Raw genomic sequence first — 72,089 nt, 5'->3', positions numbered from 1 at the left:
TTCGAAGGGTGAAAAAAAGAACTCTCAGAGGGCTCCTGATTCTCACTATCTTCCAGACTCCACATTGAGGACGACTTACCCCCTTGGTAAAATTTACCCCAGATTTAAGAGATCAGCCTGTCCTTTAAGAGATCAGCCTGTCCTTTAAGAGATCAGCCTGTCCTCTGTTTCTTAGTGTAGGGAAACAGAGAAGATGTGCATATCTCTCTAATTTGTCTACAGCTTATCCTCTGACTTTGCATACCAATTTTTGTATCTGAACATCTTTATCTTAGGACAGCACTGGAAGCGAAGATAACTATAGAGAAGAAAAGCCAATGAACATAAATACACTGACTTTACTTTTCAGCACGACATCTTCCGTCTGGATCTATCACTATTTTATAGGTCCTGGTCACCTTCCACATGGCAGACGTAGTTCCCTAGAACAAGGGACCTTTTTCCTGAACATTTAAATACCTCAGTGTTTTTCTATTTTCCTGCTGTGGCCTATGAATAGGTTGGTATCTTAGAACAGGTTTTCTATTTGAAGACTACCTCTGTCCAGAGCATTCAGGGCACAAATGACTTTCTCATTCAGGAAGTCACCTATCTTGTCAAAGTGATGTGGCCTCCACAACGTGGACATTTCTGAATAACCTCACATTGATCCTACGTATCCCAAGAAATACCCTCACAGAACAAGTGATGGTTTGTTCTTAGACAAAGAGATAGCTGGGAAATTCAACACAGCTTATTTAGTAACCAGTTTAATCTCTTGCATGTTTATCATGTGTTAAGTATTCAAATACTTTTATTCCTGCGATCAGCGTGAACCCTACCACATGGTCAATTAGATCATGTAGTCCCATTTTATTGATGAATAATGTGTGAGGTACAGAGAACTTCAGAGATACCCCATAGCCAGGGTGTGCACACAGTCTTCTGTCACTGGATTCTAGACACTCTCTTAAACCTTGTCTTGATTCCTAGATCAGGTTATCCCTATAGACTGTATTCCTTGCCCAGTTTGAGAGCTCATCAAAGCTTAGACACAATAACAAAATAACTCCAAGCCAATGACAGGAAACAAAAAAATCTCAAAGCATAGACAAAACAAGATTTTACTCATTTTATTAATAACATCCTTCAAAATCTTTGTCCAGTGAGAAGTTACGGTCAAATGATTTTAGGATCTCAAGCTGGTCATATATAGATATCAGGATAATTGAATCCTTAGATGTTCTGGTAAGACATACATTCTATGCTAATTAAAAATTTCGGAGTTCTTTGGTCTAGGGCTTGTCAACAATCCTCTCTAAAGTATATGAATTGCCGTACTTTGTGCTTCCTGCCACCATCGATGGACATTTTATATTTTAAAAGTAAAAGATAACGGAACTCTGGGAGAATATTTGATGCTTCATTGGGTAACATAAGAAGCTGCTAGTTTGAAGTTGGCTCTACCCCTTAACCAGTATGATCTAACAGGTGTGATAGTATAAGAGGTATCTGTGCTGAATAAGGATGCTATAAGTCCTTAAAAGGCCCAATAAGAACATCATAATGCAAACCTATAGGATTCCACATCAAAGTCATGCTTTCTATAGTAGGAAACTACTCTCCATTTGAAATATGGCTCCTGATGTGCTAGTAGAGACTGAGCCCCTGACCATGGACCTTTAAATGACTAAGAGACCTAAGAGCTCTTGGATCCACTAGTCCTAACATTGAGTCTGCACAGCAGCAACTCCATCCTGCCATGGAAATATATTTGAGATAATAGTGTATATATTGAGATATTTGAAAGGCATCACTAAATGCATAAGCAGATGGTGCAGACTTCCATGCCATCTTAATCCACTCATCACTATGGCAACTATAAAATGCCCAACCAGACATCAGCAGAGACTTACAACATTCCTCAAAGGAAGCAGCCAGAAATAGAATGGCTTTAGAGTGGGGAGCCATTTGTAGTTAGAGAATTCAGTTTATACTTCACGTACAGGTACTTTTTTGCCTGAAATGCCTCCACCATTGAAAGACTTACAAAATGCCTCATTTATCAACATGTTCTCATACATAATGCTGCTCTGGGCCAAGGTACACTTTTATTAATAAGGAAATTCACTTCTGGGCCCAAGACCGTGTACCCAATCACACAGAAACAGCTGGCCTGATGGAATAATAAAACAGCTTGTTGGTGGTTCAGCTGAGGCACAGCTGGAGGACAACCAGCTGGCTTGGAGCACTTTCCTTCAGGATATGGTAAATACCAAATACTGCCTGAGGGTAAGGAGAATCTAAAATGGGTAATGGATGGGCTTCCCTGGTGGCGCAGTGGTTGGGAGTCCGCTTGCCGATGCAGGGGACACGGGTTCGTGCTCCGGTGCGGGAAGATCCCACACGCCGCGGAGGGGCTGGGCCCGTGACCCATGGCCGCTGGGCCTGCGCGTCCGGACCCTGTGCTCCGCAACGGGAGAGGCCACAACAGTGAGAGGTCCGCGTACCACAGAAAAAAATAATAATAAATAAATTTAATAAATAAATAAATAAAATAAAATGGTAATGGAGGAGGGACTTAATAAATGCCAATGACAGCCTTGAAACTACCTCGGTAGCAGGCAGTATAGTTTGTTTATTTGTTTGTTTTTTTCCACCTTTGGCTTCCAGGACATGACAACTAGTTAACATATTGAAGGACATTCTATATCTGATGCGGCATGTAATTATCTTTTGGAGGAAGGAGCAAAAGTTATCTTCACCCTCTCAGAAAATAAAACATGAATAAATGAAAAGGATGTCTGATACTGTAGTATAGTAGCTGGATGTTTTGGAAGGCGTGAGATGTGGTACCGTAAGGAGACAACTGTGTTCATCATGAGCCTTTTGCTCCATCTCTGATATCTTTGACTGCTTCATCTTGACCGTGCATCACCTGCCGCCCACCTCACCCTTAAACCACTGCCGCTTGTTCCGGCACCTTAACTGAGCTTCCCAAATTAGCTGGGTGGAGTCTAATTTGGAGCCTCAGGTCGAGCTCTGTTGGCGCCACGTACCCTTCTTCTCTGGAGTTGGATGAAATGTGACACTAGGGAACGTGGGATCTGCCTTACTGAGTGGTCACTGAGGGTTCAGGTGAAGTGAACTGGAGGTCTGAGGGAATCCCATCTCCACGGGGTAAACATTAACCGACATTAAACAGGAGACAGGAGGGATCCAGGCAGTTAAGTTCCTCCTCCTTCTTCCTTCTATGAACTACTCCTAGATGCAGTTTTCTATGTAGCCCCTCCAGAGAAAGTGCTGTGTGCTAGAAAACAAGCCTCAGAGCATCCAGTGGTTTCTCTTTGAGGCTTATAGTAAGGAAGTGGCCTGCAGTTTAACTCAATGGATTATTCTCATCTTTTTTTGCTTCACTTCTATTTTTTTTTTTTTTTTTTTTGCTGTTTGCAGGCCTCTAGCTGTTGTGGCCTCTCCCGTTGAGGAGCACAGGCTCCGGATGCGCAGGCTCAGCGGCCATGGCTCACGGGCCCAGCCACTCCGCGGCATGTGGGATCTTCCCGGACCGGGGCACGAACCCGCGTCCCCTGCATCGGCAGGCGGACTCAACCACTGCGCCACCAGCGAAGCCCTTCACTTCTATTTTTTAACACCTATCAATTGAGCTTGCGTCCCGCTGTCAAATCAGTGCTTTTATCCTTGCCCTGAGCTTTACTTTTAGAGAACCTAGGCAAAGTGCATGTATTAGTCATTCCTATTCCACGGTAGCTAGAACAATAATGGACAAATTGTACTCCTCAATAAATTCAGAAATACTAAGTTAAATCAAATTTTTGAAGTAAAAAAAGTCAATTATCAACAGGGGTGTTGACGTTTACAATTTTTTTCTTAACGTGAGATGAAAGATTAACATTAGTAATAGAAGAGGAAGTATCTGGAAACAAGTTCCTTTTCCTGCACTTTGAAATTATAGTCCTGAGATCAGATCCTTTTCATGTAACCACAGCTGAGGATCATTCTGGATAGACTTGAGTAGTTAGGGGTTTATTTCTCCAGCCTCTCTTTGGGAAAACAGACTCACCCAAATAACTGAGTTTTCCATAAAATTCCTCAGAAAAATTCCTTTTCCCTAAGCCAATCCTGAAAAGTCTCTCCGTCACCTCTCTTGATCTAATTCAGATTACAGAGTCTTCTTTAAAAAAAGTTTCTATATATCCATATAAGCCTTAGATATAGGAAGATATAGATATAGGAAGATATAGATAGATGAATACATAGATATGTACATGAATACATAGATACGTATGCATACAGACACACACACACACACACACACACGTGCCTGGACACATCTTAATGTGAGATCCTATACTATCTCTTATGCGCACGTCAATTTTCTCGTCTAATTAAGGGGCAGAGTGATAGATAGCTTGAGGCTATGTTATACTCAACCCACCACCAAGGGTGTGTATGAGAAGGAATCTGACAGACGTGCGTGGTTATGACTTGTTATCTCACACTAAGTTTTCTCCTCTAATAGCAGTATGGGTGGCTTGCCAAAACAAGAATGGTATATGATATCTTTTTTCTTAAATGAGATCTTTATCATAAAAATGACACAGTGAGCTCTTATAATCAGAGTGAAGTATGCCATAAGGTTCTAAATATATCACTGTAATGATTCTACATTTTTATCACTACACTTAACGATCAGCTCTAATGGAAAACTCATGGATGTCATCAGTCCTTTTGTCCTTCTTAACAATTGGATAATCCCTTCTCAAAGCATTGAGCCATCTTAGATCGCTAGTGGCTGTCTAGAACACAAATACATTGCACAGCGTGACATTACTGATTAGCTGGATCAGCTTTCTCCGTTTCAGTTAATCTATTAAACAATTTGCAAGGAATTCCTAACAGCTTTAGAACTCTGAACTTTAGAACTCTGAACTTTATCTATGATTTATTTAACCTCCATAATGAGACCTGCTGTCTCGATTCACAAGACTTTTGGAGTCATAAAATATTACTTCAGTCTCAACTTTACTTACAATTGTGACAGTTCATTAAAATGATATGTTGACTGGAGTCCTGCTACAGTCCTGTGTGGTACACAGACTGGCCATGCCCACATCACCCAGGAGCCTGTTAGAAATGCAGAATCTCAGCACTTAACCCAGACCTACTAAGAAAGAGTCTATTTTTACCAAGATGCCCAAATAATTCAGATACACATTAAAATTTGAATTAGAGGGCTGGCACTGGAGAGATCTTCCAGGTCCAATGTCAAGATTCACTGGAAGTTATCTCCTTCTCAGCAACAGTGTTAACTCATAGTTGCTAAACTGAATATTTAGATTATTTGAGCTGCTTGGCAGGAAGGATATTGGAACTTCCCAGCTGTAATTGCCAATGAATAAGTTGTTTCAACTCCTGCCAATAACTCAAATGATCTCTTCTTCCACAGCTTATTTCATAGTCTCACATTTTTGTGTCTACTGGAGAGATTGACCTTCCTGGGTCAGCATTTAACAATTCTTCAGCCTTCCCATATGTAAAATATCTGTTTGGTTGTCACTCTAGGTTTCCTTATATAGCATTCAAAGATAACTTTACAAGGAAATGTAGTCTATGTATTGAGATACATAAATATTTTCTTTACAAGCCATTCTAAATGAACATTTTACAACCAATAACATTGCCTGTTATGACCGTACCAGAGAGCAGATCTTTCTCAGCTCTCAACAGAAAACTCTTCTCAAATTACCTTGAGAAAAGAGAAGAGTGCTGTTTGAATATAACTCAGGAATACAAGTTGACCTTTTTATTTGGGATAATTTGATAACTGACCTGTTCAAATCAAGCACTGTATTTTATTTCTTCCACTACACATCAGCTAAGATTGGATTTCTGAACATTAAAGGTATTAAAACCTAATGGACTCTACATGTCAGGTTTTGAATGGTCTCAATGCATAGATTTCTGTTTAAATGTCTATTGTGTTTATAATTTGAAGGCTCAAATATAATTTCTTCATATTTTGAGAATTTAACTACCAAGATTTCATTGATTTCCTAGGTGATATTTTCAAATTAAAATACAAATACTTAACCTCATCAGGTGTTAATTGTCAGCCTCTGCCCTTCCCCCAACTTGTGCTCCACACAATGAGTAAACATTCGTTTGCAGATTGCCCTTTTTTGGATGGGACCAATCAGAATCCAACTGTAATGACACTCCTCCCACTCTGAATCTGGGGGAGATCTATGACTGCTATGACCAATAGAATATTGTAAACATGGCACGAGGCCAGTTTCCAGCCAACTCCTTAAATGTTGGCAACTTCCACTTCCTTGGAACATTCTTTCTCGGAACCCTGAGACCACCATGCTAGAAATGTAGAGAATATGGATAGAAAGATGCTGCACCAGGCCCCAGCTGTCTAGCACCCTTGCTCAGGCAGCGGATGTGTGTGAAGAAGCCTCCATATGACCCCAAACCCATCTGCCACCTCCCTGGAACTGCATGAGAAATACCAAATGAGAAATGTCCAGCTGAGCCTCCAAACCTCCAGAACTATGAAAGATAATACTAAGTTGTTGTTGTGTTAAGGCACTGAGTTCTGTGGTGGTTTGTTACATAGCCACTGATAAACAGAATAGTTGTTCTATGTCTAAGAGCTGAAAACTCTTCATTTCAATCAATTCGTCACATTTCAACACTGATATCAGTTGAAAACTCCCTGAAACTTTAATAAAGGTACCATTCTGTCCCTCTGGATAGAGATGATTAGAAGTAGGGACACAGCCATAGCAATGGGTTGAGAGAAGTTTTTGAAAAAGGGCCCATTATCTGCACAGGAGTGCTATGTTGATCAAGACTGCTCTGACCCCCCATGGTGCCACAGCGAAGCTAGAAAAGAGAGAAATACTGGGCATTCATGAAACCAAAATACCATATTTACTTTTCTATTCAGCGAAGAGTTTTTGATACCTATTGTATAGCACCAGGGAACATAAGAAATAAGGTATCATTCCCCATAGAGGACACATATTAAGAGGCTAGATTGAAAATATACCAGTAATCAAACACATAAATAAATAAATAAAATTATTTATGACTTGTTAATAAATAATAGTGAAACAGGAGGGAAGGGGCAGGGCACAACCTTTAAAAGAATGACATAGCCCGAGGACACAACATAAACTGATTATAACCAAATAGGTTTAAGATGGTGGATGAGTCAACTTCTACTAGACTTTGAGCCCCAGTATATGCTCATTATAACACATCAGGGAGCTAAAAGACACACCCACTGGCACCATGACAGTTCCAAGGCCAAAAGTGGGTGGTGGCCCAATTTCTGGAAATCCCCACCCCTTCCCCAAAATAGCTGGAATACTCCTCCCACTTACTAGCCCAGGAAATTACCCACCCTTATAAAAACTGACAACCCCATACCCTGGGGCTGCTCTCGCCTTCTGAGGTGGCCTGTCCATGGAGTGTGTTTCTTTCTAAATAAATTCATTTCTTACCTATCACTTTGTCGCTCACTGAATTCCTTCTGCGATAAGACATCAAGAAACTGAGCTTCATTAAGTCTAGAGACCAGGTGTGTGATCTCAGTTAAAAGACCACGGGTTCACGTCCCAATCTGAGTTGCATGGTTTCAATAGTGTGTTACTTACTAAGACAGTGAAGACTAGGAAAAGACTAGATTTGGGCAAGGGCATCATGTCATTTCTCTAAACACAGCAGAACTTTTCTTTTGTGAACTACTTTCAGTCAGTTTTTGTTATGGACTAAATGTTGATGCCACCCACAAATTCATATGTTTAAGCCTTAATCCCCAGTGTGATGGTATTTGGTGGTGGGCATTTGGAGGTAATAAAGTCATGAGGATGGAGCTCTCATGAATGAGATTAGTGCTCTCTTTGCTACATGAGGACACAGAAAAAGGAGTCCTTTGGCAAACTAGGAAGAGAGCCCTCACCAGGAATCAAACGGGCTGGTTCCTTGATCTTGAACTTCCCAGCCTTCAGCACTGTAAGAAATAAACTTCTGTTGGTTGAAAAACCCGGTCTCTGATATTTTTGTTACACCAGCCTAAATTAAGATAGTTATCATCCACACAAGCCAGTCTCCTTACTTTGCAATGTCACCTTATTTGTGACCCCACATGATGACACCCAGGTCATTCCCTAATCTTTATACTGAGACACTTCAAATTTATTTCCAAAATTGACACTCACTTTTAAAGGATGGTTTTTCTGTTACGAACCTATTGAATGTAACATTGTTCAAAGCCTAAGACAATTCCATGAAAAGAATGGCAACTTATCTGGAGTGATGGCCACATTATTTGAGTAAATATCTTACTATACATTGAGGGGTGCATTTTTAAATGGACAAAATTAATCTGACTTTATAGTTACACTTCATTTTTCTACCTTTGGAAGGTAGATATAGGCACCTCAAGGACTTTCTGCTTTCACAGCATCCACAGACTCCTGATGTTGCAGGTGCCCTCTGTGTTCCTTGATGCAGGAAGCAATTTGTACTCCATTGAGGCACAGGTTCCCGTGAGGCTGCCACTGCATCTTCCATCCCCTGCAGTTTGTTTCCAGGTACAACTTAGGGGACTGTGGATTACATGGGCCAAATTCAGAACAATAGTGGCCATTGAAGAGAAAAAGATGATGCTCTCCTCTCCTAAGGCCTAAAGGAGTCATAGTACTGAAACTGAGCAGCACCCTGTGGGGCTCCTGGGCACAAAAGCCTTTCTGTGACCCCATTTCTTGATTACAGGAAATAGGCTTCATTCAGCCTCCATGACCTTTCCTGGGTTCCAACTGGGCAGGTTCAAACATTTGCTAATTAGGGAAGGGAGGGAATGCAGAGACAAGGGAGGAACTGTCAAGAAACAATAGTGCAGGCTTGGGGCAGGGTCCTGGTTCCCTGACAAGTGATATACATAACAACATCTTTGAGCTGTTTTGCAGATACTGAAACCCCCACCAGGTGAGAGAAGTTAAGGGTATGGTACCCACCAGCACACAGACCCCAGACCAGCTGGAACCAGAAGGTTAATGATGCTGATTCCCACTTACCTCACCACAAACCCATCAGAAGCATGTCCTCGAGCCAATCACACTCTCTTTGAACCATTACTATAAAACTCCTCACTACCCTCCCCAGGTCAGGACACAGTTTTGGGGGCATTAGCCCGCTGGGGCCCCCTTTGCCTGGCAGAGCAATAAAGCTATTCTTTTCTACTTCACCCAAAACTCTGTCTCTGAAATTTAATTCGGTATCAGGGTACAGAGGCCAAATACAGCTTCAGTACCTTGTCAAACGCTACATGCCAAAGGAAGAGTGACTGGTCTCCCAACTGCACAGTTTGTCAGATAGGAAAGGAAGAATTTAAATAAGTGTAGTGTTCTCTTTCTTGGAGATATTTTCTGATTTTTGAGGAGGTAAGCTGGAAAGCCATAATCAAAAGATAACTACAAAATCCCCAAATATTTGAAAATCAAAGAATACATAGACAGAATGTTGAGTGAACTCATCCGGATGTAATTTATGATATTTTATAATCTCATTTATAAAAAGTTCAACAGCAGGCAAAACTAATATACAGTGTTAGAATTCAGTATAACAGTTATATTTGTGTGATAGATATTAGGGAGATAGTGACAGGGAAGGAGCATGACGGGGACATCTGGGGTATTGGTCATGGTATATTTCTTATTCTAGGTGTGTACACAGTGCACACCTAGAAATAAATTCAACATTTATTTCTTACATGCTTTTTATATATGTGTTGAATTCTAATATATAATCTTATTAAAAACAACAAGAATGTGAAAGGGAATGGGTCACTGACCAGTTGTAATGGAAGTTATTTTCAAAAACTCAAGTAAACCATTATCTTTCTACTGCAAGTCACAATAATACCTAGAAAATTAAAGGGTTAAATCCAATTTGAAAGGAAAACAAAATATAGGTAGATATTTGACTAAACCTTATGGAAGTAAAAATTTCTGTGTAGAAATGTGATAGAAAAAATTATAAAAATATGCATATATTTAACTAAATGTGAACTTCAAATGTCACTACAACAAGATAATAATGAACAAATTAATTGTCCACTTCACACTGGGAAAATTATTTGTCAAAATCATGATAAATTAACTAAGATATTCTTATTTATTTAAAAAAGAACTAATATGAAGCTTTTAAGTAAGGCTAAAAACTGAATAAACCATTATCTTTCATTACTTGGAGACTTCCATTCTCTTGCTCTCATCTGAGCCAGATGCTTCCAGATGGAATATCTATTTACTCTTCTTACTGTTAGACAGATCTTACCTCTTCTTTTATTATTGTTTTTCTCTTATTTCTTCTTCCCTCATTTGCTGAAACACATCCTAGAGTACCTTTCTTAAAATAGGTACGTGTGAGATAAATCTTAAGATAAATCTTAAATATCTGAATGTTTAAATATATATTTTGCTTTCATATATTTTCTTACATGCAAATCTCCTGCTAAATAGTAGCCTGGCTGCTATGAGGAAGTAAAAAGTAGGCTGCTATGAGGAAGTAAAAAGTAGGCTTGCATGTTCTCGTACACGGACTTTTACCTGCTGTCTCTGTTTCTATGCATGTTTAACTTCCATTTCCCATTTCATCTGTTGCTTTCAAAGTGCAGCCCTTCCTGCAATCTCTAGCATGCATCACCTCTCCTTTCATACACCTTCTTCGCTACATAAGTTCCAGTTGTATAGTTCTCTCTGCTCTGCTGCATCTATGAGAGACCCAGCAAGAAACAGATGGATTTTACAAAATTAGATCATTTGAAGAGGATCTAATAAAATTAACAAAGCTGTGAGTACAGTGTAAGGAACCACAAAAGATAGGTGAGACCCAATGGAATGGAGGAAAAGAGTAATGAGGAGAAGCCAATAGGAGAGAGGTTTTAGGGAGGGTTGTCTTTGATGTAGGAATGAGTCAGTCCGTAGCAACCCCACAGGGACAGTGCCAGGGAAAATAAATCCCCTAACCCTAAAAATTTCTTTCTGAGACTCCGTATTTGATGAGCCCTACCAGAAGTCAGGGGACAAGGGCACTGTTTGATTTAGTCCATGAAAGTCAGGTCTTAGAACAGAGATCAGAGTGGGAAGAGGTAGAAAGCAGATTTGCAAGGGCAAAGAGAAGACATCCAACACATCTGCTAAATCAATTATCACTCTTTTATCTGGATTCTTTCTTTAATAAAGGAGTAAATATTTCTCATTTGATACTATCCTATTCCCCTAAATAGTTTTGTTTATGTAAGAAAAAATAAAGGTCTTTAATCAATCCTCAGTCACCTAACCCATTTTCATTCTTCAGTATATGCTTTATATTTTAGTAAATCATTATGTAAAATAAGATCCGGTTCATTATTATCTATTCCAGTCCATTTTTTTAACTCCTGAATAGTGTTCCAGTAGTCCATTTATTTAGCATTTAACATTACACCAACACAACGTAATATATTTGATTTTATAAATAGTCTTCTTTCTAAAATCTTTATAATTATGTAGGCCTTGTGGTAGGCATTTCAATAGTCCCCCAGAGATGCCTGTGGGCTAATCCTGGACCTGTGACTATTACCTTACATGGTAAAAGAGATTTTGAGATGGAGAGATTATTCTGGATTATCCAAGTGAACCAAATGCAATCACATGGCCTCATAAAAGGGAGGCAAGAGGCTCTGAGGCAGAGAAAGAGATGACAAGACAGTGGAATCATATGTCAGAGTGATGACATTGTTGGCAGGGGGACATGGGTCAAGGCATGCAGGCAGCCTCTAGAGACAGGCAAAGGCAAAGAATGGATTGTTAGCTAGAGCCTCCAAAAGGAATTCAGTCTTGTTGACATCTTGACTTTGATCACATAAAGACATAACTTTGGACTTCTGACCTCAAAAACTGGAAGATACATTTGTTCTCTTTTAAGCCACTAAATTTGTGCAAATTCGTCACAACAGTAATAAGAAACTAATACAGGTTTTCTTCTTTTTCTCCTTCCTGGGTGTGTTAGCTTTATGGTGAAGTTAGAATCATATACTAAGGTAACCATAAAGCCATCTGAAGTTCCAAACCCTCATCCCTGTTCTCAAGGGTAGGCAGTATGTCTGCTGCCTTATTCTTTTGGCTCACTTTGTGCCCACTCACCTGCATGCTTGATGGTGTAATTCTAGTCTTCTTAGTGACTAGAATTCAAACATTTCACTTCTTTATCATATAAGGGTTTTCACACACAATATCCTCTCAATCTGAAGCTTTTCTCTCAACTGTTCATTCAACTGCTTCTTCAATTCCTCAGGACTCAGGTATGTATCTATTCTCAGGGACTCTCTTCCTCTCCTCCAAGGTCAGGTTCCCCACTCTACCCTATCCCACCTATTTTTCTTTTCAATCTTATGAATTTTTATAATTAAAATGGCTATATTTGTATACTAGCTGAGAGCTTTTGGCATGCCTTAACAAAGTGAGCTTTAATTTTTATCAATAAAATCATAAGTGCTCATCTCATGGGAATATTAGAAGAAAGAATTGAAAATGTATATTTAGATTAATTCTCCAAACACAACCAGACCGTGCTGAACCTACTCAAACGTTTTTCTCTCAATTTGTGAATGACTCAACCCTTTTCTTCCTTTAGTTTCAAATGTGATCTCTTTAGAGAACAGGTGTCTTGGCTGGAAACAGGAAAGGAGAAGAATTCACCCAAGAGTAGAAAGAAATTCCAGCCACCTGACCTATCTCTCATGTCCTGTGTAGGGAAAGTGAGTAGCAAGATGAGGAGGTATCAGAGGACCACTTCCTGGCAGCTCTGCTGGGGAAACAATAAAGACTCAGTGAGTGAAATGGCTGTACAGAATGACCAGGCAAATGGGAACTCTACCAAAACATCACTTCGCGCCAAACACAGTACAGAAGCAACAGAAAAAAACTACAAACCCCCAAAGTGCCATAAATTTCAGACAATGGTAATCCTCAGGCTCTACCCAGACCAGGGCTGAGGACCATAGTGCTCTCCCCACCGTGACCCAAGATCAGTGGCATAACTCTAGAGACATAAAACCCTGGGAAGACCTGAGGCCATTTTCTTCCAGCAGAATGGGACTTGGAAACAAATATTAAGCTCTAGAAAATGAAGTTCTATTTCTTAGACAGCTCTAGACTTAGCAATAATGCCCACTAAAACTAGCTTATTGTCCTTGTCTCTCATGAGAAGTTTTATGATAGCTGGGACAAAAGTTAGCCTGCCACAATTTTCATAAGTTAATCTTCAATAAAAATTTTTAGATGAATGACTAGAGAAGCTATTTATTAAGCTCTTATCCCATAGTAAACATTTGTATGTTAATTCACACTATACTTTCCACATAGAAAAAAGAACTTTAGAATTATCTTTGTCTTGGACTTGAACATTTGTTTTATATATTTGTGTGGAGGAGAAAAAAGGGAAAGAAAAAGATTTAGTAAAAAGGTCGAAATTCAAACATGTTTTAATCAAAACGCTTTCTTCCTTGGAAGTGAATCTGAAATTTGGTGTACCAATATATAGTCAAGGCCAACTTATATTGAAAATAATATTGTAAGTTGTGTCTGAGCTCACTGACAATGAAAATATGGCTAGAATAAAAACAGCTGGACAGAATTAAGTTTGTTTTCTTCCACGGCAGTAAAGGAGGTCAGGCTCTGGAGTAAGATACTATGCCTGGTTATATTTAGTCAACCTGATGAAATGCCTCCAACCCTCTTCCCAAATACTGGTGGTCTGAAGGGATTTACTACCCCTCGTCCATTAATAAAACTGCTTACCTAATAAGAAGGACATATAGTGACTGACTATTTGAAAATATGGGGTCTTCCAGAAACAGAGTTAAAACAATAAATGCATATTTAAACAACAACATCAACAAAAGACTTTAAAACTGTTACTTCGACACTCCCATTTGATAGATGAGGAAAGTGAGGCACAGAGAGTGATCCTAACATGAGAACTAAGGGTAGAATACAGTCGACCTTTAGTATCTGTGGGTTCCATGTCTGGATTTAACCACTCTGCATGGAAACCAGAGCCAGTTTACATATAAGAAACTTGAACATCTGCAGATTTGGGTATCCAGGGGAGTCCTGGAACTAATCCTCCATGGATACTGAAGGACGAATGTATATATCTTCTAAATTTCAACCCAAAGACTTCTCCAGAGTACTGCTTCTTCACTTCATAACAAGGAAAAACCTATGTGGAAGATTATTTGTATCTTTTATCAGTATTGCAAACATCTCTGCACATCTATTGCTTGGTGGAAGATTTTGTGGCTAGGAGCAAGCCTGGGCTGAGAGCCACATTGCATGGCTGAATAGAAACCTGAAAATGTCTTTAATTGTACCATTTTTAAGGTAAACAATTCAGTCAAGTGTGATTAAAAACCAGAACAAATGATTGCATCTTGATGTGGATCTGGCTACGAAAAGGAATGTTTCTCTGTGTGGGATTAGAAAGAAAACCTTCTTTCATTCTTTCTCTCTCTCTCTTTTTTTAAAATAAAATATTCCTCCACAGACGAGATGAAGGAACTCACGGAGCCTGATTGCTATGATTTCAGAAGAAAGGAGAACCCTGAAGTTCCTGACCTTTCAGGAAGTGTACCGGATGTGAGGGATAGTTGGCGGAAAGAAGCTGATATTTAAGCCAATATGAAGTAATTCTTAATTTAGACTCTAGAGGTATTTAGAATAATTTTCAATTAGTTATGGTAATATTTCACAAAGAAGGTTCAGACAGGAAAGTGGGAAAGAGAAGGTCAGAACAATTTTTGAGAAGGATTAAACTGAAAGGAAAACTTGAATACTGAGTTTAAGTAGGCTTCAGTAGCTATAAATATTACCTATGCAATAGAGGAACATAGTTTTACAAACCAGAAACAACCCTCCAAAAGGGATATTGAAAGAAATTATAATGGACATAAAAATATAAAACATAAGGGGAAACCTTGATAAATTTAACCACATTAAATTTAAAAACACAAACTCTTAATCATCAAAAGTTACCACAAAGAGAGTGATAAAGCCACATGCAGGAAGAAGATACTTTTAATACATAGAGTTGACAGAGAGCTAGTCTCCAGAATATACAAAGAATTTATGGGAAAGAAAGACATGAAAATAAAATGAGAAAAGACACAAGTGGGCATTCCTTAGAAGTAGAAACACAAATGACCATAAACATACAGAATATTGCTTAATTGTATTCTCAGAGAAATAGAAAATTTAAACCGCTAAGCCAGTATTTCACATGGACCAATTTGGTAAAACTATGCAGGTGGATTATAGAAAATGTACATGAGGCTGTGGAACAATGGGGACCTATTACCCATTGCTAGTGGGGCATACATTGCTACAAGTCTTCTGGGGAAAAAGTGGAATTACCTAGTGAATTTGAACATGTACATGCCATGATACACAGCAGCTCCTCTCTTTGGTACATATCCTGGGTAAACTTGCAGGGAGAATTTTTTTCATGGATCGGGAGTCAGGTATCCGAATAGTCACAGCAACAGTGTCATTATTAGTAAATACTGGGAAAACCCTAACTGCCCAGCGCTGCTAAATGAGTAAATAAACTGAAGCGTTCGTGAAATGAGATAGTAATTGCAGGAAACAGGAATTTATCCGTTAGTAGCAGGAATGAATCTCAAACATACGATGGCTAAAATAAGTGTGTAAGATTATCCTACTTACATAAAAGGTTAAAACCAACCAAAACTAAATAATTTATTAAATACAAATACATAGTAAGTGGTAAAACTACAGAGAAAAGCCAGGAAAAGATTGAGACAAAATTCAGGATTAGGGTTACCTCTTGTAGGGAGGAAAAGAGATGGGTAAATGTATCTTAATGGCTACAAAACTGTTGGCTTGGTATTGGCTACACAAGTATTTGTTTTATTATTTAACCATTCAAATGAGTCCCATATGCTTTTTAATTGTTGATATCTTTCAATATAAAAATGCCCCCAAAGTCAGTAAGCTGGAGAAGAGAAAGGACAGCACAAGTAGTAGATTGGGAAGATAAGACTTTTATATACCCTACTGGATGATGCAAGCATCACTCCGCTAACTCAATTGTGCTGTCTCTCAAGGATGCGATATCTCTCGAGGAAGTTGCTATCTCTCAAGAAAGTTCTTTTTTGACCCAGCCATCCCGTCATCCCACTCAGCCGCAGTCCACACATTCCAGGTTAACAACATTAGTGTTTCACGAGAAACCATGGCAAATAATCAGACTCTCCACTTTACTGTTTCTAACCAGCTCATCGTGATCAATTTCACTGGTGAGAATCATATGTATTCATTCAGTGTACCACACAGACACAATTATGGCTAAAGCAGATTATATGGGAGATAACGGGATCAGAATTCATTTCGCCTACTCTGACCATCAGAATTTTGGTCGTACCTGTTAGGAAGATGGGTTTGAATCTGGATCCAATGCTAATTTGCTATCTTATATTTGGTAGTTTAATCTACTTATGTGAACTAGAATCCTCATTTGTAAATGGGGTTTCCTAATTCCCAGCTCTTAGTGCTGTGGTGAGAATGCATACAACACCACAGAGCACGTTATCTGGCAAACCTTAAATCACAGCTTTAAAAGGAACTGTCAGATGAGTCCCAACTAGCCTGTATATACACAGTATGTTTCATGGGGAGATTTTGTTACTTTAGATTAATTGAACTTCACACTATGAGTTGAGATTTTTATAAACTCTAGTGTGTGTGTGTGTGTGTGTGTGTGTGTGTGTTCACAAAACAAAATATAAATGATATATAGTATTAACAGTTTCAAATTGCTCAGCACTAAGAATTGTAGCCCCTTTATCTTCTTCTACTTTGCATATTCTGCTGCATTTCCTTATGCCTCAGTTGTTTTTGCATTTCCAGTGCTGTTTTTATGTGTTAGAGCACATATCAGGGATTGCAGAGAATACTTAATCCCCTAGTTTGCAATCATTTGAAGTTCAGTCCTCATTCTCTGTCTTTAACAACTCTGGAGTCTTTGTTTAAAATTCACTGAATTTAAGAAGGTTCTCTCTGTCCTCAGTACATTCGGCAGCATGTCTGCTGCCAATTACTTATCACCAGGGAATTGCATTTACTTGTGTCTGCTGCACTGATCTGCTCTCTCTCTTTCTGCATTACATCTTCGTCTCTTAACAATGACCCCTCTGTTCTGCTTTTGAGCCAGGATGACTGGTTGAAGTTTATATCCATTCCTTTTGGCAGGAAAAAAATCTAAGAACTCTTCCTGTTACAGAGAATACCCTTTAAAAACTGGTAGACCCAGTTGTATACCCCTTAAAAACTGAGGATTTTACTTTCTAAATATTTTATAGTAATGATAGTGGAAGAAAAACAAGTACAATTCAGAATGACCCAAGGATTATTATTCTTTTCAAGTAAAAAATTAAAATTTGATTAAGCTCTGTAATCCATACCTCCTGTGCCTGGTGCAATGTTTGCTATGTGGTCTGTTGTAAGGCAGCTATTTAATAGTATCCATTAGTTTGAATGAATTAATACATTTGCGTGAATTAATAAAGCTAGTACATGTGTGAAGGGCAAGGGAAATATTTTATTCTCAACCTTGGCATGACCCCGAAAGCCCTGATTATTGAGAAAAGGTATGAGTCCCTAGGAATTCCGTTCAAGATAATCTTTTCAAAAAAACTTTTGATTTGAGGATAGGTTTGTATTTGCAGAAAAGTTGCAGAGATAGGACAGAGTTCACATATAGCCGACACCTTATTTTCCCTGTTGTTAACATCGCTCATGAGTGTGATGCACTTGGCACAGCTGATGAACTTATATTCGTACATTATTACTAACTAAAGTTAGCACCTAATTTGGATTTTCTTCTTTTTTAGTTAATATGTTCCAAGATCCTACCAAATGACTCCTCCTTCAAAGGGACACAGTGATACTTTGATTCCTATTTCATTGGCAAAAGCCACCTTTGCAACCATACCTTACTCTGGGAAGACAGAGGACTGCAGTTTTACAAAGCTTATGAAAGAAAAATATTTTGGTCAACAGTATTAAATGGTTACTATAATTAATAGTAATTCACATATATACGGCATTTTTACAGCTCATAAAGTTGTTCCAGGATGTTTATCAACAACCATTTTAAGGTCAGAGATAAAGTAACAGAGACTTTGGAAACAGAAGAATCCCAGGTTAAATAGCTTATCCAGAGTTACACAGCCAACAGATAGCCAACCAAAATTCAAACCCAAACCTTTTGACAATGATCGATAAAAATATTCTTCCCAGTCCAAACCTTTTGACAAGGATCGATAAAAATATTCTTCCCAGTAAACCACAAACGCCTCCTGTTTTGTTTGCAACTTCTTTCTTTCTTTTTTTTTTTTTTTTGCGGTACGCGGGTCTCTCACTGTTGTGGCCTCTCCCGCTGCGGAGCACAGGCTCCGGACGCTCAGGCTCAGCGGCCATGGCTCACGGGCCCAGCCGCTCCGCGGCATGGGGGATCTTCCCGGACCGGGGCACGAACCCGCGTTCCCTGCAACGGCAGGCGGACTCTCAACCACTGCGCCACCAGGGAAGCCCTGTTTGCAACTTCTGATTCTCATTCACCTCGCCAGAAGAAATCCAAGGCCCTACAGCAGGGATCAGTGAACTTTTGCGTGCAGAGGCAGACAGTAAATTGTTGAGGTGGTGCTGGCTACGTGATCTCTTTCAAGGCTATTCAATTTTGGCATTGTATATCAAAAATAGCAATAGAAACATTAGCAAATGAATGTGTCCCAATAAAACTTTATTTACAAAAGCAGAGGGTGAGCTGTATTTGGAACACAGACCATAATTTGCCAACTGCTGCCCTAGAAGCTGGAGGAATCTACACAACAATCTGTGATATATTGACATATACAGTCTGTGATAGATACAATTCAAAAGTGGTCGATTTGCTCATCTCGTTGTTCTTTAAAACTCTTTCTTCATGAATGCTTTTTAAATTAAGGGTTGCATCATAAAAAAGAGTTTCTGTTCTTTGTTAATCTCCTGTTAACGTCATTCTGTATCTCACTGTTACTTATGATTTTCTCTGGCCTAACAGGATTGCTTAGTTGCTCCTTAAGAAAGAAAGTATGTGCAGATCAAAGTATTGGGCTGGCCAAAAAGTCCGTTCGGATTTCTCCATAACATCTTATTAAACACCCGAACGGACTTTTTGGCCAGCCCAGTATTTTTGCAGCCACACTTAGGGATACAGGAAGTTGAAATAAGATAGATATAGGGCGAGGGTCAATTAAAACTACAAAGGATTAACAATGCACATGGCTGAAGTTTCCAAAAAATGAATCATAACTCTTAAAGTCTTTCCATACTGATCTGTGTTCTTTTTACCCAAAGACGCACTCCGTGTTTTTGCTAATATACCCTACACTGAAATATCTCATAATGTGGCACTTTGGCAAAAAGCATCCAACCTTTCCTTTTATATTTTTATGTGATTTAAAAAAATATATAGATATAAATCCTGTGTGGTCTTTATCATACACATCATATCAACAAATGATGGGAGAAGCCAAAATCCATACTATAGGGGATTTTTGAAAGGCTTTCAGGCTGTATTTATATAAATTACTTTCCCCTCTATGTAATCACAATAAAGGAGTTGGATTGAAACTTTAAAATATTTTTAACTATGGGAATACATTTATATACAGTTTGTGAATAACAGTATGCTTATATGTAAATAATACATGTTTATATATTTCTATGTATATGAGTACCTACATATCTATACATAAAGTTAGGGGTTTAAAAGGAAACCGGTTGGTGGGGTTTAAAACCTAAGATTTCCAAGTGTTCCCCATATGTGTAGGGTGCACCTAACACGACAAAACATTTTATAATGATTAATGAACAGGAGAATATTCACTTTTTAAGAAGTTTCCTTGACTCACTAAGGGCTGTATTTATGCTCCTCTTATATTCTGATACTTGTTCAAGTGACTGAATAGAGCCCCTTTAGGACTTGGTCTAAAAATCCAACTATACAATTTGGTGGATCAAAATTGGCCTCAAGTTCTTTGCAGCTCCTCACGAGAAGTCTCTTTTCCCAGCCCTTGACTTTGGCTTGGCCTTGTGATATGCTGTGACCAGTAGAATACAGTGGAAGTGATTTTGTACAGCTTCTGAGAAGGGCATCAAGAGTCCTTGTAGCTTCTGCACTTGCGTTCTTGGAACAGTGAGACCATGTGGAGAGAGAGGCCAGACATCACTTAGCCCCAATCACCAGACATATGAGTGAAGCCTTCTTGGACCATCCAGTTCCTGGTAATTAACTAGATGGCTGAAGTCACATATGTGACCCCAGGTGACCCCAGCAGAGGAACCACACAGCAGACCCATCCCACTGAATGGTGAGACATTTGTTTTTGTTGTTTTAAGCCATATATGTTGAAAAGCAAAATATGATATTTTGAGAAAACCCCTAAACATGATCGGTTTCTGAATTAAGAATATATGAATAGTTGAGTTTGTGTTTCTATGTTTGTATGTATTTGCCTACAAATACATGGGTATTATGTGTGACTAAAAATAATGGAGGAACCCAATTAATATTTATTGAACACCTGATGTGTGCAAGGCATTGTAAGATATGTTTATTTAAACCACTACATTGTATGTGTCTATTCTGATTATGGTATCAGTGTTAACCAAAGAATGAGTAAATTTCCCTCTTCCACTTTGGCACATGAACTGTTTAATTTTCTGTGTCAACCAGAGAAGATAACAACATGGAAATAATCAAAAGAAAATATTTACCTTCATAAAAAGTTTTTAAAACTATTGCCAAACATAATAGGCAAAATTAAATGATAGATAAATTAAGGGGGAATATTTGCAACTTGTATCTCAAAAATCCAACGTTCACGGCTTTTAAAATTTTTTCTGAAACGATAGGTGAAATTCAAACACCCAATAACGTGGAAAAATGCTACTACTAAAATTACAACATACTGATATCTCACGAAGGATGTGCATTCAAGAAAAAAAATCTTGAAGCCAAAATTGACATTATATATTTACTGACAAGGACTATTTTGTTAATTCATCGATTCATTCAAATGACACTGTACAATGCTAATATCAGGAAGTTTGAAGTGAGCAAAACATAATTCTTCCCTGAATTTGTCCAGAGACAAGTTGGAGGAGACAGAAAAACAAAATAATCAACATAACATAGTGGGTTGGTACTAAACTGTTCAGCTATGCAAAGAGTATTAAAGAATTTGAGAAACTGCAAGGAAATAACAGAGAAGCCTTCTTACAGGAGACGAAGCCAGCATTTTCTTAAAGAACAAGTTAGAATTTTCCAGATGAAAGAAATGCCAGGGAAGGTAAGGAAGTTATTTGAGGGAAAGTAGTGATCATATGCAAAGGCTAAGAAGAGAAATAGCATACTACATGCAGGGTAACATAAGAAGTGTGATAAGAAGCAGAGCTGAAGAGACTAGAAGTAAAACTGAAGAGATGTGCTGTATACATTCAGTATAGTTCCATTCTAAAGATTCTGGATTTAACCTGAAGGCAGGTGGGGGACTAGGGAAGGAAGAGCAACCAGCAGGTCTGTGACATGTTAAAACTGGATTTTAAATAAACCTTGTTCTCTGGAGGATGATTTTTAGGAGTAAAATTAGGAGCTAAGAGAACAATTCGGAAACTGTGGCAGTAGTCCAGAGAGGAAAGGTATAGATTTAAAAATGATGCTTGAGTTTAGAACTCAGTGTATCCATACACAACCATGAACCTTTTATTCCTTATAGTGGCAGACAGATCTGGACGATATCCATGATCTCTGCCTCCTGGTGGTTACAGCTTTGTTCAATCTCCTCCTATTGCATTTTGGGAGGGACCTGTGATTTGCTACTAATCAATAAAATATGGCAAAAGGGATGAATCTGACATCACTCCCATGATTATGTTAAAATATATGACTCTACTAGTCAACTGGCTCTAGATATTCTCCTTGTCAACTTGATAAATTAAAAGGTCAGTTGGAAAAACCCACATATCAAGGAACTATGAACAGCCTTTAGGAGCTGAGGACAGCCTCCAGCTGACAGCCAGCAAGAAGCTAGGGCCATCAATCCTACAAAAGGAAATACATTCTACCAAAAACCTGTGTGAACTTCTTCACAAAGTGGAAGAAGTGGATTCCTCCCCAGTCTTTCCTCCAGATGAGAATGGAGCCCAGCTGACACCTTGATTACAGCCTTGCAGAAAATCCAGATAAGCTGCGCCCAGACTCCTGATCCACAGAAACTTTGGAATAGTAAAAGTGTGTTGTTTTAATCCCCTAAATTTGTGGTAATGTTTTTTGCAACAATAGATTACTAATGCAAGTATTTATTATAAAATTAAATGCATTTCTCTGTGTGGACAGGTCAGGTTCTTCAGAAAACAAAGTATTCCTGTAATCAATTTTTTAAATTTATATTTGCCCACTTAACTTCTAATGGTCTGCATAACTTGCCTATCTTTTGGCCCTCCGTCATGGTTTGGCAACTCAAATCCAATTTATGGAGATTGCCCTCAGCAATATATTTATGTACTTTTGTTTTCAGTGCCAAAATCCCGAGTTCTTGAGTGATATTTCTGGGACTTTGGCTTAGTTGTCAACCAAAATGCCTTTTCTCTATTGCATTGATCTCATGCCAAGAAGGTAAAGGTTCCAAATTCCCCTGAATGCTTTGATAGATGTTAATTACAGTGAAGTCTATTAACATAAATCTAAATACCATTTCCAAAACAGTGTTGCCAAGCATTATCAGAAATCTCTGAGATATGTAGAGAACAAAGGTATCGACACCAAGGGGGGAAAGTGGGGGGTGGGGGGGTGGGATGAACTGGGAGATTGAGATTGACATATACACACTAATATGTATAAAATAGATAACTAATAAGAAAATGCCATATAAAAAAATAATAATAAAATAAAATTAAAAAAAAAAAAAGAGATCTCTGAGAATCCAGGGGAAGTGGCTTCCAAAGGCAAAGTCCATTGAATGGACGTCTTTGTCAGTCAGCACCTTCTCAGGCAGCCTCTTTTTATATCAGCTTTGTTCAATCTCCTCTGAGTGGCATCTCTTCAGCCTTCTGATATTTTGTCCTAGTTGTGAAGCTCTTCTAAGCTTCTGAGAAGATTATGAAAACTCAGATGCAAGACCACTATCATTTAATACTCACCTGTATCAAAAAGCTAGAAAGACAGAAATCTGTAGAAGGGAAGAAAAGGGGACACATATAGAACTCATTTCTCACAAGGTTACCATCTCACTATCCTTGGACTATTACAATGACCTTCTCTTAGAAGTGACCATACCCTAAATATCTCTGTAGTCCTGGTCCAAGGCACAATAACTGATAATAGTAAGCAATCTAGTGTTTCTTTAATTGTGGTCAGAGAATGGAAAATTTTACAGAATGAAGGTTATAGTCTTCTCCAACTATATGAGAATTCTGTATTTCTCAGGCACAGCCATAGGTGCTGATTCTGGTTTCATGAAAGACATAAATCTTGAACTGGGTTTTATGTGATGAGTAGGATTTAGAGAGGGGGGTGGTGTGGGAAGATTGTATTAAGTGGAGTAAGTATTCATAAGACAACAGATTGTATACATAATGAAGGAGGGCTGGTATAGTCAAGGAGTTTAGGATGAGGGCAGTGTTGATGGCCAAAGACAGGGAGGGACTCTTCCTTATTTGAATGTAATATCGTAATTCCAAAGAAGTGGAGATTTTAAAGTGAGGTTATAATTGATTAGAGGGAATTTTAAACACCTCAGTGAGAATTATGAGCTTGATATGGAGTATCTCTCCTTAAATTTTACTTTTCCTAGGAAGCTTTTCCTGTTTGATTTAAGAGCTACTCCTTCATTCTTCCATAGTTGCATTTTTCACAAGATAATGTAAATGTCAATTTACTTGCCTTTCTCCCCCAGTGAATTATAAGCAACTCAAGGGCAGAGATAATGTTTTCTTTAGTCAAAAAAATAATAAAAACGGAGGAAAGCAGACAGGTAGGAAGATAAAAGGAAAAGAAAGATAGAAGATACTATACTTTAGAGTCAAAAAAACCTTTAATGACATGCCACATGCTAGCTTAGTTCTTAAGAAAGCCAATCAAACAATAATCCTTAGTTTTTACACCTAAAAAATAGAGTTAATAATAGCTACCCAATCACCTTCAACAGATCACTGTGAGGGTCAAAAGAGACAATGAATATAAAAGCACTTTAGAAAGTATAAAACTTTCCAAAGTAACTTGCTCTTTCCAGGCTTTTCAGTAAAATAATGCCATTATAAATGCAGTTTTGAGAAAACTAATATGCTATGGGAAAGAAAGACAACTCTAGTTTTGTGGATAGTCATGAAGATGTTGTTTATAATATAAAATGTTGGAAATAAGCTTAATGATCAATGGTAGGGAGCTGCTTAAATAAACATCCAGTTAGTCAAAAGTTAGAGTATTGTATAGCCAAAATAATGGTGTAGAAGAATTTTAAATTGTATGGGAAATTGGTAATACCACACGAAAAAGGTTTCAAAATACTACTTACAAGTGACCATGTATATATATGTATGAACATGTTTGAGCTCACATAGATGTGCGTATATGAAAAGACATGCAAACAAATGTAACAAAATCAAAATATTAACATTATAGATTAGTTTTACTATTTTTGCATATATATTTTTAATAAACAGCTTGTAAGTTGTAAGTAACAGAACACATTCCCCCCATGCAGCATCAGCCATCCCCTCATGTACCATCAGCTGACGTTAATTTCATACCCATATCTTAGCTTTTGAAGAGACTGGGAAAGGAAGAAGCTATCCTTTTTAGCTTCTATGTGGAATGAAGGCTATTTCAGAAAAGAAGAGGATGGGGATGACTGCTCTATGAGCAATCAATGTTCTCTACCACAAAAATGTCATAATTACGTTACAAACATATTTTTAAAAGAAAACGGAATCTAGTAGCAGATGTAAGAGAGAGATTACAACAGACTCTCCATTTCCACGTTGGGCCAGTCACCTATATTCTCAAATTGACTCTAGAGCAGCGAGTTGAAGGAGTACTGGGAGAGAAGCCGTAAGACTTGAGTTTCAGCCAACTCTCAACCCTCAATTAATTGTATGACTTGAGGCATATTCGTTAAAGTTGTTTATTTTCTCATCTATATAGAGTAAAAGTCCCTTCTGACTCTGAAATTGTTTGTTTCTATGCATATGGGAATATATTCTTCTGGCCAGAGACAGTCGTATATTCTTAAAATGTTAAAAGATTAACATTCCCCTCCTCATTTATTCAGAAAACAGGGAGTGTCTAACTCTTTTCAAAGAACAAAGGGACTTGTTCTGAGACAAGCAGAAAAGCTGTAATATGTTGCTTCATGTGTTATGGTTTGTTAACTAGTTTATACTTCACAACAACCTTGTGAGTTTAAAAAAATAACATTTGCCATTTTATACATGAGGAAAGGAGACCCAGGGAAGTGAAATAATTAGGAAATAGTTGAGAAGCATTTATACCCAGGTACATCTGATTACAAAGTCAATGCTTTTCCCACTAATCATGATACTATGTTTCTGAACTTGTTTTAAATAACTTTAAACTTATAAGGGCAGATGTCTATCTTGCATGGGTACTGGAATGTACTTAATAAATATTTGTTTAAGAAAATGATGAAAGAAAGAGAGAGAGAAGAGAGGAGAGAGAAAGGGAAGGAGGAAGGAAGGAAAAAAGAAAGGAAGAAAAGCAGAAAGGCTTTCAGGACAATAATGATTCAAATGCTTCTTTAGCAGAAATGGATGGGTAAATTGAGGTTGAATTAGTTTCATAGTTCAGCATTTTCCACATACGTTTGATGTCAGTTTCTTCCCTTTTTCTAATGGGGTCTATGGTGGGAGGCCAAGAGGAAGGTTGGTGATTGTATTTAATTATGTTCAAAGAAAGTTACAGAATACTCAGCAGATGTTAGGTTTGCAGCTGGAATCCCATAACAAATGCTGCTCTACTGTCTCGCCTTCCACATTATTGCACCAAAGCAGGGCTCAGAAAATGCCCAGCAGACCCATTGGCTGGGGCTGAGTGAGAAAAGATAACAAATCTTAAGGAAACATGTTGCCTATTATTCCTCATTATGAGAGCTGCCAGGGTGTACACTGAGCAGGCCTCCGGCTGATACCAGGACACAAAGGATTTTAATGCATCCCACACAAGGATGTCATTTGCAATCTGGAGCAAGAAAAGAGATTGAAGCCTTGGAAGGTGGGCCTTGTTTCTTGATACTGTATATCCCAAGGAGGACAAATAACAAACACAGTTTGCTTTCCCAGGCCCCATAGGCATTCAAAGGAAGCCTGCTGACTGCAATTAGGATACCCCAGATTTTAAAAACTAACCTTCTCAGCAGGCAGTGGGATTCTATCATGGATGATATGGTTTGGGCATGTTTCAGATTTACCATGGAGGCAGACTCATTGAAGGAGATGACAAGGAAGAAAACCCTAATGACTTAAAATTCACAGCCTCTTCAAGGGGGTCTCCACTGTTGCCTCCCAGATAGAATAGGCTAGTTTCACACTTTGTAAAGAAATAAATATGATCCTCTTTGTAGTCCTATAAAACTACAGGCCCACCTAAGAGATCACCTATACACGGCTCTCCTAGGAGCTAACATGTCCTCTATCTCTCCACCTAAAGGCTTATCTAATGAGAATGCTCTTAGTTTAGGTCAAGCCAGAAGTTCTGGGAAGAATGCCCTAGGAATTACCCACAGTGGATGAAGAGTAGAGAGTGTAGATGAATGCTCCAGATTCCTCACGCTTGGTAGGGCAACACTATGGTCTATTCTGCATCTCCCAGTGAATCCCAAGCCAGATTGAGCCCTAGATGTCACAGTGGTAACCAACTCATTTTGACATCCACTAATGGCTTTCTTCCTTTCCCTTCCTCCCCTCTCCATTCCCTCACCTTGATTCCTGAGATCGCATCCCAAATAAATTATTTGTAACACAATCCTTGTCTCAGGCTCTGCTTTTGAGGGAAATCAAATTTAGGGACTTGGCCAGAAGATTTCAGGATCTCCTTTGATACTTCCACGTATGAACTGTTGGAATGGGTAGAAAAATCTCAGAATGATATTTGTGATTCTTCTTGGCCTAAACTAACTTACAGACTGATGTATAACCCTTCTTTGTCCACAACACACCAGTTCCAGAATATTCTTGATAATTGCATTATTTTAAGCCTTAATATATGGACTTCCTTCAATCTGAATTCCTTACTCAACAGATTTATTTTTTTTTCTTCTTTTCCTTTCCTAAGTGACTTTTTACTGAATTCAGTTTTTATACTTCCAAAAATAGAGTGGCATTCTCCCCCTTGAAGTTTTCAGAACATTTTGTGGACCCGTCTATTAAAAGCATTACAGCATTCATCACTAAACTATGAACAACCGCAGAAGAGATGCTGTCTTTTTCTTATCTTTGTATTCTCAGTTTCTATCACTGTGCCTAATACTTAATAAATGCCCAAACAAAATGTATTGTCTGAAAAACTAAGTTAAAAAAGAAATGAAATATCAGTACTTCATTTTCAAGAACAGATGTTTGATGATTCTGCTACTTTCTTCTCCCATTCTAGGTAAGGGGAAAAAATAAAATTTTCCATCCTAGGTTATCTAGGCAGTTAATAATTTTTTTCTCAAGGATAGTTGAAATATAAAATATTACAATTTACCAGACTGGATGCTTTGTTAAAGGTTTAGTCTGAGTCTTCCTTTTATAGCATGTATTTCAAAGTGTAACATACTATGTACTGGTGACCCTAATAGGGAGAGGTGATGCTAAGGCAGTAAGCTTGGTAAGTGGAATATGAGGAAACAATGGGAGATTTGGAACTACAGTACCTGAAATCAGCTCCTGGTTTTGTTAGAGATTTTAATCAACTCACTTAAGATTTCTGCTTCTACATCTATAAAATGGAGATAATATTTAATTTGCAGTGAATTTTGAGACTTTTAATGAAATATTATATGCAAATGCACTTGGTAAAATGTTCTGTGACTACACACACATATATGTGTATATATGTATAAATATGTCTATATATATTACATATATTAACTTATTTATAATTTTTGTAATTTTAATGATAAATTCTATATGTAAAATAGACCTTCAGGAGCCAAAATGAACACCACAAAATGCAACCTACAGATACAGGGCTTGATATGGAGCCAGAAATTTGGGTAGAATTTTTGCCTTTGTTCTAAATCGCAAATAAGTGAGTACCTATCCTAATTTTAAAGACCTCTGGAGAAGCAAGCACCTCCATTGCTCAAATATCCTCATAATTTGAATTGGGAAATTTAGGCACTATACACCTAAATATCTAAAATAATATAAGCATATGTGTTTTTTCAAAATATGCAGGGAAAAATTGCTGTGATCAGGATAGCACAAACACAGTTTTTTTGTTCTAAGAAAAGATGATTCCAGGACTGATACTTGATATCTTCCTCACTCTCACAGAATAGTTCAAGTGGTTTCCCAGGGTGTTGCAAAATTTAATGCTTCTGGTTGTGATTATTTCCAGGAAGAGGAATTGTTCCTGCAAGAACTGTGCCAGCAGTGCTATATGGCATGTGGGATTATGCAATCCCACACACTGACCAGAATGGGATATTCGTCTGCATATTCAGCAGTTAGGATTTATGGGACCCTATGTGTCATATGTCTACCCAAAGTTGAGTGATGCAATGGAATAGGGCAAACACAAGTGCTCTGCGAGAGATGGGCACAGGAAAGAGAGCAGCCACAGGTACCATGAGTAAGTCCAGTCCATCAGCATAACCACGGATGCAAAAAGTTAATTACAAAAACGGTATTCAGGAAGCAGTTATTATGAGATAGGGATTGGAGGAAGTAAATAGAGGGGTTTACTGAGGGGATGGGAATCCAGAGCAAATAATTGTGAGGAATCTGGGTAGCTTGGTAGGTATCAAAGAAAATCTGCAGTTGAGTAAAAATGCCTCAGGCATACGGTCAAGGAACCGGGCCAGAGCTTTAGTTCCTGGAAGCTGGCTTGAAAAGAATAAATTCAGATCCCAGTTTTAGAGGTATAGGTCCCCCAATATAAAAACAAATACAAGATACAAAAGAGGAATCTTGTTACCATATATGAGGAACAAATATGGACCATGTCTCAGAAGTAGAGTAGAACTGAGTACCCAATCAGAGCTGGAGGCTGAGTCCCAAGTTATATCTCTTCTATCTTGAGTTAGGAAAATGCCTAAAGACAGGTCAGGCCTACAAGTGAGGCTGAAATTGTTCTGGATTTAGAAAACAGTGGTAAGTGAGGACTGGCAGCCAGTCAGAGATTTATATTGTGAGTAATGCAGGATGAAAATAACAATGTCCATCAATGGTTAGAGAATCATCATGGCATAAGGCATTATCTGTGTCTTACTGATCAATCCTTTAGAATCACATTCTTTGAGAAATCAGATCTCCAGTGAATCCATTCTCCTTTTAGGAGAGTTTCTTTTTCTCTGGAGTTTTGGGATTAGATCTCTATCAGGGATCTTGAAGGCTAAAGTAATGACTTATTCAAGTTTCATGGTGAAAATTATCCTTTCTCAAATCCAATTACATTCCAGCTGGCAAATAGAACTGGCTGTCTCAAAACCCAAACATTTGAAAGAAGGCTTGAATTGGCCATCTCCCTGCCTCTTAGGTCTGAAACCTTTCTTCGATAGCAGGTTAGAAAACACATTTTTGGCTGGACAAGATAAATATATTTTTTTAACCATCAAATCTCTGAAGTCATGTAAAGAAGACCAAATAAGATACAGAAGGCACAAAAGTCATGGTAGTTCTAATTTATGTAATAATTATGTATCACCTGCAATGCTAAGACCAATGAAACCAAGGATATGTTGTTTGTAAACTGTATATTTTGACTCTAAATATCAAACTGACAATTCATTTATTTTTAAGTTTGTTGATCACTTGATTGGATGGTTCAGTTGTCCAAAGGCTGGTTTGAATGGAGCTGTTGCTTCAACATTACATAGACACAGGGACTGGAAAGAAAAAACTGAAATTAACATGCTCACACTTAATCTTGACCTTCATTTTCTAAGGATGTCTCTCTTAGGTTTTGTAAGAAACACTGCTACAAGAAACCCTCAGCTTGAGACTCTACTGAACTAAACAGTTCACAGAGTCACTAACTCTGGCCCCTGATTTCATCATCTGTAAAATATAGATCGTAGTAACTACTACCAGGTTTGCCATGAGGATTACAGTAGGTGATGTATGCAAAGACATGCCAAACACTAGATACCCATTACATGGCAGTTATTTTTCCTATTCTTGTTATTATTAAGCTAAGAGCAGAGATCAGAGAGACACCATACACCAAGAACATTGAGAGTGGTTGCCTGAAATGACATGGGTTTACAATGCCCAATCTGTAATAATTAGTGAAAGGAGTTAGGAGACAGTTGACATCAGTAGGAGTAAAATGTGTTCCTTTGGATACATCTGGAATTCAGCTGTGGAAAAAGTCCATTTCCTTCCTCCCTTTTAAGGACACCCACATAAATATCAGACAAGGATTAGCCCAATATCCTCTTTCCCAGGTCTCATATGGCAGCAAATCTTGGCTAGAGGTTTCCTGCTGGAGTTTCCAAACGTGTTTACCTGTATCCTGTTGGGAAAATATATCTGATAATATCCACCACTGTCTGAAATTCTTTTTTTTTTTTATTCCAGCCACTGTGAGAGTCAGAGTTTGAGAGACTAGAAGATTAAAGGCAGTTTATTCTCAGATTCTTTGCCTGCAATTAAATTTAATAATCTAGTATGATAATTTTATGAGAAATCAAACTTACTCATAATGTAAATTTATATTCCTAAACCCCTATGGAAGCATTTTATCTAACGCAAATATTAACCACTAATATAAAAATCTATTACATCATTTTATTTCTCTTTCCACCTCAATTTTTAAATGGATAAAATATTCTTTGTTACACTTTTCTGAAACTCTAAATTTATTAACTCATTCAACAAATGTTTATTGGGTGACTAATATGCCTTAGGCACTGTGGGATCTTTTTTCTCTGGGAAACAACAACAGACAAGACAAATATCTTATCCTGTCCTCATGAAAATTAAAATCTAGCAAAAGAAAAATAAATGAAACAATAAATCAACTTAATATGGCAGAAAGAATGCTTTTTATTAAAGCTAAGAAGTCAGGAAAAGGAGGTGTTTTTCTGGTGGAGAGACTGCATTTATGTATAGAAATATATATCTTTACATGACCTTACTATCCCAGGCAATCTACAGATTCAATGAAATCCTTATCAAAATACCAAAGGCATTTTTTCACAGAACTAGAACAAATAACTTGGAAATTTGTATGGAAACACAAAAGACCCCAAATAGTCAAAACAATCTTGAGAAAGAAGAACAAAGCTGGGGATATCACACTCCCTGATTTCCCACTCTACTACAAAGTGACAGTAATCAAAAGAGTATGGTACTGGCACAAAAACAGACACATAGATCAGTGCAACAGAATAGAGAACCCAGAAATGAACCTACACTTACATGATCAATTAATCTATGGCAAGAAGGCAAGAATATACAACGGGGAAAAGACAGCCTCTCAAATAAAAGGTGTTGGGAAAACTGGACAGCTACATGCAAAAGAATAAAACTGTACCACTTTCTCACAACATGTACAAAAAGAACCTCAAATGGATGAAGGACTTAAATGTGGAACCTGAAACCATAAAAATCCTGGAAGAAAACATAGGCACTATGCTCTTTGACATCAGTCTTAGCAATTTTAGTTTTTGATTTGTCTCCTCAGGCAAGAGAAAACAAAAGAAAAAATAAACAAATGAGACCATATCAAACTAAAAAGGTTTTTCACAGCAAAGGAAATTATCAACAACACAAAAAGCTGCCTACTGAATGGGAGAAGATATTTGCAATTAATAAACCCAATAAGGGGTTAATATCCAAAATATACAAAGAACTCATATAACTCAACATCAAAAATCCAAACAACCTGATTAAAAAATGGGCAGAGAACTTGAGAAGACATTTTTCTAAAGAAGACATACAGATGGCCAACAGACACATGAAATGATGTTTAACATCACGTATCAGGAAAATGCAAATCAGAACCAAAATGAGATATTACCTCACACCTGTCAGAATGGCTATTATCAAAAAGACAATAAATAACAAGTGTTGGTGAGGATGTGGAAAAAAGGAACCTTCAGGCACTGTTGGTTGGTATTTAAATTGGTGCAGCCCCTATGGAAAACAATATGGAGTTTCCTCAAAAAACTATAAGTAAAATTACCGTTGGATCCACCAATTCCACTTCTGGGTACTTTTCCAAAGAAAACAAAAACACTGATTAGAAAAGATATATGCACACCTGTGTTCATTGAAGCATTGTTTTTTTCTTTAACAATACCCAAGATATAAAAGCAACCTAAGTGCCCATCTATAAGTGAATGGATAAAGGAGATGTGATATATATATATATATATATATATATATATATATATATATATATATATATATATATATATACACATATACATCTATACATACACATATAATACATATACATATATAAATATTATTCAGCCATAAAAAATATAAATCTTATCTTTTGCAACAGTTTGGATAGACCCAAATTATATAGTGCTAAGTGAAATAAGTCAGACAGAGAAAGACAAATACTGTAGGATTTCACTTATATGTGGAATCTAAAAACAAAAAAAATAAACAAATAACAAAACAGGAACAGACACATAGATACACAGAACAAAGAGATGGTTGCCAGAAGAAAGGTGGGTGAGGGGGCTGAGTGAAATAGGTGAGGGAGATTAAGAGATACAAACTTCTAGTTACAAAAATAATGAGTCATGGGGATGAACTATACAGCATAGGGAAGACAGTCAATAATACTGTAAAATCTTTGTATAGTGACAGATGGTAACTATACTTATCTTGGTGATCCTTTTATAATGTATAGAAATATTGAATCACTATGTTGTGCACCTGGAATTAACATAGCCGTTGTAGGTCAATTCTACTTCAATTAAAAAAGGAGAAAGAAATAGCAGGTTACAGGATTTTGTGTGACTTTCCCCTTCTATGTTTTGGATTCTGTATTTGAAAAGGGGGATAATAATACTACACCTCAAAACATTTGGGGAAAATAATTGAGGTAATACATATTTTAGGTGCTCATTTTAGTCCATTATCATGATGGTAATGTTAACATATGATGATGTAATGCACAATTATATGAATTTTTATTATCCTCTGAGTAATTTGCAGCATTTGTATAAAGTGATATGTATTGACTTAGAAACATTGTTATCCTGTTAGCCAGGCTTCTCTAGTTATGGGATATGGACAGAAAGAACTTAGCACACTTTTCATCTCAATTGTTTTTATTAACTTTTTAACTGAATTAATTATTCAAATGTTAATTGAACCTATTTTTTAAGACATTGTCTTAAGTGTTGAAGCAACTGCAGTGTTAAATCACCAATGGCCATTCCCCTTAAGCCACTTGTAAACTGAAGTGTGAATTATAAAGGTATAAAAATTTCCAAATTATAAAGAAATACACAGTCAATGCCATAAGAAAGCTAAAAGAAAACAAAGTTAAATCTCAGAATAGGTTAAGAAGGAGTGATAAAATTCTGGTAATTCATAGTACCTGACCTAAATATTTCTCTTATACATATAGCTGATTCACTTTGTTGTACAGCAGAAACAAACACAACATTGTAAAGCAACTTTACTCCAGTAAAAAAAAAAATTAAATTCTGAAAAACTTTCTTTTATTATGAATACCTGGGCCCTCTATTAATGGGCCCTCCAGATGCAGAAATGATTGAAACAAGATTGCCCTTTGATAACTAAGCAGTAAATCAACTCATTTGACTGTAGCAAAAGTATGACATTAGTTCAAAGTAACATAAGAGCTAAAAATAGAATAAGTAGATCAAAAGAGGAATCAAAGGAAAAGGAGGCAAAAAACATGAAGTGGAAACAGTGTAGAAGTGAAGGGCAATCGTTAGCCTTTGTTTTCACTTTGAGTTTTTTTTATCCTCATGATTAAGGCACTCCAAATCTGGAAGTGGAGATAGCTTACCATAGTGACAATGATTTTAGCTAAAGATGGACCATAGCTCATCTGCTCCTATTGCCAAGAGAATCACATTGTGAGATGTACCACGTAATGCCTGAATCATCAAACTCCTTACATCTGATTCCATGTTCACGAAGCAACTTCTGATTAAGATTTGGCTTCCGGTGTACATCTGCCTACAGGGACTCACGGGGCTGATTATATAGACTTTGAGTATATCCAGTTCTCATAAAACTGTGCAGTAGCGTCTGATTACAATTTGGCATCCTGTTTATCTTTACTCTGCAAAGAAAATAAATTGGTTACATGAACTTGAGTGTCTCTGATTGTGTGACAGTGACTTCTCATTGTAAACTCAAAAATTGACATTGTTTTTATACACCAATCTCGTGATCTTGGACCATTTTAATCTATCTCAACAGATGTGTCTGTTCTTTGTGTGATGATGACAAAAGTAGATATATGAGCCTGCAATACTGAGATTCTGAGACATGGTACATTCAGTAGAGTATATACCTTTTCCTTATAGAAATGATAAGCCAGGATTTTGCTGTTGTGACAAGACCATGATGTTGCTTACGAGGATTTTCTTTTAGCTGAAACTTCAGTTCTATCTGGTTTAAGAACTTTTTAGCCTTCCCCAAAATACTTGGTAGAAGCCATGGGGTTTTTTTTTTGTTAGAGCACAAGGTAATGTCCTGTAATTACAGTGGATTAAATAAGATAAAAAATTCTTTTCCTTAGATGTAACAGCCCCAAATTAGGTGGTTGGTGCAATGTGAGTAAATGTTTCCACTTCACAAGGTTATCCAAGGATCCAGACTTGTGCCCTGGCTCTGCTCTACAGAGGCTGGTTCCACTGTTGCCATTCTACATTTCCCACAGGAGGTGGGAAGGAGGCAGAAAGGGTATTAAGGTAAGCAACTATGTAGTTTTGTGACATTAAACTAAATTTAGCTAAGATTCAGTTCCTACTTTGGGCTAAGGAAAAGAAGTATACCTATATTGTAAGATTTTTCATGAAGATTAAGTAAGTTTATACATATATGCTTTAGCAAGAGTATCTGACTACATAGCAAGCACTGTATAAGTTATTATTACCCTTAGTTTATTATTTTGAAATTGAGTTAATAAGAATAGAGATTTGAATGAGAAAATGGACATGCATCTTTGAGTAAATTTCAAAAAGTAATATAGTTGTTACTGTTATATTTGGAAAAGCAGTTACAGGTGTTCTCGGTGAATATAAGGTTCTTGCCTCGTAGAGAAAGAATTCGGAGACGAAGTGATAAGTAAGAAGTGGATTTATTTAGAGAGAAACACACTCCTCAGACAGAGTGTGGGCCATCTCAGAAGGTTAGAGAGCCTCAAAATATGGTGTGGTTAGTTTTTATGGGCTGGGTAAACTCATAGGCAAGTGGGAGGATTATTCCAATTATTTTGGGGAAGAGGGCAGGGATTTCCAGGAATTGGGCCACTGCCCACTTTTTGGCCTGTTGTGGTTAGCTCTGAACTGTCATGGTACTGGTGGGTGTGTCAGTTAGCATGCTAATGTATTACAATGAGTGTATAATGAGGCTCAAGGTCTACTGGAAGACAAATCTTCTGCCATCAGGGACCCAGCTGGTTCTAACCAGTTTTTGTCATGGCCTAGGGCTGTATCATTCTTTTAAAGGTTGTGCCCTGCTCTCTTCCCTACTGTTTCACAGGTATCCCCCTCTTTTTGTAGGTTTGCTTTACACCACTTCGCTTTTATGAAATATCTGCATTAGCACCTATTTTCACTAACTGAAAGAAAGGGCATCCAAAGGGCATCTTCACTTTTACAAAAAACAAAAGGCAAAAAGTGAAAATAGTGTTCACCATTTGTTTTGCAGGGAGCTGCTATAGAGGCAGCACACACCCCATGCAGTGAGAGTGGTCCCACCAAGCTCCTTCCCCGGGGAACTACCCTCAGCATCTCAGCACTGAGCTGCCATAGCTTTAAGCTGTGTCTGTGGGCATTTGTGCTTTATCTCAATTTATTTTGTGAATTCGTTAGCAAGGGGTGTCCTAAGGTAATTGCTTATTCACTTTATGCCATTTTGGTTCAGGAAAGGTTTCATAGGAACTCTCTACTTTCGGATAGTGGGGGAAACCTGTATTATCACATCCTTTTTCATATATTATATAGGTTCATATATATATAATATATGTGAGGCTAAATTTAATGACTATTATCCACATATTCCCCATACAGTAAGTTGTAATGTCTTTAATATTAGTGTTTTACCATAAGTGATATTTATTTTTTTCTCTTACTGAATTTGTTCCCTTTTTTTGCAAAAAGTTAACCCCTGCTTCCTAATGCTTTGTTTCTCTTCCTCTTCTCCCTCCCTCTCTCTCCCTTTTTCCTTCTCTCTCCTTTTCTCTCTCAGCACACACACTTACACACACACGCGCGCATGTGCACAGTTGCACTGCAATACAGTCAGAAAAGGTATCTCAGATTTCTTTCAGAAATATTTATGATTAGGAATAAACTGGGGACTGACATGATTCTAAAGACCACCAGAATGACAAATGTAGTCAGAAAAATTGCTCTGGAAATTCTAGAATTTTTAGGATGTTTTCAAAATGGCATTTGATTGTATTTTGATTGTTATGTATTGTTAAGTCCATGAATATTTATCAAGCATCTACAATGAGCCAATATTTATGTTCAAGACTGGAAATTCAATGGTGAGAAACATCTGGCAGTGCCCTTGCTCTATTGGAATATATAGTCTAGTGGGGATACAGATATTAATGAGAGAATAATACATAAGAAGGTGAAATTATAATCAATGGGCATAAAGTTTCAATCAAGCAAAATAAATAAGCTCTAGAGATCTGCTATTCAACATTATACCTCTAGTAAACAATAATACATTGTACACTTAAATATTTACTAAGAAGGTCGGTGTGAAGTTGTGTTCTTTCCACAATTATTTTTTAAATTAACGTGTAAAACCTGACATTAGAGAAGTCCTATTTGCATTCCATTCCACAGACCATGCAAAGGCGTGGGTATTAAACGTAGATTGAAGGTTCAGGGACCTCTCTGAGGAAGGCCAACTGAGCAGAAATCTTAAGTAAGAAGAGGTTTTTTTCTATTGGTTTTACTTAAAGAATGCAAAGGAGGAATGAGGAAGAATGTTCCTGATGATAGCCTTGGGGTCAAGAAACATGTTGCATATTACTTTTTTTTTTTTTAACATCTTTATTGGAGTGTAATTGCTTTACAGTGTTTTGTTAGTTTCTGCTGTATAACAAAGTGAATCAGCTATATGTATACATATTTCCCCATATCCCCTCCCTCCCACCCTCCCTATCCCACCCCTCTAGGTGGTCACAAAGCACCAAGCTGATCTCCCTGTGTGTTGCATATTATCTTCCAGATTGTTTTTATCTATGGTTATTTATACATAAGTACATATCATACTATATATTCTATTTTGGAACCTGGATGATAGACACTATCTATAAATACAAGGCCTTAGTTTCTTCAACTATAAGTTGAGGGGTTACACAAACTGTTTCCTTAAGTGTCTTTCAGGTTTAAAACCTAAAATTTCATGATTTTGTAAGTTTCCACAGATCATGCAAAAAAAAAAAAAGTCATATTGGAAGAACAACACATGTTAGATTCTTCTTCCACTAAATATCAAATGTAAACTATAAGAGTACTGTTCAGTCATTATCAATATCTGACCATCAAATTAAAACACATTTTCCCAAAACATCTCCTGTTTTATGTCCTGTTCTCACATCCTAAACTCACATACAAATGCAACAATTCCTAATAATGGGATCAATAAATGCTTGGTAATTAAATTATAGCAATAAAAATAAAATTAACATAGGAAAATATGATAAATAAAATATATTTATTATAAATATAAAAATTAATAATCTAATTAAGATTGTGTGTTAAAAGAATGTAAGACCCACAAAGATAATTTCTGGGACTTTGGCAAAATTAAGAAGAAAATAAATTATTTTGGGTAAGGCAGGATAAACAATACTTTGTAGAAGGCAATTTTCATATACTATTTCATTTGATCTCCACCAATTCAGAGAAGTATGTACTGTGATTACTTATTTTAAAACTATGGAAATTTTTATTCTGATGGATTATCTAGTCCAAAACAATGCTAAAATTCAGGAATTTAAACCCTAGTGAATCCTTGAACTGAATCAATTGCTGTCTGATTCAAGTATCTTCTTTCCACTTAATTCCTGCTTTGCAACCTACACTTACATTCTGAAAGTGTTAACTCCTTCTTCCAATATTCTCTTCTCCACTAAAGATTTTCATTTTCCTCTCTCATTAAAAATTGCTTTTTGGAAAGGAACAATTAAATCTCTATATTTGTAACCAGAAGAACAATCAAGCAAATCTGTTGATATTGAAGTTCCATTAATATTGTCTCAATACCACCATTTCAAAAGACCAGAAAATTATCTGCATGACATGTGTTCATATTGGTATACTTAAAGCCACACCCCTTGGGCAGCTGCCCAATCTATACAAATGTGCAAAAACTCACAAGGTCCACCAAGAAAAGTACCCAAGCCATCTCGATCAAATTTAACTTTTGTAGCCAGCTTTCCAGGCTTTCAGGGGTGATCTCTTGCCCTCTATGGATATAGTTTGACTAAAGCTTAACTAAATACTTGCTGAACAGAATCAGTCCCAATTTTTGACAATTATAGGGGTCTTTCTGGCCCCTGAGATGATGATGATAAGCAGATAAGATAGATAGATAGATAGATAGATAGATAGATAGATAGATAGATAGATAGATGATACAATTTGCAGATCAATAAACTTATTTATAGGGTCATGTTGATTTGAATTGCTTGGTCATTATCACTACCATTAGCAGCAACAATATCACCTCCACCATGATCATCAACATCTTCAACACTCCATAAATTTGCAGATCACTGGGTTATTTATAAAGTATCTTCATATATGCTATCTTGTTTTCTTTTTTACCCTGGTCAGTAATTACATAACTTAGTCAAGATAATATTTTCGTTTTACAGGGAAGGAAACTTATTCATGGTAGGTGAAATGGATTGTCTAAGTTTACAAAGATGAGTAAAATAGATACAGCATAATATAGCTAGCATTACATAGATAGCAAAATAAATTTTCTAATTCAAGTCTTGTAACTCTAGATCTCATGCCACATGACATGTTTTAAAAATTATCATCTATATACTATTTATCTCCTTAATGTAACTACTCTATTAGAGACTTATTGTAGTTCCTATAAAGTTATTTATACTTTCTAAGTCATTTTAAAACTAATCTTTTCATGGTATGCTTTAAACGTCATTAGATATGTATTTATGGTATGGTCATCGTATGGTATGGTCATATGGTATGTATAGCCATCTTCTGATCCACAGCTATGTCCTTCTCTTATTGTCTTCAATTATTTTTGCAAATTATTTTGGTATTCTAAGACCCACTTCCATATGATGGTGGTGGTGGTGTTCCCTCACACTTCCAATAAGCAATTCTGGGACACCAGCAGCGTGTCCAAGAATTCAATCCAATTCTGACACTACCAATCCAGAGACAGCATCAGATTCCACAGGTTATGTGTTCAGTAGCCCCTCCACCCACACCCACACACTTCAGACACCAGTCCCAAGCCCAGGTTGTTATTTATACTTCTGACCAACTGGTTATAGGTTTGAGGTTCTCACAACCCTCTCCTTGGGTTTAATTAATTTGCTAGAGCAGCTTACAAGACTCAGAGAGACATTTTGCTAACTAGATTATAGGTTTATTATGAAATGATATAACTCGGGATTAGCCAGATGAAGGAGATGCACAGAACATGGTACAGGGAAAGGGTGTGGAGCTTTGATGCTCTCTCTAAGTGCATCACTCTCCCCCATCTCCACAGTCACCAGCCAGGAAGCTCTCTAAGCCCCATACTTTGGGGTCTTTATAGGCCTTCATTACATAGGCATGATGAATTACATCATTGGCCATTAGGGATTGATTCAATCTCTAGCCTTTCTCTCTCCCTAAAGGTCAGAGGGATGGGATTGAAAGTTCCAACCCTATAATCACATGATTGGATCCACTGGCAACCGGCTCTCATCCTTAAGTTCTTTCCAAAAGCCGCCTCATTAACATAACAAAAGACGCCTTTTTATTGTTCTTATCAGTTAAGAAGTTCCAAGATTTTTATGGAGGTCTGTGCCAGAAGAGGGGACAAAGACCAAATAAGCATTTCTTATTATAAATCACAATATCACAAAATACTCCCAACTTTTACCACCATGTGATTGGCATCACATCCCCAAAACTCTCCAAATGTCCATGTGAAATAAATGTCCTGGGGTCAAGTAAGACCTCCATGACATTGAATCTAGACTCTGTACTTTAATAAATCTTTACCAACTTAAGTGAGGTTATACAAAGTCTAATTGAGAGTTACCTTGTACCTCCAAGTTAGCTGTCCTACAGATCCCATTGTTATCCCCTGGAAAAAAATTAATAAAAAGAAACCTCAATTAAATAGGGTTGGGAGACCAGAAGGGGGTGCTCTCACACCCTGTGAACATAGCAAAGCCCAACAGGAAGAAGAGATTCCTCTTCTTTCTTTGCAAGGACTCTGGCCAATGAAAAGCCATAGGCTCTTTGTTTAAGATAGGCTTCCCAAATTCCTCTTCCTCTCTATAAAAACATTCTCCTTTGTGTGGAGGACTTGCCTGTGTCTCATGGTTGCAGACCTCAAATTGCAATTCTCTGCTGATCATGAATACACCTGTCTTTGCTGGAGAAATATCTGGCAGTCTATTTGTTTCGGGTCAACATCTTCCTGTAATTCAACATACCTGAGATCAGGTCATAGCTGCAAAGCTCTTTGTGAACTTACTCAGTGTGATTCTCCAAAAAATAGTAATAAATGTTGGGTTGTGAAAATTTAATAGGATAATCCATGAAAGCAATTAACGCAATAACTTGACTATAGAAAGGAGTCAGTCAATAAGTAATAGCAACAATACTAAAATGATTAATAATAATTTATTTTTTCTTTTCTTTAGAATGAAGTAAATTTTGTTTCTCCCTATGGTTTTCTTCTTTGATTCTTATTTTGTCCTGGAATTCACATAAAACAAACCTATTCCATCTCTATGTATGTATAGACTGTCTATAGAGAACACTCAATAAATGTTAGCAGGTCACCTAAAATAAAAACAATAATAGCTACTAATAATCATGTTTTGTTTTGGTCTTTTTCTTACATTATGTAACATATTCATGACAGTCTTGTAAGATGCATTATTGAATTAGGTTTTAACATGTGAGGATACTCTGGTCCAGAAGTTTTCATTTCAATAAGAAATGGATACAAGATTTAAGCCTGGACTGCCTGGTAGTTCCCTTCCCAATATGCTTTTCTATCTACCAGGTTAAGCTAGATTTCTGTTTCAGGGAACAAATTGCAAACACACAAGGGACTTTGTGTATTACTTTCCCATCATTTTGTAAGCAGTAAATCTTGAGCACAAAAAAATTTTTTTAATTTAATGGTAAAATTTTAGGTACCAATGAGGATCAATGGGAAATGTATTTATTTTGAATAGAGTAATTTCTAGAATCTTTTAACTCATACAAAAAAGATATTAGTACTTCTAGACATACATTTGAAGATGTTTACCATGTTTGAAATCTTGGAATGGATTCTGTTGATGTTACTGAAACTGGTTTAAATGGAGAGTCTGGGGTTTAGGGCTTTTACCAAGCAGCTTGACCAGCTGAAGGCAAAACATGTTTATCCAATATAATCTTGTAACATTTTGAAGACCTGGAATTTGAAGGTGACATTGCATATTTCACAAGTTTGCAGTTGCTAACAGCCACAAATGTTAGACACTCAGGAAGAGTACAGGTTGGATGTTTCAATACACCTGAATTCAAGGTGATAACAAATGCAACATTTCTTTGTTTAGCTATAAGATTTTGAACATGAATATAATGGGCCACAAAGTTCTAGACTTGAATTTTTACCCAAGGGGATATATTACCTGGAAGTATGATGATTTAAAAACAATTAATCAGTGTATTTTTTGCTTGCTAGTTCAGTAAAATAAAGGAGTTAAATTCTTCCCGTAGGAGGATAAAAGACAATCATGTGGTTCTCTCTCCCTCCTCTTTGGCTCAGGCAGTTGTGATTACCTTTTCAGGATAACAATAGCAAGAATTGACAAAACAGACAGATATGCTGGAAACCCTGAGTATAAGGATCACTTTGGGCATGAAACACACAAGGGAGGAATGTTCTGGCACCATCACCACATGTGGTCACAATAACAACAGAGGGAAAAATCCAAAAAAAATTTTATGTATATTCATTATGCAAAATAAAATTCTGTTCTGAAATGTTGCATGGCTTCCATAAACAATTGTATTATTTGAAAAATAACAGAGCTACATGCCTCTGATTTATGTGAAATCTTGGCTTGGTTCTCTCATTTTGAAGAAGTTTTAGACTTTCCTTCATATTTAATTATTTAGTAAATTGAAGAATACCAAAGAAAGATTATTTTGTCCCACTGAGAAAAATCTCAATATTATGCAGTATATATTAGCTTCTCTTTTTTAAACAGAAAAACAGAAACAGATTTATAATTCTCTCCAATCTACCTCTCAAATAGCCAGAATGGCAAGAATCAACCTGGCAAAATGACAACCAAAATTGCTCTTCTAGTAGAATGTATATTCTGGGGTAAATACTGAAATAAACAAGAAAATATATAACTTCAAAGTTTTAAGCTATGAAGAAAATAAAATAATGCAGTGTAATAGAGAGTGGCTTTGGGTGTATTCATTTTCTATTTCTGCATAACAAATTGCTAGAATTCTAGCAATTTAATGCAGAACAATTTATCAACTCACAGTTTTCCTAGATCGGGAGTCTGAGCATGAGTTAACTGGGCCATCTGCTCAAGGTCTCATCAAGCTGAAATCAGGATGCTAACTGGAGTTATAGTCTCATGTGGAGCTCAGGGTCCTCTTCCAAGCACATTCATGTTGATGGCAGAATTCAGTTCCTTGCAATTGTAGGACTAAGGTTCTTGTTTTCTTACTGGCTATTGGCCAGAGGTAATCTCAGCCTCTTGAGGCCATCCTGAGGTCTATGCCATATGACTCTCTGTGGACTCTCTCACAAAATGATTTTTTACCTCTCCCATAGAAACAGAAGAATATTTCTGCTTTCAAAGGACTTGCTTGATTATGTCAAGGCCACCCAAGATAATGGTCCTTTGGATTAATTTATAGTCAACTTACTAGGAGCCTTAATTACATCTGCATACTCACTTGTGCCAAACAACATGGCATAAATCATGACAGTGATATTCTAACATATTCACAGGTCTTATCCACACTCAAAAAGACTGGATTGTATGTGGGTATGGGTAATTGTGGGTCATCTTAGAATTCTTACTATTTCAGTGCATAGTAAGCCCACAACTCTAACTAGCATAGCCAAGAAAGACTTCCTAGGGATGTCATATTTGAGTTGAAACTTGAGAAGCAGCCAGCCATATAATAATCATAGAAAAAATATTCCAGCAGAAGAAATGACTGTGTGAAGTCTCTGCTGTGGGAGATAACTTTGTAGGTATGGGAAACAGAAGGCCTGAGTGCCAAGGGAAGAAGGATAAGATCACGGAGGAACTTGCAGGTCATGCAAACTTCAAATTTTAAGATAATTAATGGGCTGCATTACAAGATTCATATGAAATTCGAATTCGGTAGGGAGCTCAATAGAAAGTATTAGGATGATTTAAGCAGTAAAGTACCATAATCTATTTCTTTATAAAATTTCAAAAGCTTTCAGGTTGCTTTTCATAATTACTTTATACATTTAGTAATTAAAAATGCTTGCAGAGTTCAATTACTTAGATGAAATGGAAAAATTCTTTGAAAGACAATAAATACCAATGCTCATGAAAGCAGATATAAATAACCTGTACAGCACTATATTTATTTTGAAAATTGAAATATAGTGAAAAACCTCACATGAAGAGAACTCTAGGCCATGCTGTTTTAATAGTGAATTATACCAAGTATTTAAGAAAGAAAAAGCACAATTCTTTAAAAATTCTTCCAGAAATTTGAAGGAAGAACACAACACAAATCTTTCTATAAGGAGAGTGTTCTTTGAATACCAAAGCCAGACAAAGAAATTATAAGGAAAAGAAATTACAGATTTATATTCCGTATGAATATGCATCCAAAATTTCTTAATATAGTTTTGCTAACTTAAGTCAAATCATATATAAAAGGATAATACATCATGATCAAAATTGTTATACCCTAGTAATGCAAGATTGGCTTAATATTTTAATATTTGACTTCATCAATTTAATTAACCAGATTAACAGACTAAAAAATATGATTATCTCAGTAGATGCAGAATAACATGTATCACTATCCAATATCCATTCCTGAAAAAAAAAGGTCTCATCAACCTAGAAATAGAAGTCACATTCCTTAGTCTAATAAAGGGCATCTATGAAAATCATATACTTCACACCACATTTAATGGTAAAAAAATCCAAATGCTTTCCCTTGAAAGTTAGGAACAGAGAAGAATACTCAGTCACTTCTATTCAATATTGTAATAGATGTTTTAGCTAGTGCAATAAGTCAAGAAAAATATAATGACTTGGGTATCTATATATGCAGAATAAAAAATGCTTGAATTCTTTTCCTTCCTGAAGATCACCAGCTTGCTTGGACGTGTTTGTATGACCTCAGTCTCCTTTAGAATGAGGTAGGCCTTGGTATCACCTCAATCATTTTTTTTACTTCAATAGTTGAGGTAAAGGTGGAGGAGAAGGAAAGAAACAGGTGCATGGTAGATGACAGTGGCACCATTCTGATAAGCAAAGCACATTTACTTTCTTGTTTCCAGCAGCATGGCTGATGCACATCATTTAGTATTTCAAAGATACTTTATCTTTTCTCTCCTATTTAAAAACAACAAATGCTTTTGGGAGAAAAAGACAGTATTTATTAAATGTAGACTGTATTACAAGTATTAGTATATAGAAGCTACTCATATTATTTTCAATAATTATTATTTTCAATCTTATTTCAACCTTATTTACTCATATCTATCCTACGACGTAGGCATTACTAACCCCAGATTTCATTTTCTAACATTAGTATGACAGAGATCATAAGTGGCAGAGCTAGAATTTGATCCCAGTTCCTTTTGACTCCAAGTCCCCTGCATGTTCTCTTACACAAACATCTTGTTACCCATGTCAATGTTCTCAGTCAGCTCTCTCCAGCCAAAGTTTTAAATATGTATAATTACTGCTTCTAATGTAGCTGTATTAAAGCAGTTTTGAAGTTAAATGAACTAGATAATATATATTAAGTCATATACGTGTGGGTTTTCCAATATCCTTCTTTCATTTTCAGCCTGAAATAGAATATTTGAAGGGTAATATTTTTATATTCCCTTGCTATTTCTATGCTGTGATATATATATATATATATATATATATATATATATCTTTGGTCTGTGTTCTGCCTTTAATAGATTTGGAATACAATACAGAAAATATAAATTATACATTGGACATAATAATATTATAGAGCAACACAGGTGGCCTGGTGGATCAAACACAAGATTAAGTGTCAAGAAACTTGAGTGGAACATCTCTTGATATTTAATGCTTACTTTATTTCTTTTTTGTTCTTTTTTCTTTCTTTCATTTTCTTTCCTTTTTTGGTTTTAAACTGCATAAGCCTTCTCTTCAGACAACTTCTTTAACTAATATCTTGGCTGTTTCCTTAGCTCCATACCTTAGCAAATCTGCCAGTAAAAACACTGTGACTTCACTCTTTGATTTTACCATGAGAACTCTTCATTTTCTCCTAAACATCTCCATCTTGGGCTTGTCTTTCAAACAATCCTTGTTAATGTGAATAATTGACAAGGCAACAAGCATCATACCAGGCATTTAGGAAGATGCTAAATAAACTAAATAAATATTAGTTTTGCTTCTATTTCTATTACCTTGAAAATTTTATTTCACAGTCTTTTCTGTCACTGCGTTATGAGCTAAAGGAGAAAAGATAAAGAGAAACAATTGCTTTTAGCACTGACTACTTGCCCTCTGCTTCAGATTTTCCTCTTGTAAGAAGAGATATTGATGATTTTGAAATATATAGAAATAGCTTCATAGCCTAGGATCAGTGGTCCAACTAATTGATTTAAAAGATATGAATGGATTTATTAAGGGTATATTGAGTACACAAACACTATATGTAATTTATTTCTTATAGAACTTACAATCCTTTTAATTTCTATTATATGAATTTAACAGATAAAAGAAAAGAGAACCAGAGATTTAAAGAAAATCACCCAAATGAGTAAATGCCAATGCTAAAATTTGAAATTGAAGATTTCAAGTCTCTCTGACATCAAAAACCCTTATTAGTAACATGACATTTGGCATGTTGCTTTGAGCTTCAGATTTCTCAGTTGAAAAGAAAGGTGGGTGGTGGTCATTCGTTTCATTCTGAAGTATTTATTGAGCTATTATATGCTAGACATATGCTAAAGATATAATAGTAAGCTAAGCACAGAAATGATGTGTAACCTTATAGGGTGACAAATATTAAAATAAACATACTGAAAAATGAATAACCAGAAACTGATTTCAGATACTCTGGAAGATAGAAACATGATTCTATGTTTCATTCCTATGCACATAAGGAATGTTTGGAGTAGGGATAGAGGGGGAGAGGGTGGGCAAGTTTCCCTTGGGAAGTCCAGAAAGAGAAAATAGTGGGAGCAGATGTTGGTGGTGAGAGGAGCATGGCTTTTTCAAGGACCCGAGTTTTGTCATTGGAACTGGATGGAGTGTAAGGGAGATTTCCACAACAAACTCTTTCTAACCAATGCAGTTGTTCTGTAGTTTAAAGTCAAACAGGGGCAAGGCTAGCCAGGGGAAAGTGCTTTGTAAATTAGGAATCACTATGTTAACATGAAGGTTTGTGGAAGTTTTGCTGATTTCTTATTTTAAATGACTAGAACGTTTCCCCCTAACTATTCTTAATGTCTTAGCGTAGAGTGGAGTCTTTTCATGGCATAAAAGTGGGGTTTATGGAGGAGCTTCTGTTTCAACAGTGACAGAGCTGGAGACAATTCTCAACAGACGTTAGCTTAACTCCTGGGGTGAAAATGTGCTTCAAAGCATCAAATATGCAGCCTCTGGCTGTTTCTAAAGAAGCCACCCAGAGACTGACAATTCTGCATTTGTAGTTTGATTAAACATAAATGTGGGCTTCTTAGCTGAAGTGGGGAGAGTCAGAGAAACCCAGGTTGTTTCATGAGCCAAAGGACAGAGGAGAATTCTCCCCACTGGAGAGTGAAGGAAGCAGTGAAGAGAAACATATAAGCTGGTGACTGATGGGTTGGTAGGTGAGTGGTCCTGCAGCAAAGACAACAAATTTCCACCTGGGAGTCTTGCCCACCTTCCTCCCAGGTTTGCTTTCTAGTGAGGACTGCACCACACCCTCTTTCCAATGCAAGATGTGGGGATAGTGACTCATCTCCTTCCCGATCAAAACTATTTTCTTTCACTCAGAGCACCTAAGAACAATTGCTTGCTGAATACAGCTTCCAAATATGTATGTAAATGTTCTTAAGACTCCTGGCTTGACTGTGTTGGGGGTTTAGGAGTTTACTGTCAGGTACTGCGTGAAGTGTTTAATGTTGCTTCTGAAGATTGTTATCTCTTGATTTAACTTGATGCTCTGTAAAGGAAAGGCAGCACGGGGCCTGGTGACATGCATGGGCAAGGGGCTATTGCACTGGTGCTACCACTGTAGTTCATTTGTCACCAGGTAAGCGATTTATCAACCACTCAGAGCCTCAGGATCCAGCTCTGTGACACGTGTAACCAGAAAATTCCCTTCTAGCTATAAAAATATATTCCTTATTTAGATTATTTAATTTTAGGTTTAAACTAAAAGAAAACAAGCTATCTAAATGATCATGAATGTAACAGGTAAGGTTACCCTTTTGTAATGAGAAAACACCTCCTAACTAAAGTTCATATGTTGTTACATCAGAGACAACCTGGTTTCTGAGGATGAGCATGGGGGAAGCAAAAATAAAAACAGACTGGGGTGAAAGTAACAAGACCAGGTTCTAGAACTCTGCTGCTGGTAAGCTGTGTGCTCCTTCATCTCTGGTCCTTGACCTGGCTGAGACTGTTTCCTCATTTGAGAAATCCTATCCTACCTTTTTTTAAAATTAATTTTTATTGGAGTATAGTTGCTTTATCTTGTTGTATTAGTTTCTACTGTACACCAAAGTGAATCAGCTATACATATACATATATCCCCTCTTTCTTAGATTTCCTTCTGATTTAGGTCAATTACACAGAGCATTGAGTAGAGTTCCCTGAGCTATACAATAGGTTCTAAATAGTTACCTATTTTATACATAGTATCAATAGTGTATATATGTCAGTCCCAATCTCCCAATCCTATCCTACCTTAAGGACAATATCAAGATAATAATCAAGACGTATTTCTGTAGCATTTGACATTCTATAAACTCTTCCTCATTTGTAATCTCAGTTCCTTCACACACCACCTTTCCAATGAGGATGAGAATACCCAGGTATGGGAAAGTTACAATGTTTTCCCAGGTAACAAAATCTCATTGTCCTCATGGGGCAGAAGCACACCCTAACACAAGCTCTTCAGTGAAAATGTGTCATACTCATGTAAATATCTCTTACTGCTCTAAGATAAGAAACTGTTCAATTTGCCCATGAGAAATGAAGGTGAGGACCCCAGGGAGGGGAACAGTGACTTGCGGGGGGCTGTGTGGTGAGGCTGATCCATGGTGCCTATGGGTCCCTGTACACCACCACTACACCTCTATTCCTCCTCCTATATCAGACCCTCCACCACGCATGCTACTGTCCATTATACCTCCCTACTTGGGACCAGAACCCACATCATCTGTTTTATCCTCTCCACATTTTTCTCCTTAGCAGCTTATATCACTGAGACTTCCAAGGCCCTTGTTAGAAGGAGGTAGTTAGGGATAGGGGACTATAGTCATTGTAAGTAACATGGTCAGAACCTATGCTTACTTAGTCCATGGACCATTATCCCTACTCGGTGCACAGACTTCTATTAAGCAATGCTTGAAGGACAGATAAGGTCATGATCAAGGTCATTGATGCTGGAAATAAGTTGCTGAAATTAAGGGTCATGCAATATAATTTAAAAAGTTTCTTATATCACAAAGTCATTGAAAATGCTAATAGTAATGGACAGATGCAGGAATTATAGAGCTGCAACCATGAAGATTGTGACTTTGCATTCCTGCTATGTATCAGGTTAGACAATCTTCATTCATTCATTCAAAAGCCCTTTGTAGATCATATTCAATGTGTCAAGTAATGTGCTGGGGGTTTTAAGAAGAAAGACATAGGCTCTGTTTTGCGGGAGTACAGACATTAAGTATACATGACACATGTGCCCCTACTTATACTTTCATTCTTCTGGCAGACCTCATGAGTCACTTACAGTACAGTTACACTCATAAACTATCTCAGCATAGTGTAACTGATTTCAGGCTTGGTATGAGTGGTAAAACTATTTCTTCTAGTGACACTGCAGAAACATTCATGAATATATCACTGAGCTCCTACACTGTACTTGAAGTCCACTAGAATGCCCAGTTTCTGCTACATGAATATACACACCAAGAAAGGATAAGTTCCACTATCAATATTTTATTTTATTTTATTTTTCCTTATCAATATTATACTCAGCTTTCTAAGTGGCTTTCTCTTCAAATGCTCAGTTTCTGACATTTCTAGTGCCCTTCACATTGGGAAGTTTGCAAATGATTTTAAGGAAAAGTTGCATGGATATTAAAGACAAGCTTTTTGCTTCTTGTATGAGGATAGCAATCTCTTTCCACTCAAGCATGTCTTCAGTGAGAATTTATGAAGTGCTTTGTGCCTATTGGACACAGCAGATTTTGCGACAATGAGAAACCATTTTTGACCTCAGTTTAATGGAGGAGACATGTATGAAAATAAATACTAATCATAATAAAGCAAAGATAGAGGAATGTACAAAGCTCTAGGAGAATCCAGGGGAGAAAAAGATTAATTCTGCCAGTGAGCATCATAAAATGTGTTTAAAGGGAGGGATATTTGAGCTGGATCTTGAAGGGTAAGTGGAGTGCTGTAGGCTGAGAGGATGAAAATAAGCCTCCTAAAAAAAGGAAAAACAGGAGATCCAAATACACTGAGGTTTGAAAACACATCATGCAAAACTAAGGGTGATAATATAGTTTGGGCTCAGATTATGAACAGACTAGAATGCCAGGTTCATAATATTATAAATGAAAGAGCAACTAATATTCCTGACTTGTTTACTAACATTATTTCCAGTTTGTGTATTTTCTAGGCTGATTAAATGTCCACAAGCCAAGGAACTATTGGTTTCTGCCACTAAATGAGCTGGTTCATCAACATGGGAAATCTTTTGTGACCTCCCAGAAGGAAAAGGAAGAGAAGGAAGGGAGAAAGGAAGGAGGAAAGGTAGTAGGGAGGAAGGAAGGAAAAAAGCAAAGAAGGGAGGAAAGGAGGGAGAGAGGAAAGGAGAGAAAGTGAGAGTGAGGGAGATCGAGATAAATTGTAACTGAGAGAAAAGAAAAAAGGAGAAAGTAGAGAGGGAAAGAAAAAGTAAGAAATCATTTGGGTTCACTGCCAACAAGAGTTAGGAAAGCTGATTTCTTAAGATAAACTGAAGTAAAACAAAATATGCTCCATATGTTGAAACTGTATACTTAGTTTGAGATAAACAAAAACATGTTTGGAGAATAGCTGCCATAATTAAAAAGAAATTAAAAGAAAGAAAGAAAAACCATCTGGGGATAAGTACATATTTAAACTCACACACACACACACACACACAAACACACAATGATTCCAAAACTTGAAGTTTTTCTTGATTTAAGTAAACTCTCTTGTTGCAAAAGGGCATTGCATCAGTCTTTGCCCAAGCACCAAGCAATTTATGTTCCACACTGGAGCTATACAGAGCTACTCAGCATTACTCAAACACCAAAAGACCTTTCCAAATCCTGTCCTTTGCTCCTGCTTTCTTCTGTGCTGTAAACACACATACTCCCTTTTCTCTCTGGCTGACTCCAACTTCCTCCTGAGTGCCCAACTCAAATGTCAGCTTCTCCCAGCAGAGTGCCAGACACATGGCAAGGTTGATAATGGCTTCTTCATCTGTGAACTTTATGCATGTGTATAAGTTTCCTGTGGCTGCCGTAACAAAATACCACAAACTGGGTGGCTTAAAACAATAGTTTATTGTTTAACAGTTCTGGAGGCTAGAAGTCTGAAATTTGAGAGTCAAGATCAGGTTTGGTTTCTTCTGAGGACTCTGAGGGAGAATCTAGTCCATGACGTCCTCCTAGCGTCTAATGACGGCTGGCAGTCTTTTGTATTCTTTGGACTATAGGTGCATCATTCCAATCTCTGCCTCCATCTTCACACAGTGTTCTCCCTGTGTCTCTGTGTCTTCACATGGCCATCTTCTTATAAGGACACCAATCATGTTGGATTAGGGCCCCACCCTATTCCAGTATGAACTTACTTTAATTTATAAGTCACATCTGCAATCACCTTATTTCCAAATAAGGCCACTTTATGAGGTACTGGGGGTTAGAACTTCAGCATGTCTTTTGAGGGACACAATTCAACTCATAACAACAAGACACTAATATAGATATAGTTTCACTGAAGATGTATGCATGTCTGCATCCCCAATCCCTAAAGAAGTTGATAAGAAACTCCTTTACAAGGATTATATATATATTTTAACCTAGTGTTTACAAACTAGCATAGTCAATTTAGTAAATTCATAGCTCATGTCTTCTAAATTGAATTACATTTTGAAAATTATGGACAGAGTGTTCCTGATTAAAGCTAAAAGGAAGTTAAGAGGTAGTTAAGTCTACACTTGAGGGGAAACACACAGCACATGGTGACACTCTTGTCATTACAATTCCAGACAGAGATTTCTACCTCTACAGTGGGCAATGTGGCAGAGGAGAACTGTTGCCTAGAATAACCTAAAGGGATGAGCATCTGAGAATGAAAGACCCATGTTCAAATATAGTTCTCTCTAGGTAGCTATATAGTATTGATACTATCACTTCTCCTCTGTTTGCCTCAGTTTATCCTCCAAAGATAAAAATTAGACAAGAAAGAGAGTGACTTTAAAATTTAAAGATGTCTAAGAACTCTTTTTTCAAATGAAATTTTCTCAAAGCCCCAATTTAAATAGCAGTTCTTTGTGAAGCTGCCAGAGATCAGGTGAAGAAAGTGAGCCTGGAATGCCACTGGATTAGTCATCCCCAAGGAGTCTCCACAGAAAGCTCTAAAGAATTCTGGAAACATAGATCTAAAACTACTCAGTCGGATGAAGGTCCAGTTCATATACAGTCATAGACATAAAGGGTCATCCACTAAAAAAAGAAAAGAAGGAAGAAGAGAAGGACAAGGAAGAGGAGAAGAAGAAAAAGAAGCAGAAAAAGATGAAGGAGAGGAGAAGAAGAGGAGGAAGAAGAAGGGGAGAGGGAAGGGGAAGCAAAAGGAGAAGGAGAAGGGGAAAGGTAGAAAACTTATTAGAAAATAAGCTGCTAGGGAGGAAAATTGTAGGGAAGGCCAAAGATCTTGGACAAATTTTTCATAGCCATAGAAAGGCATTTCAAAGCATCCTCCCAATTTTATCTTTGTAGTCATATAGTAAATTCTAAATTAGGTTAGCCATATTTTTTACAAATAATGAGTTCTTCTGGAGCAGGCTCATTTGTGTTTTAACCCCCCAGTACTTATTCACTGTGCAGGACACATGATGGGCATTGTAAATGTTTGCTGAATGAATGAATTAATGCATGTTTCAAACTGTTTTAAAATTTTCAGGTAATCTTGGAAATGTATCAAGATGAGAGTAGGCATAATTTGAATGTCAGTATTCTATTGAATTTGTATAAGAGAAATGAAATACTGTGGTCAAATCTCTAGTGGCTTTATATTCCAGATTCAACACAGTTGTGAAGAGGGAACACAGAAAATAGACATTTTTTCGAAATTGTCTTGGAAATTAGCCCAAGAGCCAAATGTTTTACTTATTGGTATGTTTCTTATCTCAGGCCATAACTAGTAAACATTTCAGATCACACATACACACAATGTTTGTTTGTATTTACTGTAATTCCCTATGCAACTCCAGATGCTTGGACCATTTAGGCATCTAATACATGTTTGATGAATTAAGGAATAAATGAAGGGACACTTGAATAAAATGAGCTAAGATTCTGACTTCCATTAGCAAGCTGTTACCAGTTTTCATTGGCCTAGTTTAAATGTAGTCCATCCATTTGGAAAAAAGGAATGGAAAAACATGGTACAAAGAACTGATCTGTCCAATGCTTTTTAATCAATACTTAAAATATAATCACTTGTAAAACATTTCGTACTGCATGAGGTAGAATACTGGGTTTTGGCTCCGGGCTTGTCCCCACATTACTATGTGAGATTAACTTTTTGACTAAGAAGATTGAGCTTGGTCTCACCTACATTAATATATTCTGACTTTATAGAACAAAGATGAGATTTTCTTTGGGTCTGATATAGTCCAAGATGATTCTGACATGATTATATATGAGGTTGGACCATTACAATATGTGTACATCCCAGGCAGCCTTTTGATTTGGTATCTTTGGTAGGGAGGCATCATCTCAAAGTTTTACTTTAAAGAAATAAAATTTTGTCTCTTTGATTAATTTCTAGGGAAAGTTGTAGAAAAAAATTCACCCTCTGTGCCTCAAGCAACACACCTCTGGCTCCATACTTATATTACACCCTATTTTCGAAAGATCTGCAATTAAGTGGAGACCTTCTTCTTCTTTTTAATTAATTAATTAATTTATTATTTATTTTTGGCTGTGTTGGGTCTTCATTGCCGCATGTGGGCTTTCTTTAGTTGTGACAAGCAGGGGCTGTTCTTTGTTGCAGTACGCGGGCTTCTCATTGCGGTGGCTTCTCTTGTTGCAGAGCACGGGCTCTCGGTGCATGGGCTTCAGTAGTTGTGGCATGTGGGCTCAGTAGTTGTGGTGCGCGGGCTCTAGAGCACGGGCTCAGTAGTTGTGGCACATGGGCTTAGATGCTCTGCGGCATGATCCTGGACCAGGGCTCGAACCCGTGTCCCCTGCATTGGCAGGTGGATTCTTAACCACTGTGCTACCAGGGAAGTCCAGTGGAGAACTTCTTCTTACAAGAAAGTTTTATTGGGTATTATTTGAAAGTGGAACATGAATGGGAGTGGTAAGGGATTGCACTTACAGCTCCTGTAGCTTATCAAACGTTTTTTTCCAACTATATACCATACTGCCCTGAAAATTCTGGCAAATTAAGCATTCTCTACCTCCTGACACTTCCCACTCACTTTGTAAATTATTTCCCTGATTGATGTCAGTGTGACACGCCATGTTGGATCATGCATTTATACAGCAGCTTAAAACTCACAGTGCTTTCATTGGCCTTATGTAGATAAAGTCTCCAGATCTTAGTAGAATTAGCTGGTGAGATTGATTTCTACTCATTTTTCAAGTAGGGAAATTGAGTCTCAGAGCTTTCACGATTTATGAAAGGATAGATAATAAAAATGGATGGAATAGTGCCTTGGATCTGAGTATTTGATTTCTAGTTCAAGGCTAATTGACTATAACATAGTGCTCTAATGAGCCAGATTTGCAAAAAAAAAAAAGAAAACTCAGCTTTACTTGTTCATACATTCTTTCCTTCAGCGTATTGACTGAGCATCTATTATTTGCAGGTATTGTGTCTGGTGTTGGTGTTCTAATGGGAATCAAGCCAAAACCCTTTCTTTCATTGAGTTTACAGTAAGGGAGAAAAAGATATAGACAATTGCAAAGCTTACTAACTCAACCAGAAAAGCAAATAAACAAACACAGTCACTAATTGGAGGGACTCATCACCTTTGCCACTGTTAGGATAAATCAAGCAAAAGAAAGATAAGCTTCATCTGTGGATTGTAGTCCGCTAGTAGAAATTGTGTTTTCTTCTGATTTAATTCACTGGCCAACTGGAGAAAATGTAACACACTAGCTGTAACCTCACCAGACTGTCATTTAGTGCAAATAAACCATATAGTAAGTCAGTATCAGGGCCTGGGAATAAATCAGTGTGGTAAGTTGACTTTTCTGCTTGGAAACTTTTATTTCCACAGGATTTTCAATAACAAAAGAACAGGATGCCTCTAGAGTACCAGAAGTAAGGAAATTTGGATGACTACACAAAAATTACTGCATAGAATGACTCTTTTTCAAGGCACCTACTGATAAAAGAAGTTGTATTCATCCCTGCTCTTTCAATATTGTGTCCTCCAAATTGTTCTCCCATAAGAGACATCAGGAGTTTCCACATTTCACAGTTTCAACTTGACCGATTCCTCTCTTATTGATAATTCTTAAACCAGTGCAGAAACTACTTGTAATCATTGTAAGTATTCAGGGAAATAAGGAAATGGTGGCAAATACTTCCTCCTAATCAGAAGGAACTATCTAAAGAAAGTATAAAGAAGACAAAAATTGGAAGTTATTACTTGGATTGCTACTTGCAGTTGTTTTATTTTACTCAGCTGGAGTAAGTCCAGTCATAGGAAAGAGCAAGCTACTATAATCGGGAAAAGAACATTTCAGAATTTTATCAGTACTGGAACATGAAACATGAATGGAAGAATTTTAAAATGATATGCTAACTCAGAAAGATGCCCCAAATCCCAATCCTTCCCTCCCTCACACCCTTCCCCCTTGGCATTTGGGATTAGCAGATGCAAACTAGTATATATAGGATTTATAAACAGGGTTCTACTGTATAGCACAGGGAACTATATTCAGTATCCCGTGATAAACCATAAAAGACAAGAATATGAAAAATAATATGTATATATAACTGAATCACTTTGCTGTATAGCAGAAATTAACATAACATTGTAAATCAACTATACTGCAATAAAATAAGAAAAAGAAAAACAACCAATACCACTGTTAAGGACAAGACGTGGTTTATCATCTAACTGAGCACAGTAAAGATATCCTAGGGATCTCTGAGATTATTCATGTGGTTGATTCCCCAGATAAATGCCTTTGTGATTCCAATTTTAGTATATGTGCTGAGCCAGCACTTCCTTTGTGATTCCAAATGGACAAATGTTTATCTTCACTGAGCTTTTACATAGTGGAACTGATATTCATCAACTTTTCTTCCTTCTGGGCTATGAAATAGAACGTGCAGTACTTGGGCAGGCTGCAATAAAAGCCTAGCTTGATTGATTTATTGGATTTCTTAGGTTTGATTTTTCACACAGTGATTTGGGCCGTTTGTCCTTGAGATAGTTGGGCACTTTTGAGAAAATCCGCATTGCAAGAGTATATGTTTGATTGACCAAACAGTAGAATATTAGAGGCTGCAGTTGACAAAATTGGACTATAGTTTGCTGCAAAGTCTTGTGTGGATGTCAGAGCCAGTCCAGTGTTTCAGCAGCAGATGAAATTTGCAGGTAGCCTCCATGGTCATCCCAAGTTTCCAGAATGGTTATGCACACACCCTTCTCATGGAAATTGAGCTGAGCACTTTGATAGATTCTTACCACTGGCTCTCTGTAATTGCCTACTGCTTTCTGGACCAGACCCTCAATTACTATTCAAACTTGGCATGAAGCATTTTCTTGAAGAATCGGAAAAAGAAGACCTAAATATCACTGTTAAAAAAATGGATACTCTTCCCATTTAAAAACAGGAGCAAATGCCATTAACATACAGAGTTGAGAAAAAAGACTGGAAGTTGATTTGAAATGTTTGAGACACAGGACGTGTAGGATGCAGCAATCTATCATTTTTATATTACTTTATTAAAAATGTTTGACATGAAAACAAAAGTGGATAGTCAGGGTCAAGCCATCTATGTTACAGGCGTTAACTAAATTCCTCTGATGTATTTATTTTTTATGAAACACTGATTATTTTAATCTATTTTAAAATTTTTCAATGAGAAAAATGTCACAGAATAAATTTATATTACACTTAAAAACAAGTATTAATTGCATCTCTACTGTGTGCAAGGGATTACTCTAAGCCTGTGGGGAAAGTGACCCAGAAATCAATCCATCCTTGCAGAAAGCCTGTTACTCAGTCTCTGAAGAATCAAGCAGCTCAGTCTTTAGCCTCCATTTGGAGGATGCCATGTACCTGGCTCGAGAGTGGAAGAGAAGCTAAAGATACCTTGGGGTATTGTCTTGATATTTAAGAAAACATTCAAAATTAAGTCTTTTGCTCAATTAGCAGACCACCTCAGTGAAAATATACTCCTTCAAGTGAACATATTTACCACTTAATTAGAGATCTTACCAGAACCTGTTTTTCCTTATGTCTTTTGTTTGCCAAATTCCTTTTGCTTTACTTTTCAATGGATGGTAGCTATTCTCTCACAAATGCTGTGCCCAGAGTGGGGAAACAACATTCCTACACCTTTTCTTTATCTTTCTATGCTTAATTTTTTTAACAGAACTTATTTTTTAGAGCAATTTTAAGTTCACAGCAAAATTGAATGGAAAGTACAGAGTTTCTATTATGTCCCCTGCTCCCCTCTCCCACATACACCCTCCCCTGCCATCAACATTTCACACTGGAGTGGTATATTTGTTATAATCAATGAGCCTACACATCATTATAACCCAAATCCACAGGTTATATTAGATACGCTTATGGTGCTTACATTCTATGCATTTTGACAAATACAAAATGACATGTATCTATCATTATAGTATCGTATAGAATAGTTACACTGCCCTAAAAATCCTCTGTGCTCTGTCTATTCATCCTTCCTGGGCCCCCAACCCCTGGCAACCACTGATTTTTTTACTGTCTCCATACTTGTGCTTTTTTCCAGAATGTCATATAGCTAAATCATATAGTATGTAGCTTTTTCACTTAGTAATATGCATTTAAATTTCCTTCATGTCTTTTCACAGCTTGATAGCTCATTTCTTTTTAGTGCTGAATAATATTCTGTTGTATGGACGTACCACAGTTGATTTATCCATTCATTTACTGAAAGACCTCTTAATTGCTTCCACATTTTGGCACTTATGAATAAAGCTGCTATAAACATTTGTGTGCAGGTTTTTGTGTGGACACAACTTTTCAACTCATTTGAATAAATACTAAGGAGGGTGATAGCTGGATAGTGTGATGTAAGATTATGTTTAATTTTGTAAGAAATTGCCAACCTATCTTCTAATGTGGCTGTACCATTTGGCTTTCCCACCAGCAATAAATGCGTGTTCCTGTCGCTCCACATTTGTGTATTGTTAATGTGCTAGATTTTGGCCAATCTAATAGGTATGTAGTGGTATTGCATTGTTGTTTTAATTTGTAATTCCTTAATGACATATAATGCAGAGCATCTTTACAAGTGCTTGTTTGCCATCTGTATATCTTCTTTAGTGAGATATCACTTCAGAGATTTTGCCCTTTTTTTTCTTTTTTTTTTTGCGGTACGCAGGCCTCTCACTGTTGTGGCCTCTCCCGTTGCGGGGCACAGGCTCCGGACGCGCAGGCTCAGTAGCCATGGCTCACGGGCCCAGCCGCTCCTAGGCACGTGGGATCTTCCCGGACCGGGGCACGAACCCATGTCCCCTTCATCGGCAGGCGGACTCTCAACCACTGCGCCACCAGGGAAGCCCAATTTTGCCCATTTTTTACTCAAGTTTGTCCATTTTCTTATTGTTGAGTTTCAAGAGTTCTTTGCATATTTCAGATAACAATCTTTAACAGATGTGTCTTTTGTAAACATTTTCTCCAGTCTGTGACTTGTCTTCTCATTCTCTTGATCTTTATTTTTTATATATGTTTTCTATGTGTAGAAGAAACATGGGTTTATTTACGAAATTTTGGGTAATATAGATAATTTATATGGGAAAAGTGGTACATAAAATGTCCTCTGTGGTAATTGGCTTGCTATCTGGTCTATCACTAAAGGACCCTCAACTTTACAGGAAGCCAAGTAATGTTTCCTTCAGGCAGGACAGACACACAGACAAACTAGGAGCTCTCAGAATAAAAAAGAATATTCCTGCAACTATAGGGTAGGTCAGGCTAAACCTGGAGAAGTAAACTGAATAATTATTCGTTCTTAATATCTATAGGCAAGCTGATAGAGACAATTAGATATTTCTGGCACACATATTATTACCCCAGAGGACATACAAAATCTCCAGAAAAAGAGTCATTTTTGACTCTTAGTATACTTTAGGACTATTTTATTAACCACACCCTAGGAAGTTCTTCATGTATTATCAGCAGTTCTTAACTGTGCTCATGTAACTAAAGAGGCAAGTAAAAGAAAATACCAAATAAATCATACTGATTCAGAAGATTGTCAAATTAATGAATGCTGTGAAATCTTTGCCTTGAGACAAGAACTTGAACACAAGCAGAACTAAGATCTGACCTTGCTCTCATAGAAGTCAGGACTCCACATACGATGTCAGAGAGAGAGAGAGGAGAGAGAGAGAGAGAGAGAGAGAAACATTTGCACTCTGAGACAAACCAAAGCAAAATAAAACAAATGAAATAAGCACACAGAAAAGTATTATTCTGTCAATCACTAGCTCCAAAATAAATACAAACTTGAACTTTTTCTTACAATGTTAATTAAACAAACATTACCCTTGTAGATATAATAATTATGTGAAAAGAACTGCTGTTTTTTTCCTCCATGAAAAGAAAATCAATAATCTTTGTAATCCTTATAAGATCGTTTTTCCTTTAAATTTTATTTGTACTAAAAAATGTCTGACATCTTCCATGTTACAATTACAAAATTAAAACCCGTATTTAAAAGTAAAACAGAATTGAAATAGTACAGACCAAAAAAAAGTGTCTGGCACAGGATCCCAAGCCATTAATTTGACAACATGTTTCTTGAGCACCTTTGCCATACTAGGCACTAGGAATGAATCTGTGAACAAAAATACAGTGACAAAAACATAAGGGAGTAAACATGAAGCATGATGACATTTCACATCAGATGGTTAGAGAAAATCTCTCAGATAAAGTGAGATCTGAGCAGAGATGTGAATAAAAGAGAAAGTTAAACAAGCAGAAACCTGACAAGAAGATTTCTAGTACAATGAACATTCAAATCCCTGAGGAGTTTGCCGTATTGAAGGTACAGCATAGAGGCCAGCATGGCTAGACCAGAGTGAGAGTGGCTGAAAGTGGCTTGAGATGGGCCAGAGCCAGATCACATAGAACTTTGTAGGTCATGGCCAAGATTTCAGATTGTCTTCAATTTAATGAGAAGCCATTGGCACTCAACAAATATTTGTAATTGATTGGAGCAATAATATATCAGGGGGGAAAAAAGCTCTTAGTGTTGATACACATTTTCAATGGTCATCTAATCCAAGATTTCTCAGTCTTGGCACTACTGACATTTTGACCTAAATAATTGTTGTAGAGGCAGTGCTATGCATTGTAGGATGTTTAGCAACATCTCTGGCCTCTATCGCTCCATGGCAGTAACATACTTCTTCCAACTGTGGCAAACAAAACTGTCTTCAGACGATGACAAATGTCCACTTGCCCCAGTTGAGAACCACTGATCTAATCCAATCCATTTTACAGACTCAGTAGCTGTGAGGTTAAATCACTTACTTTAAGAAAACAAAGTCAGTTCTACCATTAAAGAAGGAACTAATAAAATTATACACACACACATGCACACATATATGTTTTTAAACACATATAAAACACATCATCTAGTGTTTTCAACTACCTTGTGAGAGTGTTACCTTTATTCCCATGTATAGATAAATCACTTGACCCTCAGAAAGGTGAAGTGATTTGAAGTCCACTTGTGGCTTGAACTCAGATCTCTAAATTTCTGTCGACTTTAGTACTAAACTGTCAACTTAGGATGCATTTGAGAAGACAATAACAGAAGCTTCCTTGAGTGTTTTAGCAGAGCATCATTCAATGCCAATTCAAGAGATTGAGAGACAGGGACCCCTGGTCGTCCAATCCCACTTTACTAGAAAGGAGAAATAAAAAGAATTGGAAAGTTAATGCAAATTCTCATTTCCATTTGTTTAATCTAAAAATAGTACGAAAGACCTTACTCTATGACTGTGCCATATACCAGGGTTGCTGTGTGGTTTTTTGTTTGTTTGTTTGGTTGGTTGGTTTTTTTGGCGGTACACGGGCCTCTCACTGTTGTGGCCTCTCCCATTGCGGAGCACAGGCTCCAGACACGCAGGCTCACGGGCCCAGCTGCTCCTCGGCATGTGGGATCTTCCCGGACCGGGGCACGAACCCGTGTCCCCTGCATCGGCAGGCGGACTCTCAACCACTGCGCCACCAGGGAAGCCCGGCTGCTGTGTTTTGACCAGAAGTTGTTTCCAAGGGGCCTGTCTGAAACCGTATTGAAAGGAAATTCTCATTCTCTGTGGTCTTCAATGAGAGAGGTGCTTATTCTACTTGTTTCTAATTCACCAGAGGTTTTACTACTCCAACTCCCAACAGATTATTGGGTGGATCTGGTAGGAGGGTTTCAAATCAAAACAATTTGTGGGTTGGGGGTTTAGAGTTTATAGGACTATTATTTTCTCTGTCCTCCTCCTGAGAGAGACTGATGTGTCCAGGAAGCTGAGAGAGGCCTCTCTGCATCTCTGTTTATGGTACAGTATTGTGCCCTGATGGATGCATTCCTAAGTTGCTAAGTAACATAGAGGACTGGCATGGGGAGTGGGGCAGCGGTAGGAATGAGTGGCACAATAGCATTAAGATAGAAAGAAGGCTGGGCAGAAACTGTTGGTGTCTCGCTCACGTCACATCAAATTTACTTCCACACACAGATGTCTGCTTACTACGAATCCCTGTGTCTCTGACCAAGGACTTCTTTTCACTGCTACAAAATGCCCTGGCTAGAGCAAGTACTAACAAAATCTTCTAAATACAGCTCTCAGATTTAAGAATAACATTCATGCATAATTCTTATAACCTGGCATTATAAGTGAGTGAAAAATAAAAGAAATATTAGAGACCATACCAATAGGTAGAATGTGGCTTTATCATGGTAGCCTATTTAAGACCAAGAAGTGGAGGTGGTGAATGTGGGGAGGTGGTATCAGCCGGACCATCTGCATAATGACTCACATAAATCTGAGTCTTCCAGGCTGACATGCTATTTATGGTGCATCCTCTGTTAAAAGTGGCCAGATATGAATGCTAAGTATGAATTCACAGAGAGATATATGAATGGAGCAACAAATGGTCCAGTACAAAATTGAAAGCCTTTGCTTTTTTAAACAATTTTTAAATTGAAGTATAGTTGATTTACAATATCTTGTAAGTTTCAGTTGTAAAGCACAGTGATTCAGTTATATAGTTATATATCTATAATATAGTATATAGATTCTTTTTCATATTCCTCTCCATTATGGTTTATTACAGGATACTGAATATACTTCGTGTGCTATAGAGTAGGACACTGTTGTTTATTTTATATGCAAGTAGTTTATATCTGCTAATTCCAAACTTTTAATTTATCCCTCCCCCCTTTCCCCTTTGGTAACCATAAGTTTATTTTCTGTGTCTGTGAGTCTCTTTCAGCTTTGGAAATAAGTTCATTTGTGTCTTTTTTTTCCTTTTAGATTCCACATGTAAGTGATATCATATGATATTTGTCTTTCTCTGTCTGACTTCACTTAGGATGATAATCTCTAGGTCTATCCATGTTGCTGCAAATGGCATTATTTCATTCTTATTTATGGCTGGGTAATATTCCATTGTGTGTGTGTATGTGTGTGTGTGTATACACATACACATAAATATATATACATACCATATTTTCTTTATCCATTCTTCTGTTGATGGACGTTTAGGTTGCTTCCATGTCTTAGCTACTGTAAATAGTGCTGTGATGAACATTGGGGTGCATGTATCTTTTCAAATTAAGGTTTTCTCTGGATATATGCCAAGAGTGGGATTGCAGGATCATATGGTGACTCTATTTTCAGCTTTTTAAGGAACTTCCATACAGTTCTCCATAGTGGCTGCATCAATTTACATCCCCATCAACAGTGCAGGAGGGTTCCTTTTTCTCTACACCCTCTCCAGCATGCTTTTACTTCTGTTATGTTCGCACATACAAGTAGAGCTTCCTTCCAATTTAGCTCGCACAGGGAAAGTGAGTTAGGCTAAGCTGGAGGACAGGATCAAGTACTCATGCTTTGGAGGGAAAAGCAGTGATCCTGGGGACAGGTGGAAGGGAAATCCATGAGGAAGCAAAGAGCAAAATCCACACACAGCTGGATTCATGTGTGACAGAGGCTTTCTCTGTGTTCCCAGGGTCATGGTTTGAACATGAGTTATTTAACCTGGGCTGCTGATCCAGCCTCTCCGTTCACCAGGGTGACTGGTAAGGAAGCTGAAACAAAGCAAACAGCAGGCCAGGCCTCACTCACTTCCCCAGTGATGGGTGCAATGCATTCTAATGGTTGTTTCAACTATGATCCTCCCTGGGCCACACAGGAGCTAGCCTGAGCAAGACAGAGTGACGTAAAGAAATAAAGTGACTAGTTTTACTTTCCTATAGCACTGAGTTGTCCTTCTTGCTGGAGAAACAGATATTCCTCATTCTAGAAAAATCCAACACATAAATATCTAAGCATTCAGAGCACTTGCTTTGTTTTACAAAGTGATTCACAGCAGGTTCCCATTAAACTACCAGTGGAGAAATAGCCAGATAGGTTTATCGGATGCCTATAGGTAAGGCAAGGGGCATTTCATAAGCTTTTCCTACAAATTAAAAATGAAGGTTATCCTATAGGATCTAACCATATTTGATATTTAAGAATCAACGTAATATTCAACTTAATAGTGATATTAAGTTTAATAATATTTAACAATTGACTTAATATTCAACTTAATAGTATTGATATTAAACTAGACTTTCCAGTATGTGGCCTTTTTTAGCATGGATTTTTCTGGAGAATCAAAAAAAAAAAATTATTTGTGAAGAAAAAGAATCACCAGAGCCTAGTGTTTGTGATTCTGTTTAATTTTAAACACTCATTCAGAACAACATCAAGGTTTTGTTTTTTTTTCCCCCTTCTTTTTCCTGTTCTCATGATCGATTTATAGATTAGGAAAATTGCCAATCTAAGAATTTAAAATTCCATTTCTCCATTTCTGAACTGTTTCTCTGCTATGATACATAAGATGGATATTGGTCATAGGCCATACATTTATCTTCTAATTCCAACATCTCCCTCTTAGAGAGACCTCTAACTCCATCCCTACTGGAAGGGTAACCTTGAATCCAGGTTCACTGAAGCCTACATCCAAGTTGATCCTAATGGGACACTGCAAATGAGAGCAAAGTGTTCTTATTTTGGAGAACAGCAACTTAGTGGCCAAAAAAAAACCAGACCCACATTCTCTCTTCCTGAAATATCTTCACCTGGCTATGATCTATTCACTCCCTCATCTTCAAAACAATTTCTCCAATGTTACTATTATAGTAAGGCTGTTTCTAACCACACTACTTGAAATAACTTTCACTAGTACAGCCTATCTTACAGATTTACCTCTTTTTCATCTTTCAGCACACTATGCATTTATTTAATTGTTATGTTTATCTTTTTTTCACCCCCAATAAAGGGTGCCTTTCACAAGGTCAGAGATTCTTGTCTGTTTTCTTCATTGCTATTTCCTTGGCTCCAGAGAGCGTGTAGCTTGTAATAGGCACTCAACACATGTAGAATATAAATGAATGAAAATTGCCATTATTCCTATTTTATACCTGAAAAAACTAACAGCGGCGCTTGGGAAGGACAAATAATTTGTCAGCTGTATGGCTAGTGAAAGGTAAAGCAATTCTGAAGCCCCACAGTCTGTCTGCCTTGAAGCGCATGCCTCACTGATTACACTACATTGTTTTACAAGCGCTTCTCTGACTGTAATCATTCCACTTGCTAGATGGGCATTTTGTTTGGTTGTAAAGAAAATCCATTCTTTGGGCTTTTCGTTTCCTATCATTTCCTTATTAGTGGCCTAATTGACAAAGCCAGGGGTGTACTAGGTTCATATGTCATGAAGAAAAAACAAAACAAAACTATTTTGTGGGTTTGTTTTAATGTTAGGTTCACAAAGTGCAAAACAAGCTAGCCAAAAAATTTTGCATTATTTTGGAAACCCTTGCATAATCCATAGGGAAACAAAATACAAATGTTCTGGTTATTTTACATGGGGTTTCAATAATATTTGATGACTAGAGTCCGTAGGGCTTTTTCAAAAATAAGCAATGGGAAGTTGGGCTGAGTTAAGAGAGAAAGAGTTGCAACCCCTCCTGCACAATGCTCAATCTCAACAAGCTGCCTAATAAACCTTCTATGAAAGATTTTAAAATATGGCGACTTCTTTTATAAATCTCATAACATCAAAAATATCTTAAGATAAAAATGTTCAAAGTTCTAAATCTATGTAACAAACTACTGTTCCACCTAACTATGGGGGGGGGGGTGGATTATTCTTCTTGGAGGACAACCATCCATCAAAAATAGGCCCCCTTCTCCCTGCTCATATCTTTTTTTGTTTGTTTGTTTGTTTGTTTGTTTGCGGTATGCGGGCCTCTCACTGCCGCGGCCTCTCCCGTTGCGGAGCACAGGCTCCGGACGCGCAGGCTCAGCGGCCATGAGTCACGGGCCCGGCCGCTCCGCGGCATGTGGGATCTTCCCGGACCGGGGCACGAACCCGTGTTGCCTGCATTAGCAGGTGGACTCTCAACCACTGCTCCACCAGGGAAGCCCCCTGCACATATCTTTGAAGCTCCACAGGAGCCAGTCCCAACCTGGACTGACAAAATGCCAAGTGCCTAAGGACGAAGAGGTTCTCTCTACACCATTAGCGCCCTCATTTCTGGAGTCAATGAGCTCACCTCTTACAAAACTTGAAACCACAAGATCCATCTCCTGCCGTATAGCATAAAAAGGCCCTGTGAAGACTCAGGAATTATGACAAAGGCATCTTTCTTTGTTGGTTCCATTTCAAAGAGTAACATGCACTTTCAGACTGGCGTTCTTGCTCTTGTTAATGTACCTCTAGATGATCAATGTCTCTTGTATCTGCAAGGTTATTTATTAGGTTGAAAATTAAAATAGAAATTTAAAAATTTAAAAATTCAAATTAGAACAGGAAAAGATACTCCTAGTAATATACGACAACTTATCCAGTTCTAAGTCTTTAGTGGATGGATGTTTAATCAATCTAAACATGACATATAAACTTTGAAAACTACCTCAAGAATCACTTTCTCCAAGAAACTAAAATAAAAACTGCTTGCAGTGTGTAGGTATATGGTTTTAAATGTTGATAAGTCTGGGATGTCAATTTATGAGTAGCTTAGTAACTTAGCTATGCCATGTGATAGCCGGTATAGTGAAAAGAGATATTGAAATATAAAACAGCTGTGTTGGAATCACAGCTCTTTCAAGCCTAGGTTTTAAAATTGAGATTAATAATTGTTACTCTAAAGGATTGTTGCAACTGTTTGTGAATAATTATTGATAAGTGAATTTCTTCCGAAAATGTAGAAAATAAGGCTATGAGGTTTTGTTTAAAAACACAAGAATTGAAATTGTAGAGTTTTATGATGAAGAGTGACATCTTGGTATTTTTTTTCTGAAAAGGATAATTATTTAAATATGTAGTTATATTTAATGTGAAATCTATCAGACAACTCAATCTCTTTACAATTTATGGATGAGGAAATATGCTGCCCCTGTACAGTATGTATTGGGAATCTGTGGTATTGCTAAATGATCCTATCATAGATAAATTACCTAGTACATTTTAATTGTTATTTGATGCACTGTCTTCCTAAAATATTTTATATTTTTACCATTTTGTATTTATATTTGCTAGTAGTGACACTTATGGAAAAATACTCTACCTATCAGTGAAGTGGTCACAATCTGTGAGGCTGAAAAAAAAAGGAGGAAGCCACGAATATTATATTCAATCTCTGATAAGAGAGTAGCTATGCCAAAGTGTTGCTTTAATCTGGGACATTTTCCTCTAAAATTCAGCTTCAACTAAGACAACATGCTTCCCAGCCTTTTATAATAAAAGTTAGTAATTTTAATGTTTTTTTTTTCCTTTTTAGATCCAGAAATGTATCAGTAAATTGGGCCTTATAGAAGCCAATCAAGGTATAGGTACATACTGACAGGCTGATTGACTCAGACACATAAATTTACTGCTGAGAACTCTGACCATAATTTCATTTCAGTTCAATGCACATTTACTCATCAAGGCCCTGAGCTATGTGTTTGCAGTAGAATTCTAAATATAGTCAATGGACCCTGGATGAGTTTACTGAATTACAGAAGAGATACTCCAACAAAGAAATAATTCAAAATAAGGTAGGAGATATAATCGTTTTCAGAGACAATTAATGGGAACATGGTGCAGCACTGACTAATCCTTAAAAAATCAGGGAGAAGTTAGATATATTTAAAAGCTCATTTTATTTCATATATATATATACATACATACATATATACATACATACATATAGATCTCTATATATGTGATATATATTATATATTCTTATCTGTGGAAAAATGCAGGGTGGATTAGCAGTCTTCTCCAGGTAATAAAAGTGATGGAAACATCCTTAGGTTCTTCAACTGCTCTGTGTTAAACCCTTATTGATCACCTTTTAAGTAGAATAAAAGGGATCAGTGGGATTACTGTGAAGGGCAGGGAGTCTTGAAGACTAAAAGTAGAGCTCATATGTCATGTATATGCTGCCTTAAAAATTGTTTTGTTTAATATGATTTAAAATGAAAAATGAAACATTGAAGTCCGATAAGATTTTTTTTTTTTCGTAATTGAGGTTGTTTTAAAATCCAAGACCAGTAAGTTACTGTGAGCTTCCTGCTGTGGTTAACTGTGAATAACCTTCACAGTTAAATCTCACAGATTGACAAAGTTTAGGCAGCTAAGATACATGATCCAGCACTCCTGGCCTTATCTTACGTTTGGATCTGTTCACCTTTACAAAGTCACTCATCATGAGATTGACAAAGAGCCCGGTCCTCTCAAATTCCCAGTGTTTACTATAAACACAGGAAGTTCATAATTTTCAGAATTAAGCCTCACATGGAGCCTGTCTTCCGTGGGATGAATTCTGAAATTTCACAAACAACCCAAGTGAAAAATACTTGGAAGAACATGTACGCTGATGAATATCTTACTGATTCAAGCCCCATTAATTTAGAATCTGGAGTCATTCAAAGATTCTGTGTGACATACATCTTTTTATCTGCCTATGAAGAAAAATCTGATAAGCAAGTCAATAGTGCAAATAAAAGTTCCCAAGAGATATCTGACATACAAGAACTGACCAACTGTCTTTAAGTCGCTTTCCAACATGTTTTGTTAATTGGTGTTTTGTTATTTTAAGATAATTGTCATCACATGCTAGGTGGTTATTATCTGTGAGTAATCTGAAAGCTTCTGAAAGGCAAAAAAATGCAAGTGTTTATTGTTCTATATCATACTCATATTAACTTGTAGAGCACCATTCATCAAATCTTAGTTGAAATACCACAAATGAAAGCCTGAGGGGTGAACAGGTAGACAGTCATGAGCGTGAAAACAAAGCTATTTGTTTGACTCATCTTCTGTCTGAACTTCTGTGGTTTACACTGAGGCAGAGGTTACAGAGACTTTCTCTGAAAGAGGAAAAAACCTATAAATGCTAAGAGCTACTTGCATGCTTCATATATGTCATACTATTTATAATCCTCTAACAAACACATGAAGTACGTTTAGTAATTTCCACTAAATTGTTGTTAAGCAAATATCTCAAGGTTGAATAATAGTAAGTGGGGAAACCCAGCTATGAATCCCTTCTGTGGTCTCCAAGGTGTATGGTTTTTACACTCTGTCACGCTGCATCCAGGGCACTGTTATTCACCTATTAAGAGCTGCTAGGGGATGGCTCTTCATCCAGGCCTTCAGTAGAACCCTTGTCACATTTTGTCATAGTGGTTTGTGTATCCATTTCCTGCACTAAAATACAACTTCTTTATGGGCCACAGACCTTGTCTTCTTCAAGTTGGTATCTAGAGAAAGCAGTATATATCTTAGCCACTAGTGTGGCTAAATAGATTTTGATTAAATTAATATATTCAGAGTTAGATAAACTAACCCAGAAGCTAGTCTTCAGTTTTCTGGGAGTGATGTGGTACAGGAAAATGGGTTACATTTTGTAATGTTTATTTAAATACAAGAGCAAACTCTGTGGGCAGTATTTCAATTCTGCTGATACTACATGCCTTCCTCAGAAGACATCCTGTGAGTTCCACACACAGTGTAACAGGCAGAATTCCAAGTCCCCCAGAAATGCCTTAATCTTTCGAATACATAAATATATCTTTCTGGTGATTACGTATATTACACGGCAGAGTAGACCTTTTGATAAAGGTGGGCCTAATCTAATCACATGAGCCACTTTAAAAGCAGAGAGTTTTCTCTGTCCAGTGGTAGAAGGAGGAAATCAGAGAGATTCAAAGCTTGAGGGGCGCTTGACTCACTGTTACTGGTGTGAAGATGGTGGGAACCACTGGAGAAGGAACGTGAGTGGCGTTAAAAAGCTGAGAGAGGCCCTACCGGACAGCCAGTGAGGAAACGGAATTCTGCCAACAGCCGGAATAACTTGGAAGAGGACCCCAAACTCCAGATGAGGTTGCAATCAGCCAACACCTTGGCATCAGCTTTGCGAAACCCCAAGCAGATAACCGTACAGAGCTCTGAACTAATAAATGGATGTTGTTTTAAACCCCCCCAAATTTGTGGTAACAGTAGAAAACCAATGCACAGGATGACACACTTTTTTCACGAGGACTAATTCCATAATAGATGATACTCACCATCCTCTTAAATGAAACTGTAATGAAACCTTTAAAATGAAAAATAAGTCGAGGACACAATCCCCATCCATTTCAAGGGGCTCAGCAGGAAAGACCTTCCTTACCCAGTTATAAATTCACATCGTGCAGCTATAGTTACTTTCCATCACATGACAATGAATGTATGCTCTAAGAATTTAATGTATTCTATAGGCTTCTGAGTGGCATCCATGTTAAAGAGGCAAAATCCTTTCGTGGGGAAGGGGGCTATTTTAATGATCTTTGAAAGAAGCTAAAGCCTTTTTTGTGGCCTTATTCAACTTCTCCCAAGACTTGCCTCAGACTCTGTCACATTGAGAAAATATACGTGACTTTCTTTTATTCTTTCATGTGTTTTGAGTTTAATAACATATGCTGTTTATATTTGGTTTCTATAGAGAGTTCCTTTTTGTCTTGTAAACAGTTGCAAAGTTTTACCTAGAGCTGTGTGGGTTTTCCCCACACACAGTTTTCTAGGTAAAACTTCTCCTTCCCTTGGAAAGTCTGAGTAGTTCCAAGGATTAAAAGCGGCTTAACTTCAGCCATGATTTGTCGTAGATAAATGCAGTTCCTGCTCCATTTTGGCTCTTTGGGATAGTCTGAAATTAACCTGTTGTCTTCTTCTTTCCTCACTGTCTACGTCTTAATAGTCGCTCCTATTCAGATTTCATTGACTTGTCAGAAAGTACCCGTAAGTGAATCTGCAATATGAAATAAGGCCCAAAGGTCAAGTTATTCTCCTTCCAAATGAGCTAGATGCTTCTGGAAAGGGAAATCAACTCCTTTCTCTTAAGGAGAGATACTGAACTACTCAGATAACACATGCTATTTCTTTGTGGTTACTAAATATCCTCATTTTTCAGGTTAAGGCACTGATACTCACAGAGATGGTAGCATTTGTCAAAAATCTGTAGATGCTAAGGATCTGCATAGAGCTTAATCCAAGACAACTGTACATTGCTGGCACTTAGCTAAGGGTTAGGCCTCATAAATTGCCACAGGACTGCATACATGTTGTCTCCCAGGTAATGTTCTGTCCTTGACTCTGACACTTTGATATCTATTGTGAGAGAACATGATAGTTCCCTTGATCTCAACATCGAATATATTAGCTATAGAACTAGATAGTCATCTGAATGCTTTTGCCATTTCACCTAAGATTCTTCTTGAAAATAATATGTTCTATTATCCCCTCATGTTATAGGTCTGTGCTGTTTAGATTTTTGTCAAATTTCTGAAAATTAAATAAAAATTAAAATGTAGCTCTTCAGTCACACTAGCCACTTTTTGAGGGTTCGATAGCCACATGTGGCCATTGGATACCATATTGGATAATGCAGATTTACAGAACGTTTCCGTCTTTGCAACATGTGGACGACACCCTTATAGAGCCATAGTGACACTAATTAAACAGTGGGTGAATTGCTGGGTAGGCACTGGAAATTTAAAAAGAAGTAAAGCATCTTATTGAGCCTAAGGTCTATAGTGTTTCAAAGTTCACAGTTCTTTTATGCTACTAAACATTAAAAAGTGATTTTTTTCAGAGTTTCTTGTA

The 72,089-nt window shown here is 37.2% G+C and overlaps 2 pseudogenes across 2 annotated transcripts; both read left to right on the top strand.

The window, feature by feature from the left end:
- The first annotated feature begins 14,609 nt into the window (after positions 1-14,609).
- Positions 14,610-56,241, top strand: LOC309974394 (metalloendopeptidase OMA1, mitochondrial-like; annotated as a pseudogene). Its single transcript has 2 exons — positions 14,610-14,696; positions 55,503-56,241. The product of its transcript is annotated as a metalloendopeptidase OMA1, mitochondrial-like (transcript).
- Positions 56,242-56,341: 100 nt separating this feature from the next.
- LOC309974393 (metalloendopeptidase OMA1, mitochondrial-like) lies at positions 56,342-57,303 on the top strand (annotated as a pseudogene). The gene is made up of 2 exons: positions 56,342-56,351; positions 56,564-57,303. The product of its transcript is annotated as a metalloendopeptidase OMA1, mitochondrial-like (transcript).
- The last annotated feature ends 14,786 nt before the right edge of the window (positions 57,304-72,089 follow it).

The sequence above is a fragment of the Leucopleurus acutus genome (assembly GCF_964270905.1).
Source record: "Leucopleurus acutus genome assembly, chromosome: 17".
NCBI classification, from domain to species: Eukaryota; Metazoa; Chordata; class Mammalia; order Artiodactyla; family Delphinidae; genus Leucopleurus; species Leucopleurus acutus.
Note: the sequence above shows the minus strand (reverse complement) of the source record. Positions and strands in the feature narration are given on the sequence as shown.